The sequence below is a fragment of the Pseudopodoces humilis genome, chromosome 10 (assembly GCF_049639895.1).
Source record: "Pseudopodoces humilis isolate 2021_Gansu_Grassland_sample_001 chromosome 10, ASM4963989v1, whole genome shotgun sequence".
NCBI classification, from domain to species: Eukaryota; Metazoa; Chordata; class Aves; order Passeriformes; family Paridae; genus Pseudopodoces; species Pseudopodoces humilis.
The window spans coordinates 26,040,347-26,092,123 of NC_142209.1; the positions used below are offsets into that span (position 1 = coordinate 26,040,347).

The 51,777-nt window shown below is 41.7% G+C and overlaps 1 protein-coding gene across 4 annotated transcripts; it reads right to left on the reverse strand.

Annotated features, from left to right (window-relative positions):
- Window positions 1-293: 293 nt before the first annotated feature.
- On the reverse strand, window positions 294-51,177 carry RAB3B (RAB3B, member RAS oncogene family). Of its 4 annotated transcripts, XM_088060366.1 has the most exons (6): window positions 51,044-51,171; window positions 46,043-46,123; window positions 40,549-40,776; window positions 10,579-10,697; window positions 5,292-5,416; window positions 294-2,205 (listed from the first exon to the last, which is right to left on the reverse strand). In XM_088060366.1, exons 2-6 carry the CDS (start codon window positions 46,061-46,063, stop codon window positions 2,018-2,020), a joined length of 681 nt encoding a protein of 226 aa, XP_087916492.1. In that variant the 5' UTR covers window positions 46,064-46,123; window positions 51,044-51,171; the 3' UTR covers window positions 294-2,017. The 4 variants fall into 4 exon arrangements, with proteins under 4 accessions (XP_087916492.1, XP_005521208.1, XP_087916494.1 ...); XM_005521151.3 differs by lacking the exon at window positions 46,043-46,123 and having other exon boundaries at window positions 51,044-51,177; XM_088060368.1 differs by lacking the exons at window positions 46,043-46,123; window positions 51,044-51,171 and adding an exon at window positions 48,601-48,716.
- Window positions 51,178-51,777: the final 600 nt, after the last annotated feature.

A 51,777-nucleotide genomic window follows, 5' to 3' on the forward strand; every position in this document is an offset into this window, starting at 1 on the left:
TACTAAGTTATATCTGCACAGCTCAAAATCTGACATGGATTTTTTTTTATTTTATTTTTTTGTTAGTTACACAAACTTGCTTCTTCTACAATTGGAACACAACACTATGCATTTATTGGCCAAACAGTCCTTCTCTTCACTGTTTTAAAACTACACAGTGATTCCAGATTGCTGGGTTCAAAGACCATCACCATGTCAAAGAAAGATCAATGTAGTTTGATGTATTTTTAAAGCATTAAAAAGATTCCTAATGCAAGAAACACAATTGACACAAACTCTCTGGCCACACCCAGTGAGTACATTTCTCTTTATTTTGCAGTTTCAGGGGTTTAGATACAACAACCACAGTCCCAGCACTGCACGAATCACACTCCCAGGACGAGATCACACACACACCCAGAACACATCACAGTAGAGATTCCCAAAAGTGACAAACAGAGGGATCTAAGCCTTTAGCACAATGAGCTCAAACCACTCCAAAAGAGTTGCATTTTTGTCCAGAATTTTGTGCTTTTCTTCTTAGAGCTATTACACTTTGAGACACAACAGAAGGAAATTACAAAAGCACTCACTGGTGTCATGATCCAGCAGATTACAGGGTAGTGGGCAGGCACTCTACTCCCATTCTTGACATCAGGAAGTCGCCTCAGAGGAGATCACAGACCAAAGGTAAAGCCATAAAACTTTCCAGAATTTTCCCCTTAAGACAGCCAACTTCTCTCCATACTTAGTTTAAAAATTTTGCCTCCCTTCAAAGCATGATGCCACAAAAAGTTCACAGAGTAACAGGATATCTTTCTCATGTTTCATTTCCAGTTGTGTTTTATTAGTCACTCTTACTTTTCTTAAATTATACTTTGTGCTTGAATCAGAACCCAGAAAATCTAGCCCCCCACACGCCCATCTAGAATAAGATTTAAAAAATAAATCAACAACAAAATGCAGAAATAAAATCTAACAATATTGGCACAAATACCTGCCAACACTCACATTTTGGCTTCTGATATTTTTATCTCTCTGAGACAGTGCTATTCCCTGTCTTACATGGTTTTGCCTCCAAATAAGCATTCAGCAGCCAACTCCCCTCCTCCTTCATCCTGCAACACATCCACCAGCAAGCAGCGGACAAGAGAAGACCCAGACTTGGAGAGGTAAAACTACAGGATGGGAAAGGCTGCAGGACAGTCACATTCTGGGGAGAGAGGATTGGAGACAGGAATGTGCCAAACACAGCAACATCCCCAGCACTCTGCAAGCTGTGCTGGAGAAGTTTGGAGGCAAGTGCAGGCCCTGGAAGGGCTCTTACTCATTCACTCAGCACCAGCCAAAGCACAGGGAAGGAAATACAGGGATGGCTGCAAGGCCTCCTCCTCCCCAGCCTGGCAGCTTTGATTCCTCCCTATGTTCTTCATCTGTTTAGAGACTTGACACAAAATCCAGCCCCCCTTACTCTTCACACTCTGAAGGACCTCACACTATCAGACAGAAATGCTCTGCTTTCTGCTCCATCCTACAGAAGAGCTGAGCTCCATGTCTGAAGGACAGCAACGATTCTCAAAATATCTGGGGATTGACTTTTTTTAAAAAATTTGTTTATATTTAATGCAAAAGCATATTCTTGCTTTATAAGAGATTTTCCCCTTTCTTCTCTTAGACCTGATCCCTTCTAATTGGTTTTTGTGCTTCCTGCTGTTCTTGACAAAAACACTGTTTCTGCAATAGAGGAATTTATAATTAAAAAATGCAACATTCTCTGTAGAAATAACATTTGCATCACTACACAATTATTATTCTTCAGTGTAACTCACATTCACACGAGGTGCACTTACAATATTTTTTCAGATTATTAAATTATTGAATGAGGAAATATATAATATTAACACTCCAGCACATTAAACAAACATACCAGTTTCCTACAACAGACACTTCTGCCTCTGAACTACATGATAATGCACCACCACAAATGAAAAGATAAAATTTAATTGGGGAGAAGGACATTTCTCAGAGTGAAAGGTTACTAGCACGAGCAGTTCTGCTGTGAAGGGGGAGGGTTGTCTGTGAGCCGCATGCTCCTTCCAGAAGTGCCCCTGGAATTGTCTGATTCTATGCTCTCCGACATCTTTTCACAGATTATATCCACGAGACGCTCAAACACCTGCCTCACGTTGATGTTTTCTTTGGCACTGGCTTCAAAATAGTCAAAACCTGGGAAAAAAAGTGAACAAAAATTATCAACTGAGATGGATGATCATGATGGTTTTTAAAACACCTTTTATTTCAGGATTTACCTTAGGAAAACAAGACATCAGATGGTCCTTAAAGTCAGTTGATTCCCAAAATCTCAGAACGGTGAGCAGAAATACTTTTAAAAGTTATCAAGCTTCATTAAGAGTGAAAAGGATAAATGGATCCTTCCCTGGTAAGCACATCTGCAGATAAGGGTAAACCCAGGGTGAGTCAATTTTTACCCCTTTCATCAGTGCAGGTCCCCTGGGCTGCAGCTGGTGGCCAGCAAGGTGTGGGGAACCTCCTTGGGCTCCTCACAGCCCTGCCAAGGGCCAAGCTCTACCAACCCCTGCTCCCCTCTGGCAAGGGTAGAGGCCAGAACGAGAAGACTGGGATTGCTTTCCTTCTGATGACCAACTTCTGTGCTCAAAAGCAAAATGCTCCTTGACTCTTTAAGCACTGACCTTTTCTGATTAAAAAAACCAGACCAGCAAGGCTGGAGTTACAGCAAGGAGGGGATGGCACCAGCTCCTCCTGCTGCTTCCCGTTGCCACCCGGGGCTAGGGGAGAAGCAGCCTCTGACAGACAGCCAGGCCCTGCCTCAGCAGCAGAAATGCCCTGAACTGTGAAGCATTTCCTTATCTCCCTCACCCCAGAGGCCTTGAGGGCCAACCAGGCTGTTGCTTCTGTTCTGTTGGGTTATTAAATTGCCAGCAGCGAGAGCTGAGGCACCACAGAGAATTCATTTTGCAATAAGCTCCGTTCTGTTGTGCTTCATTCTGGGGATATTCTGCATTCCATCAGTTTCATTTGGTTCTGCCACAAACAAAGAGAACATTTGTCTTAACTGATTAGTCTGCCACTGCTGGCAGGCTGAGTCACCTCGATGTGTGGGATAAGTAGGTACCCACCACATTTGGACCCTTTTTAAGGTTCATGGGACAAGGGGTAAAGTGATGATGATGTTTGCCTTGTTAGCAAACAGGGAGGGCCACCCTGCATCAGACAAGGGTTCTGTCTGCCACACTTGCTGTTTTGATGATGAATAAAAATGTATATAAAAAGCATAGGAAATCAGAAAATTGCACTTAGATATCTGTTAGCCCAACATTGGCTTAGGTTCTGCTAAACCAATCTGTTTTGGTTCAGTTCACATTCAGGCTAATAACAATTTCTTAATCTGATTAGGGAATTATTTCAATTATGTTAATGTCACTATGCAAACTTAGATAAATATGCTGAGGGATAACCTTTATGTGAATCATTATGATGAACATTAGCACTTTAAGCAGTCAATAGCCAATTAGATCCCTCCCACAAACTAACAAAATAATTTCATATAATGCTGTACACATTAGCATAGTAACTATAAGGAAAAACTGATAAAATCAGATCTATTTAAAAAGATCAGCTCTTTTAAAAAGAGTGTTTAGGAAGCTGGGAGGTTACAGAAGAACAAAGCTGGGACAGCACTTCTCAAAGGCTGTTGGGCTGCTCTCTCCAGGGTGAACTGGACAAGCACCAGGTTGGGGCAGCACTGGGGATTCTTCTGCAAAACAGTTTCCTATTGATGGAATCAGTTGCTATGGTAACTCTGAGTGTGTGTGTTTTGAAGTGTCCCACAAGTAAAGGATTCAGATTCTAGCTGCCAAATTTGTATTGAAACAAGCACACAAATTTTGGGAGGAGAAAAAAACCATTGGAAGTCCAAATTGGAGTGGGAGTTTAAACTCTCTATTTGCTGCTACACTGGTCTGGACAAAATTTCAATTACTAGCAGTGTAATTATTCCTGTGAAATAGGTGAACACACATGCATCCACAACCTTTCTGAGAGTCTGCAAGCCAGGAACCAAGTTTATTTACATTCATATTTTCAAAAGCAAATTAAATTCTGATGGGTAAAAAAGAGCCCCGATTTTGCAAACTAACCATATCTTTGTTTGTTTTTCCAATCCTACATGTAAAGATTTACTCTTACAATAATAACAATGGGTCTAATTTCATATTGGCTTGTTATTTGTTTAGCATGGCAGTGCCTCAAGGCTCCAGCCATAAATGGGACCCCTTTGTGTGTGCCAAATGTAGAATTTACACTTTCAAGGCCACACTTTAAACTAGACCAGTGTATGCAGTGTGTCCTGGAACTGCAGTACCCTGAATTTAACAGTTTATTATGCACCCTCCAATTTCTGTTTAACACTTGAAGACAACACAGGATTTTATGAATTGAGGAAGATGGTGATTCCTTTGGGTCTGGTAAGAAGCTCTCCTCTTACAAGCTAGACATTTATGCCCACTGTAAGGGTCTCCACTATTACCTGAATGAAAATTTAACAGGATTTACTTGTTACTTTGAATTCTTTAACAGAAGACAACAGTATGGTTAAATTTTAACACAGAGCCCTGATTTCATATTAAAAATATCTCATATGATATAAACAATGAAAAGTGATAAATAAATTATAAAGTCATATGAGTTTACTTTGCTCTTCATTATAAAATTTTCATTGCAATCACAGCTTCCTCTCAATGGAACTGTTTTGCTTTTTCTATCCCACATCAATAACATAATGTCATTTTCTTACCTGGATAGAGAAGCCTAGTACATTTTTAAAATGTATTTTACTCAGTTCTTCAGTTCTGATATATAAACTTCTTTCTTTTTCATAGTTTAGTTAAAAAAAAAAAAAGCTTCAACAAAAATCAATGTTTGAATTGATTTGTAATGAGTACATGGTACTTGGAGACCCAGATACAGAATTATGTTTATGAAAGCTTTTTCTCTTTTCGTTCTGCTGAGGTAATAAAAGCTTTTCTCTTCAGATAAACTTTATCTTCCTTCCACCACTAGACATCACCTTTATAAATACAGCAACACTACAAGCATTCTTGGCCTACTGAGCACAAACAAGTCAAATATGAATCTAGAATATATTACACTTCTTAGTTGTGAAACCATCACTGAAGTATTACTGCTGGAAGGACTTATTACTGTATAAACTGAAAGCAACACAGTAAAAAGAAGCAGAGGAAAAAAGGTGGAAAGAAAAGCTTTCCATGTACCCAGCTGATCTGCCAGATGTTTCCCCTTCTCCACGGGAACAATCCTGTCATCCTCCATGTCACATTTGTTTCCAACCAGGATCACTTGTGCATTGTCCCAGGAGTAAGTCTTGATTTGTGTGGCCCTACAGCAGGTCAAGAGAGATTGTTACATTCCATCAGCTGTGCCAAAATACAATCCTATATTAAAAATGAAAACAAGTACCTTTAATGACAATATCAACATCCCCAGACTGTGCTGGTTCAAGGACAAATGACAAGGCTTACACACAAAACAACGATGCAGCCCGTTCTATTTTACCACTCCTTAACTTCATGTGACAATAAAGTTTCTTGCTAAGATTTTGCAAGTGTTTTAAAGATCACAGGATCCTGATAAAAAACTGAATCAAGTAATTTTTTCAGATTAGGGGCAAAAAAGGCTTTTTGTAAAGCTTATTCTCCTTCAGCTCTCATCTGTCAGAGGAACATCAATTACAGCTCTTAAGGATACTGTCCCACAAAGAAAGCCATAGATGCACACTTCATGCTGGACTTACAACTTCATATATAAGACAGAACAAGAATAATTCTCTCATTTTCTACAGCATGTTTTGCTGTAGAGTTTTAGGAACACCACAAGAACAGATGGAAGCATTAAGTTGTCTTTGCTCAAACAGGAAAACCTAATGGAGACTAAAAATCACATAGAAACATGGAAACAACTGCAAAAAAGAAACAGAAATGTACCAAATTGGGAAGATACCAGATCAAAGCAAAGCTCTGTGAGCTGATACTTGAACCCAGCAGGACTAAAGGATACCTGAGGCAGGAAAGAGCAGCTGCAATGGCAGACCAGCACTAACTTCAGTGGCACAGGGATGCAGTGCATTGGAACTTGGGCAGGAGCACTCAGGTGAACTTGGAGCCTCTAAAGCTTTCTTTGACTCATGTGCTGAAACGGGAGTGGAGCTCACTATGGATCCCAGGACTCTGACCTTACATTTATTCTTTTTAGAGTTTTTCCATGACAAAACAGAATTTTTTTTTGTATATCCTGAGGGGTTAGTTCTCTCCCACCATCCTTGGTGTCCCAGAGCCAGCAGCAGAACATGATTAGCTCAGTAGCATTCACTTTCATCCATCTTTTCAGACCCACACAACCTATTTTATCTTCACCAAGTCAGCTCTATCTTTGAAGGCTCCCTCCTCCCCAAGGGTAATTAGGCTGCACTGCCAGAAGCCATCTACTCCTCTCCTCCATCTTCCACTCCCTAACTCACCTTCCCACTCTTTGCCCCAGCTCACCACCACTCCAGGCAGGACACTACAGTTTCAGGCAAATTTGCCACTTCCCAGAAGAGCCAGAAGTCCACTCAAACTTTTACTTCTGTGTAAGTTTCCTGGAACTCCCTTAACAATAAAGCACTTAATTCCTTCTCTTTTGAATTAGCAGCAGCCTCCAGCTCTGATCTACTAAAGACAATTTTAATTAGTCTGAGTTGCTTGCTTGCTTGCTTTTTTTCCATGGAAGGCAGCCAGCTATGTTACTCCACAGACAACTGGGAAAAAGAGGTCATTTCACTGTGCAACCTGCCTTGAAGAGGCTGCCTGCTTGGACTGCCCTGGAGAACAGGAACCTCACCCAAGCCCAGACCCAGAGTGCAACATGCAAAAATAAACACTGTGTGCAATGCAGCTTCTTATTCTCCCTGTCCTCCTGGAAAGGCACTCACTCCAATCCAAATTTTAGCTCCTCCAGTCTCACCCTTCTGAGGGTCTCCATGTAGACAACCCCTGTGAGAGCTAATATGAATCTGGGATGAGTTTCTGTGGGACTCTGGGGTTTCTCAAGGCACATCAGAGAAGGGGATAACTACAGAAATCAGCCAAAAGCCAAGGAAGATGAAATCTCCCCAGTCTCCCTACATAAGCAATAGGGAAAAATAGTTTCACCAGGTTCAATTTAAAATAACTAAAAGCAGGCTTCTCTTCTTACTCACAGTTCAGCCTCTGGATTCATTTCAGCCCCTGGCATCACATGGGACACACTGCCAAATTTTAACTATTTAAACAGAATTACTCAGAAAATGAAAAAGACGCAAACAGCATGAAGGATCTCCCAGAGAAACACAACCATCTCCTTGTTTTGTACAAATTAGTGGAAAACCTCTTCTAGACCAATCTTTATTCTTCTTAGGAATGAAAAACAACCTACCAACTAAAAAAGTTATGAAGAACACATAAAAGAAGCCCTAATGTCCATACAAAAAATTTCCAGATGCTTTTGAAAGATAAATGAATAAATACAAGGCTTGTGTGATGGAGATGTTTCAACAACTATCAGGGCAGCCTAACATGCACACTGGGAGAAACATTTCTGTGACACAATAAAATACTGTGCCTTGTTTGTGCTGAATTCCCCAAATTAACAATAAAGCACAAACTTTGTGGTTCATGTTTAGAAGAGAAATAGTCTCAGGTTTACAGTTACATGGAGATATCAACAACTCAGTGCAGGTTAAAGATAAATAATGCTGATGATTTGTGAACCCAGCTGACACTTGTATCTAAAGTTAAATTTTACCATTTTTTATTTCCCTTCTATGAAATTGTCTAGATTGTCCAAAGCAGAGCTTGCATAATATTTTCTATTTACTTTACAGTTTCAAGTACTGAGTATATTTTAGTTCCATTGCAGTTTCAAACGAGGTATAAACAACTGATTTATCCACACACAAAACTATCAACCCAACATCAAATAACAGCTATCAAAAAAGGCTACTAAAAAAAAAATTCTAGAAACTGAGCTGAAAGCTATGAAAGCTCATTTAACTCTTTCTCTCACACTACAGGAAAGATATATTCAAAGGAAATAAATACTTATTTTCAAATATCAGTTAAAACCAATCTTTGTGTTTGCCTATTCACATTTTTTCTTGTAAAATAACCTGACTGAACTCTTGCCACACTGCAGTAAGGAAAATCACTTAGGCTTAATATTTTAAGGTTTCTCATACAATGTATGGTACATTTTCATGTGAAAAAGAGAACAAGTCATATTCCAGATATTCACAAATGCATTTAAATCATGTCTCCTCTCAGTGGTTCTAAGATCATCATCATTAATTGGGGTGATTCATGTGAATGAAGGAAAGACTCTGCTTTGCATTCATATTTTACTTGGGGAGTTTGTCTAAATACCTGCTATATAGCCATGATGCTCTCACTCAGGAGACAAAGTGCCTTTACTTGGTTTAGGAGAGGTCTGAGTGACACAAAGCAAACCAGGAACCTCTTCAGGCCATCCCCCCCATAAGAAGAGTGAGGGTAAAAGATCTCCCAGAGAAGAAATCATTTGGCAGAGTGGGAGGAATATTCTCATTTCCCTTGTGGATAGGTGAGGCCCCATCAGAAGGCTGTTAAAACAGTCACATGCCAATGAAGCAGAGATGGAGATAAAGGAGCTCAAGCAGTAGACACCTTAATTTTCTGTGGAGAGTACAGCTCCTGACTGAAGACCATATCCAGTGTAATAAAATTTTTTAATCATAACTGTATTATGCAGAGTGGTGGAGGGAAAAAAAAAAAAAAAAACCCAAAAAAAACCACCAAAAAAATCCTACTTGCTATGCTAGAAAATGGCAGACATCAATAGAGCAGCACAAGCCAAAAGCTTTTCTCTCCATTTCTTGTGCCTTTGGAAGTTTAGGAAGCAGACTGTGGAAAAGCCATCTTCCAGCTGCAATAGCCACTAGAGGACTCTGCTGGCCCAGAGATGCTGGCTTGGCTGCAGCCCTCATCTCTCTGTTGGACAAGCTTCAGGAAGGATGGAAATGGTCCTTTTTATCCATCTCACTACCTCATTTGGGCTCAGAACCTTAAGGCTGGTTGGAAAGATTCCTGACATACAGAGGAAAAACACCCTGATGGTTCACCTCTGTCCTTTGGCTGACAAGGTGCTCTTAGCAAAGATATTCCTGCAGCTTCCGCAGCACAGGAAGATGTGAAGTCAAACAGACAGAGCTGACCTTTCCCAGTTCTTATTCTCACACCAGTGCCTTTGAAGGAACAGACCTTAGACTGCTTCCAACATAAAGCTTCAGGTTAAACTTCACCTGTGCAAACTTTAAAATAGTAGCAGCTCAGAGATGGAGATTTGGTAATACTTTGCTAATGTATGACTCGTAAGTAAAACTTAGTAGAGCAGGACCAACAGACAGACAGACAGGTAGATTAACTGCATGGTCATATGGATCTTGTTTCATCAGGGAAACAAGCTGGAAATACTTATAGTCTAGTGAAAGATACTGCCCCAGCTCACATGCCTGCACTCGTATGGAAAACATCCCTGTGCAGACACTTGCAGAAAAAGCTTCATCTGAACTTGGTGAGCAAAACTTGATGGATGAAACTGGTTTTGGCAAAACCTTTGGGTTTGTGTTTCTACCAAGAAAAGAATGTATTCCTCAAGCACAAGGTGCTGAAGGGCTGCTCAGGATGGGGCTGCAGTTCATTTAGTGTTGTGGTACTGGGGATGGGGGGTGAAATGGAGACTGTATCTTGAATGTGACCTTCATGACCAACTGCTTTAGTGATTAGAGAGAACAAAAACTGGGCAGCTTTGGAGGAAAGACAAATCACCTGAAACAACAAACCACGTTGTTGCAGCTTTTGAGTTACAGCCTGGCTTAGGGGACACAGAATAGGTGTTCAGCAGAAAGCCAGGCTGAGCCAGATGCTGTGAGCCAGTGCCACAGCCAGGATGTCACTGAGATCACTGCAAATCAGTCTGACTCAGGAGATCACATTAACCACTGCACTGCCCTTCTTCGCACAGTGACCATTCTTATCTGCAGTAATAAGCAACCAGCAAAGCAGCAGAAATGATTGCATGATATTTGAGTGGAGTCACAGGGCACTACTGAGGAGAAACACAGCCTTTCCCCAAATTCTGACATATGAATTGAACAACCACTGTTAATCTGTATTTTTAGCATCTAGAAATCTCATAAACCCAAAAAAAGCATTAAAGGATTAATTTCTTCACAATAAATTGAAATTTATTATTTCATAATTCCTAAATACTATAGTATGCTACAATATTTGAATTACAACCTCTTCATTAAAGTGAAGCTGTAGAACTTTTTCTAAGGAACATTTATAAATCAAATTATTAAGGTGAAGAAGAAAGAATATGGTGATGGAGGCTGGGATGTCTCATGTTCTCAATAAATAATTGTGGGGAGAGAATTGGCCAAAATCCAAACAAACCCAACATTAACAACAGTATTTCAGTATTTCCTACCAGTCCTGCACAGCATTGAAGGAGTCTTCACTGGTGATATCATACATGAGGACAAAGCCCATGGCTCCTCGGTAGTAGGCTGTAGTGATAGTCCTGTATCTTTCTTGCCCAGCTGTATCCTGCAACAGAAAGGAACATTTAGGCTTTAAGACTTCAGTTCTCAGAAGCAAAAGCTGTAATTAGGTCCTATATCTAAAATAAGTCAACCACTTTTTGTTATTATACATTTTAAAGTTCTCAGTTGCTCCCAACTGAAATGAACTCTACTTACATTTTAGCATTAATTAGGCTTTTGCATCAACCATGATTTGTTAGATGCATTTTGACACATGTACTATTAAAAAATACCAAAGATGTCAACCCTTTAATTGCTCTTCTCTGCCTCAGCCCCAATGCAATAATAGAATGTTAGCAGAGTTCACTGAAAGCTGACACTTCAAAGCAGAGGCAAAATAACGAGTCCAGGACTGTTCCAGGCCGAAAACATTTATATGTTGCAATTCAGTGTCACAGTCAGGAAAATGTCCTTGAGGTAGATGCTGTGGGTGACTCCTTTCTTGCCTCAGGTTAGAGACAAAAATTAAAGATTTGATGCAATAAACATTATTATAAAAAGTGAATTTAATGTGAAATATCCCAATTACAGAGTCTGAGGCGCACATGCTAATATGAGGTCAATCAATCCTCTTCTGTTGGTTCATCTTAATTCTGTTTACCCATAGAGTTCCTGCAGAGTTCCTCCACCTGCAGTTGTCATTTCTGCATTCAGCTGGGCAGCACAAAGGTGAAACTCTGGCATATGCAACAGAAGAATTTTGGAAGACTTGTGACAGCTAGAAAACATGTCAACTACCATCTGTTGGATGCCAGCAGAACTTTTCCTTTACATTTTGCAAGCCTATTTTTAAACTGAGAAATATTTCTACACCAGAACCTACAACCCAATCCATTCCCTCAAGACCTGCCTTCTGAACCAAGGAGAGAAGTCTTGTGCTGATTGTTTCTCTCACTCTGAAGGTGTCAATCTTTTGAACACATTTCATCCTTTTGGCAAATGGCAGCTCTGTGAAACAGCTGCAGGGAGGCAAAAGGCTTTGCCTTCAAAGTGTGTGCTCAGTATGAGGTGTCAACTTATAGTTGCTCTGATGAGTTAGTTCTAAAATGAACCATCCTTCAGTCCCTCAAAACCCAGGCTGAAGAAAGCATTGTTGCCACTGGTTTTAAATGTGATTAAAGTTCTAAAGAAGAAGACCCAAAAGGACTTAACAACCATGTAACTGGTGGAAGAGTAAAATAAATCCACATAGGGCGCTCTTGCAGGAGTAGAGATCAGACACAGCACATCACCACATCCCCAGGAGAGAGACAGTGGGGGGGAAACTCAGCCTTAAAATCATCCTGCCCATCATTCCCGTACTTGCAGCTTTGTTTTTGCTGCATGCAAGAGACAGAGTTGGCCCTTGCAGAACACGGAGCAGCCAGTCTGTGGCCGCCTGTTGTTCTGCACCAGAACATCACAGAACCTCTCTGCAGGATGACAGCAGTTGTAAATAAGCTCCCTACAGCTTGCTTAAAAGGCTCTGCTATTGCACTACTGTGAGACTATCCACAGCTGCAACATGCTGTGAATTTCCCAGTGGAGAGGCTGTGCAGCAGGAATCTTGCTGCTTTTCCACCAGTTCACTGGGAAAATACGTGATTTTTTTCCCTTAAACTTGTGCATTTGTTTCAAGACAGAGTAGTACATTGGCTGATCACGATGAACCATTGCACACTGGATGAGGAACTGGTCTGTTCCCTCCTGACCAACAGATCAGAGGTGGGAATATCAGAATGAGGTGGGCTCCACCCTGCAGCCTGAGTGACCATTTCTCTCCCTGCCAGTGATAAACTCATCACAGAGCACTCTCATATTCACTGACACCACATCCTCCCTAAGCTGCTGAATGGCTAAACCAGCTATGACAACTAGATCCTAACTATATTTCTTCAAGCAAGGAAGGTCTCAGCAGTAATAGTATTGTTCCTTTATTCAGAGAGATGATAGCTGCTTTTTGCTTTTTAGCCTGATTTCCTAAAGACATGAGGCTTATTAAAACATCAGTCTCCACACAGACACTCTTTATCAAATCTGGCTGAGGGAACATGTGCTCAAACGTTTTTACATATGCCACAGAAAGTAGTTGGTGAGGTGAAGAGAGCATACCTTAGCTGTGAAAAAAGCTGAAGTTCGATGATTATCTTTTCCAAACACCAAAGGATTCACATGAGAGAGGCCAGCTTTGTGTCTCACTAGGAGAAGGCCCTAAATCAGTAACTTCAGAGATTCTGCAACCAACAAAACCAAACAAATCCATAGGAAGTCAGGATTCTCCACTTCTCATGCTCACAGCATTATTGTTTGATACCTGCATTCACAGGTTCATCTGCCTTCCAAATCTCACCTCCTATTTTCTCCTCTGTGTTTAACCAGTGCTCACTCTGGCTTAGGGCATGAGGCTGTGACCAGGCAGTTAGTGACTGCAAGATGCATTGTCAAGTTACATGCAGAATAATTTGGAAAGAAGTTAAATTTGACAATGGCCCAGAGCAAAGACTCAGCTCTGGGGACATACATCCAGGCTGCCCTGGGAAGAAGCCTCAAGGGACACACAGGGTGACTTCCAAAATCTGTCCTGATACCACCTCAGTGCCCCAGCTCACTGAGGAATTGGACTGAAAAAGTCAAATTGTGCTATTGCCTGAAAGCTCTGGAATTTAGTAAATCTGATTTACTTGTTTCAGTATTCTGTCTGTGATCCCCCTGTGCATCGGGATGTGCGTTAGTGAGAGATGGGGCTGCAGGAGGTACAGAACCCCAAGGGATATATGTGTTTGCTCAGTCATAACCTGTCCTACGTGGGCAGTGCACTTAAATCATTAGAAAGCTAAGTTACATATTCACTGGGTGTGAATTGTGTGCCTGCCTTCTCAGACTATCAGAGGGAGTGTGTGTAATGGAAATGCATCCTGTATCTCATAGTACATAAAGATTGTTCATACCCTTGCCCTGGTAGCCATGTGCTGCAACAGAGAGATGTGATTCATCTCTTCCTGAGCCACTGATGGCTTCCTCACTCTGTTTTACCGTACAGGTACAGAGCATGTCATCTTCCTCACAGCTTTATAGTGGCATTTCTCCAACTGAATTGTTGTACTATCACCCTGAAATTACTTCTTTCCTCAGGTTACATTACCTTCTTAGACAGCGACAAACTGGCTTACTTTTCTTGACTCACACCATGAGAGCTTAAGTGCACATACCAACAGATGACTCAGCATAAATAAAAATAAAACAAACTGCAAAATCTGAACTCACTTTCTTCAGCATTTACAACAGTTGTCCTTCCCTCAGCTTAAAAGACCACGAGCCTCAGGTAATTCGTCATTTCAGGTTTTTAAGTTCGAGTTGTTTACCTTATGAAGGAAAAAACAACTGACAGAAATTGCTCCCTGCCCCACCAAGTTATTTGCAAGATTTCCAGGTAGACCACAAACTCATTAGGAGACAAGTACACGAGGCACAGGCAGGGATCAGCAGAAAGGTGATGTAGCACTAATTAACAGTCTAGCCAAATGCCTGGGTGGAATAGCCTGAGCCCCAGCATCCAGAAACCTGCCAGGCTCTCCCTGAAGAGAAATCAGAGAGCTTGGCTGTAAGCAGGCACAGGAGGGTCTCTGTGAGGTGTATTTACACCAGTGTGCTACCAGCTATGTTCTTCTGCAGCCTGTGCTTTATGCAAACAATTAAAAACACCCACAGGACCATTAGTGGGTAGCTTGAAACAAAAATTTGAAGGTTTTGCATTAATAAGCAATGAAAATTCAGTGTTTATCAGAGAAGAAAAAGACCTAAATGCATTTGCATTGTGTGCAGATGCCCTCTAGTTTCAAGATCCATCATGCAAACATTCACAATAGGAGTACAATCAGCTTTTCTTAAATTTACCTGGCTGTCTCAGCAGAAACTGCAAGGTACTAGGTAACAAAGGAAACATATTTGAGTTTTTAAATAATGACAGATGCTCTTTGCTGCAGGTATGAAAACTCACAATCCCTGATTATGAACCATCCTTCTTCTAGTGAAGATTTCCAGCCACTAATTCTTTGTTCCAAATAAAATGTCACTGAAACATCCAATCTGTACTGAATTTAATCCCCTTAGCACCATGACTTTTACTAGCAGTGTATGTGACAAATAACCTCTAAAGAAATAAACATTTCAATTCTTTTAAAGGATTATGGTGTGATTTCCATGGTTTTTGGTATTTTTAAAGAATAATATGAAAGAATGAGTTGCTTGTCGTCCAGCTACTGGCAACATCTACGAGCTGCATGTATTTGGCATCATCCTTCCTTAGGCTGCTCAGAGCCAGAACAGAGGCTACATCCTCCCCAATAACCAGCACCCACCACAATATGGGGCTTCATCAGATCTGGTGAAGGAAAGGCTTTCTTCTTCCCTGCTGTTATATGTCACTGTTAAATGTCACATTGTAACACCTACATGATGGCATTTTGCACCTTGTTTGGGGTTTGGTCAGCCCTGGAGACAGGATAATCCACTTCCCAGCCCCGTGGTTATAGGGGGGTGTTACATTCTCACACACACACACCCCTCCTTTGCAAAAGTAGACTTCGGAGTGGCCATCAAGAATCAGAAAAACAAAAGTCACCTTGGGAAAGGGGAAAAAAACAACCCACCCACCAGGTACCACAAGAGAGAGGGACCTTGGGCAGACTAGGATGTGTCACTAATAAGAGAACGTTAACATTTAAGCTTAGTGTTTCCTGCTGGCAGCTAGAAATAGGAACAAACAGGCAAGCAGGATGAGTCACTGGTTAAGACACGGAAAAGATGTGATGTCATGAAAAACCTGTGAAGATTCAATTGCTGCCAGGAGCAAAATAACACCTGGTTCCTTTAGAACTCAGCTCTGATCAAAATGCTTCAGTTCAACAGATCATATTAGGCATTTTCTTTTTGCTCTCTTATTGAGTTCTCCCACTGCCCAAGAGCCACTGGAACCTACTCAGACACATTCAGCTACCTTGAGAGACATTTAATTTCAGCAACATGCAAGAAAACATTTCTGATGTGAAAAAGACCCAATACAAAACCCCTGCCTTTTTTGATAAAATGCTCTACCCTTGCTAAGTGCTTTTTAAACATTTCCCCATTATGGCTATCTTCACTTCTACTCTTTAGAAGCAGTAAAACCAGCAGCCTTGGATAATTTCAGTACTTATCAATTGCAGGAATTTCCCTTTTCCTATCCTACATAACTTACCCTGTACAGAAAGTTCTACCACCTTGTTCTCTCTAACATTCTCACACTAACTGCTCGCAACAGAGAGGCAGAAATTTTTTGGAAAGAGACTTTTAATGCATGCACAGTCTTCAAGAGCTCACCAGTCACCAGAGGCCTCAGTCATGCCCAACACATAGGTTTTTGAAGTTGTTCCTTCTAACTCAGTAGCTAAGTATCTCTCCAGGTAAGGCACTGCACTTACTTTTCAAAGTACTTTTGTAAAATAAGCTTATGGACAAGCAGGAAAAGCTACTGTAGACTGACTAATTCACCATTAAAATATTTCTGGCGGTAGGGAAGCTCCTGCTCTTTTACCTTTTCTCAGCAACTCCACACCAAATAAGACAAAAAGTGAATCACTGAAAATGCAACAGGGTGCATTTGCTCAGCAGAATATAATTCCCACACCGAAATAAAGCCAAGGTACTGTGATTGACACTACTGCTCATGACTTGCTAAGATGTTAAAAATGTTATTTCCATTTTCCCAGGTGCCTTGAGATTGTAGTGAAGATTAGCATCAGTTGTTGCCCTTCCTGATCTGTCAGAGGGTAAGGAGGACTGGAACAGGACTGGCTTGCCTATGAACCCTATCTGCTCTTCTCATCTTTATGTAGGCTGAGTTTTTCTGTTAAAGTATTTAAAAGACAGTGTCTGCAAAGGTGAAATCACATAAAGAGATACACAGAAAGATTAAGTTCATTGCGCACATTTCTTAAATCTCATAGAATTAAAAAGTCTTATTTTTCATTACTTAGAACTAAGATGAAGATCAGTCTCTATTGTTGATTCTTTCTGATCCAGCTACCTTGATAGGACAATAAAGAAACGGCAGCGATAAAAATCTGTAGCATCCACACCAAACACCTACTTCAAATTCCATTTCTTTAGCTACAAATAAACAGCAAATAAAGTTCAAGAGGTATATGATGCATTTGAAAGCCCATCCACTGTGGGCAAGATAAAACCATCACTGATATGATAAAAAAACCAAACCAAAAACATCTAAGAGGCTGAGATCCCAGAGTAAGTAGCATTTTGGGCAGTGGATGCATTATTATTACAGAATTTGTTGCCAGTTTTGCTAGATCTTTTTAGTTTTCCCAAGTATATCCCTTAATTCTGTTAATCAGCCCCTGCAAGAACATCTGTACAACACACAGATGTCTGAGCAGGGTTAGCCACTATAAGCATTATTAATTAGCTGCTGATAAGAAGCTGCTAAATTAATCACAGCAGAGCACTTCAGAAGCAGCACTCACTCCTGAGAATGAGCAAGCATGGACATCCTTACTGCAGGTCCTGCAGGGCAAGGGATTGATTGCTGTGCTCCAGCCCAGGGCCACAGCAGGTCGGCACAGCTCCTACTAACCCGGGAGGGGCACAGCAGCACCAAGGGACACCTCATCACCTTCTGAATCGGCTGCCAAAAGAACAAGAGCACAGCCCGTGAGGAGGGAGCCAAGTGATACACCCTACAAATCTGCCCGGATTCGGCAGCCTGGCTCTTTGATGTCGGAGGGAACAAGGACCGGGGAAGGGAATTAGCATCGCGGTGCCGTGGGGCTCCCTCCCCCTCACGCAGGCGAACGGAGCAAATCCCCGCACCGAGAGCAGCCGAACAAGAGGCAGGCAGACTTCCCGGAGCCGGTCCCGGCTGAGCGAGTGCCATGGTAACCAGCGAGGCTCGGCGCAGGGATGGGCATCGCGCCGGTACCCGGGGATGCTGCCCGGCCCTAGGCAGGACCTTCCTTAACTCATTTAACAAAGCAATTCTTGCCGTGTTTACCAAAATCAGTGACTCCGAAAGACCTGTTGCAACCCCTAATCGTAAAGAAAACAACTTGGTACTCTGCTAGGAGCATCCCTCCGAGGGCTGGTTCTTATCAAGGGGAGATTTCATCTTATTTAGGAGTGGATTAAGGCTAAATCCGAGCCTCATGCTTCACAAGAATCCCCTACAGACATTATGTCAAGAGGGTCAATTCCAAGACAAAGTGCTCAGAAATTCTGGGAAGCTGTCTATTATATATTTGAGATTAAAATACCAAATTGAATTACAACCATGAGGCAAGAAAATGTGTTTTAATTTGAAGGGAAGCAGCAAGACAAAAATAAAATAATCAAGCTTAATTTATATAAACCGCAATATGTCAATAAAAAGAAAATATTATATTCTTTAAAGGCCTTTAAAATCCCAATGTGTAATTTTTCAAGATCTGGTGGAAATTAAGAGTTGATGAGCAATTTTTCATTTTATTACCTCCCAAATTAGGAAAAAAGCCTGCTGTATTCAGGTGAGCATTAAACAAAAATATGAAGAAGGTTCTAGCATTCAATAAGGCAGAATGAAAGCTTAAAGACAGCAAAATCCAAGAGCAATCTGAACCACGTAAGCCAGAAGGTAAATAAAAAGGAAAATAAAAAAGTGCATATCTCACTTCAGTGGACTTTGAAATACATTTTCTAAATGCTAGAATTAGCAGTAACATAGATTCCTCTCTCTCATGTGTTTTTGTTTGACAGAAATGTGCACACACTTTGAAAAGCAATGTAATAAATAGATTTGATATATTGGTGACATGTTTAAATTCACAAGAAACGTAAAAAAAAAAAAATCAAATTAAATTTGAAGCTCTCCAAGTAAACCCACATCTCTGCTAAGAATATAAAGGAAGACTTTCAGCTAAAGAACAGCTATTTTGGAGTAGTCCTAAGCATCTTAAAATAGAAGCTTAGAATTGAAGTGCTTTGTCAGCCACAACAGTACATGCGTGATGATGCTCACTAATAGCACAAGACAAAGAAAATAATCTTCTACCATTCACCGTGATGTTTTCTATTATAACCACACAGATAAGACGTCAAAAGAGAAGTTTTGTTGTGCAGGCAGCTCCCAAGGCAGCCCAAGAAGCACCTCGGGGCAGAAGTGGTTACAGCTGATTCGTTTCTAGGTGTGAGGTCCTTTTGAGCCCTGTTTTAAATTCACACACCCTTATGGGGAATGCTCCTTTCTCTTTTCCATTTGGAAAGAGAGCCATGACCAAATACTTGTAGACACACGTGTGAGATGTTTTGCGGTTTGGTATTTTTACCATTTTATTTTTAATGACCAATTCATCACCACCTCCCTGCTCCTGCTAAGCCCCAAACTGCCTTTGGCCAGTGGACACATCAAGGGCCCAAGTGGCTCAAACCTCCATGATGAAAAGCACATCTTCATGTTCATCTTTTCAGAAAGACAGAGGAAAATGACGGCAGATTTCCCAGCTGAAGAAAACATGTTGTTGGCATTATAAAAAAGCAATATGCTGCTCCATGCCTCCAGGTTCACCTGTCCCCAGCCATGCACACCGGCAGGGCTTTGGTCAGGCTCCCAAGCACAGCCCTGTTGCTTTTACTTAAACACACTCAGTTCTGCTCAAATTTGGGGAGATGCCACTTGGGGATTAATATAAACTAAGTCCTGAAGAATTGTACGGTCCTGTCTGCATCCAGTAACCTCAGAAAAGAATCCTGCATATGCAGGGGTCCTGACTTCTTTCAAATGAGACTAAATGTCTAGATAAGAGGAACACAAGACATAGCATTTTCCATATGATCTGTTTCTCAAAACACAGACCACAGACCAAGGAAAGGAGCCTGTAAAAAAACTCCAAACTGTCTTAATTTAAAGCTAATAAAAATCCTATGAGCAACAAAAATAGCATGAGATCATATTTGTACAGAACACTAAATGTGTGCAACACTTTACAGATCAACAAAAATACGGGGGCATCAGCCTTCATTATATTTCACCAATTTTATATTAATATAGCTTCATAAAATAGGGAAACTGCAGCATTACCCAGCAAAGGTCTATCAGCCAATTTGTAATTGAAGCAGTCACAGTATCAGGCACAATACAAGCACAAGTTCATGCATTATGCTGCTTTCTGAATCACCCAGGCCCTCTGCCAGCAGAAAATAGAAATCAGACTGGACCCCTGGCTCAGTTTAGCAAAGGGAGCTGAACTACACTCCATTCACTCGCACTTCTGGAAACACCTCCCAGTTTAGGAATGAATTAGTAGTGTTACACTGGGAAAAACACACACTGAAATATTTATCAAATGCAAGCAGCCTCCCTAGCAAGCAGTAACCTCTGGGCAGACTGCTCTGCTTTCATGTGAAGCTGAGTGATGTTTCTGGAGGAAGTGCAACAAGTTGATGTTTGGAGCAACACACATTATTTACTGGGACAAAGATAAAAAAAGGGCTCTTAGGACTTGTTTTTTGTCCCACCCCAGCTCAAATCACTTCTCTGGACTGAAAGGGTGCAAAAGCAAACGTTGGAACAAAGCAATAGTGAGCAGAATTAGATCTGCCAGTGAGCCAAAGACATTTTCACAAAGGGGACATGACTTCAGCAACAGCATAACTGCTTCAAAACATTACGAAATTACAATTAAATTAGTTGCACTTTCTGCCTGCTGCTACTCTGCCTTATTCTGACATCAAAGAATTGTAACTCAACACAATTTTGGAGGCTTCAGAGCAGCAAGGGAAGCTTTGGTGTTGGCTGTCTGGAGCTTACCCTGGTGCTTTATCCCAAGATTCAGGCAGTGACAATATCTGCCTGTCCTGCAGGCAGTGATTCCTGGTCCTTCAGGGAACAGTTGCTGTTTCACTGTTATGCTCATATCACAAACACCGCCACCAGAATAACAGAGTTCAGAGAACAAAATGTATCCCCATTTAAAGCACTAATAATATTAATACAAAGAACTGAAAGGAAAAAACAAGTCTCTCTTCACATGGCACCAAGATCTACTTTATCTGTTTTTCCCAAGGGAAGTAATTTCCCTTGACCACAGCTTTTCTTTACATCTTCCAAGTCAGCTGAAAAGTTATGAATGCCACAATAATATCCAAAACTATTTACATGTGTTCTTTTGCTAGTTCTTCATATGGAGCCTGGAGGGGAAGTGGAAGACTTCATCCGTGTCCTACCAGGACAAACTGAGAGGTCCCATAACTCTCAACCTCAGCCAGGCCTTTTTAGCATACTGTATGGTAACATCAGAGCTCATTTCTTGCTAACACCTCCAGCTGAGAGAAGGGAATCCTAAAGTCTAATCCCCAACAAGGAGTCTTTGCAACAGTCAAACAGTTCTTTCTGCCAGCCTTCCTGATGCTTAGTGACTAAAAATTTCCTGGATTCTAGTTATCCTCATTAAATAAGGCAAAAGTAAATATGCAGCAAAGTTTCATCCATGTTATGTACTGTTCCTGGAGTCAAACAGTCAGGCAATAAGTATTAGATGATAAAGAATAAACACTCTGTTCTAATCTGATACTGTCCTTCCACATCACTAATGATACATCAAATCACCCTGCATTCATTGGGCAGTTACATCAACAGGCAGCAAATGCTATAAAAAAAACTCTTAGATAAGAACAGGCAACATGTTTTCCTCCTTTTAATTAGTGAGCAGGCGAGCTGCAATCTCCTGAAATGAGATGTAAACATAACCAACCTCCACTCATGCCCCCTCGGTAGAGGTGGCATTTTTGTGTGGAAAGAATGAAAACAGCAGGTATTCAGGGTGCACCTGGCAAACAAAGACGTTTATCTCTGTGCCCATGAAAGAAAATGGGAGGGATGAAACTGGAAATAGACTGGGACTTTTCTGGAGGGAATGGAATCTGTAACTTCAGGGAAGGAGACACCTCATAACATGTCAAACAAGGGACAAACTGAAATGAGCCAAAAGAACAGCAAAAACGATGATGGGAAGGCTGGCTTATAAACCATTGGAAAGATGAGCTGTATTTGGGTGAGTTAAGTACAAAAATCTCCCCAGGATATTACAAGGCTTGTTTCAGAAAAAACAAAGCAAGCAGCTTCCTTGGGCAGGGGACAGGTCTCTTCATCTGTGACAGAGACCAGCAGGTCTTCAGGCAGTCTCTCCTTCAAGCTTGAATGACTCTAAATCTGCAATTCCCAAGGTACTTAGAAACTGCAGATGATAAAGTGATATTATCTTTTCACACTCAGTAAGGCCAAAGAACTCCAGTTCATCTCACTAGGTCTAGGACTTGTACCCATTTCATTATTTAAATTGTTAAGGAGAGGGAAAACACCTCAATTAGTTATTTTGGTAACCATAGACCTCAGCATCTGCTGGTAGGCTGGGGTTTTTTTGGTTGTTGAGGTTCTTGTTTGGTTGGTTTTTACATCTTTGTGTAGAGTTTCTTCTGTCCCTTCCAGGGGTTTGGCCAAAACCAGCAGCCACAGAGTAACAAAGAACTCTGGTAAAGCTTGAGAAATTCAAAGACAAAGATGCACTTGATTCATGCATCCAAGAGACTCAGGTCAGGATTTGATGCTGTGTGACATATGTTCCTAGCATATAACAGCATCCTCCTCTTGGAGCTTTTCCATTCTGTCAGCTTGTGACATAATCTGAATGCTGGACAATTTCATAGCATGGTAATGCAGATTTCAGTGCACAGACTGCACTGAGAATTACAACTAGTCACCACCTCAACATCCATGTGGTTACTAAAAAGCCATTTTGCAGACATACTCAGACTCCAGGAGGAATTGATGAAAATACAATTAATGAAATATTCCAATGAAAACAAAAACACAATCACAGGCTTCACATTGTGTCCCAATTAGACCCTGCTTAGGTCAAAATTCTCAGGTACTAACAGAATTGTTAAAACAAAGAAAATTAATAACTAAAGGAAAAAAATCAAGTAGGCACAGTAGTAAAAATACTTTTAATTAGCATATTTGATTTGCTGAAGGGATCAAATAACATCAGAGAGTTCGCAAACGCAATGTTGCAATAAAAAGGAAAACAAGAAATTCAGAAAGAATGTGCTATATTAACTTGATAACTACCAGGGTAAGCAGTTTTACAATCTTGTAAGGAAGATTAGGATCACAAGTTACCAGGATACCATTGTTCCTTCCAGCTTCAACACAAAATTGAATAACACAGACCTGTACTTTCCCTGCTGCAAACTCATTCATCCTGTTGTGTGGGAAGCTGCAATAAACCAGCACAGGACTTCTCAGAATTTCTTTGTTCACAGGAGTCACCAGCTTGTTATTCATAATTCATTATGGTTCCCACCATCTGAAAGTAAAATAATTTCTGGGCACATTTTTCCAATGTAACTTCAGAGAGAGCATCTGATCCAGATTTTGCTCCCAGGTACGCTGCTGTAGGAGCTGAGGTTTTCTGGGTTTGTCTGAGTTCAACTGAGATTAGCAGCTGATCTTCCATTTCTTCACTTGCTCAACAGTGACAAACCATGCCAGTCACAGAGCAGGCTCCTGTCACTGCAGATGGACAGTGCTTGAGGGGCAGCTCAGACAAGGAGGAGAGAAAGCTCATCACAGGGTGTTAAAGCAGGGGAGACCAAAGGCACATGCCAAAGCCTTTTGGGAGTCGTGCTGAATCTTTGTGAGAACACACCTCTCTTCACTGACCTTTGAGCAGCAAGGATTTTCCTCCCAATTACATAAACACCTCCCTACCTCTATGGATTACTTCTGGCCACTTCCAGTGCCATGGATCTACTTCTATCCCCAAATGTCCAGTTCCAGAGAAGACCTGAATTTTGGGGGCATGTGAGAGACAGGCATCTATAGACATGACAAAGTCATTCCAGAACTAGTTAGTGTTCTTCTCAAGGAATGAAGAATTGATATATAAGAGAAACAAGGGGTGGGGGGAGAAATGCCAGCCTGGAGGTAGCTAGTCATTTATACTGAAATACAGATTTGAGATATTACATTGAAATACAGACTGTTTTGGCCACAAAGAATTAGGTTTTCACAGGTTCATATATAGAGTATAGTTAATTTGCCTTTACACATCAGCTTACCCACCTGAATGAAGACAGGTGTTAACTGACAAGCTATACCTTCCAAATATCAAATACAAACTGCCTCATGGACACATCAAGGCTGTCATCTGCTACATCCAGAAGGAGATACCACCCTGCTGCTTGACAGGAGCAGATTAAATACCAGCAAACCTCTTCCTGATCTTAGCAACTGTGCTCACATCCCATGAATCACTCCTGCAAAACACACAGCAAAAGCAGAAAAGCCAGGTTGTGTCATGTACCTAAGGAGAGCACCCCACTTAGCAACAGAGCAACATGTCATATATCAATGGGACTTTCTGCTTCTCAGAGGTGCCATCTCCTCCTCTCACACATCACAGTGCCTAAAGGTGAGAGAACTCCTGAGTTCCAAAGCAGCCTCACTGGCAGTACTGCCAGCTGTGCTGCCAACAGTGCAACAAGCACTGTGATCACCTTGGAGCTGTTCTGGGACAAAACAACTGCAGTGCTGACATTTGTGGGCTTATCTCACCTGTGAATTCCTTCTCCCTCAGCAATAGTTTTGTGCCCACGCAGAAGGTTTGACCCCACTGCAGAACCTTACAGCAGGGGGAAAAGAAGCATTAGCTCCCCTCCTCCAACTCAGGTTTAATACAGGAGGCTACTGTTTACTTAAATAAATGTTATTTATATGGCTCACCTTGGTAGCTGCACACAGGCAGTGTGATTACTCAAGTCCTGTGTGAGAAACATCACACAGAGATGGCTGTAAAGCATCCCAGGTTTTTTTCCTCTCCTGCAGCAGCTGTGTCTATAGTGATTATTTGCATTAGTCACTCAGATCAGTTGCTATCAATTACTATGTGGTGGCTTATCATTTAATGCTCTTATATAAATAACATTTTATACCTCCTTGATGAAGTGGGTATTTTTGGCTGGGTGGAAATCACTCTCGGGCTTAGATATCAATCATGTCTGGAGAAGAGCAATGGAGCTGGGGAAGGAGCACAAGTGTTGAGGAGCAGTTGAGGGAGCTGCAGGTGTTCAGCCTGGAGAGGAGAGTCAGGGAGGACCTTGTCACTCTCCACAATTCCCTGAAAGGAGGTTGTAGCCAGGTGGGGATCAGGCTCTGTTCCCTGGTAAAAAGTGACAGAACAAGGGAAAATGGCTTCAAGTTGTACCAATTTTAAAGGACATTTAAATTAGATATTAGGAAAAATTTCTTCACTGAAGGGTGGTCAGGCACTGGCACAGGCTGTCCACAGAAGTAGTGGAGTCACCATCCCTGGGGGTATTTAAAAGACAAGTGGATGTGGCAGCTGGGGAAACAGGTTAGTGGTGGGCTTGGCAGTGCTGGGTAAACAGCTGGACCCCATCTTAGAGGTTTGCTCCAACCTCATCAACTCTATGATTCTAAGTCTCCTATAAGGAGAGCAACTGACTTCTTACAACCCAAGCTTCATTTACTGACCACTTGGAAAGATCCTAATTTCATATTCACAAGGGTGGAACAACCAGCTCCACTGGTCTTAAGCTGTATATTTAGAGTGATGCATGTTTGTTCAGCATCTGCAGGATCCCAATCTACAGAAGCTGATAGGACTTTTTGAGAGCACAGGAGGAATAAATACAGCAAGGAAGGTGTTCCACTTCTTTTCAGAGAGCAACACTTCATACCCTGGCTGGTTTATACTCACACAAAACAACAGCAAGGCTTCCTACCTATAACTGAATGCTCACAAGTAAAAGTATTTAGCCTCAGGTTTGAGATGTTGCATCCAATAATCCACCTTCTCTGAAAATCCTCCACTTTTTCCTCCCTAAGCAACATGTACACAAACATCTAAACTGAACAGGCTCCAGTAAATTAAAAACTAACAAACCAATTTCAAAGACATTGGTCTGAGCTGGTCTAGACTCACACACCTCTACTGAACAACCTCCTTCTGAAACTTTTTAGATTCACCTCCTGATCCACAGAAGTTTTCCTGAAAAATGGCTTGAGGTTTTTTACAGATACCAGTATTGCCCATTTCCTGATGCAAAAACTACACACGTCCTTGCTTGATATATTCAATTAGTCCTAATTTGTACTGACAGAATAATGTGTTGTCAAGCTGCAATCAGAGTAATGTATCTCCTCCTGCTCACCACACAGTAACCACTGAAAAAAATTTCAAAATAGACAACATTTTCTTCCCTACTTTTCATGCATATGATACAAACATGTATCAGCTGTGCTAGAAACTGAAACAATCTTTTAGACACGCTGGATTGTTTCTCATTAGCATATCCTCATGTCAGTAATCAAAATCAATCAACTCAAATCAAATTAGTTCGCCATGTGTTCAGTTAAAATGCATACCATATGCTGGCTGAAATGTATACCAAAGCAAGACTGTGAAGCTGTAGGAAGCTTCTTTCTGCAGCCCCATTTCACAGCAATATTAGGACAATTTCCATTCAAACACCAACATTTAACTATTTTCAACCAGCCTTATGTAGCTCCAAAGGAGCACTTAACTGATTTGTTGAAACTAGTCACTAGTGATGCATCACAATACCTGCTGTCCCTGTGGGGTCCAATCATGGGTTAAAGGAAGAGTTCAGTCTCTGATCAAACAGAACCTCTGAGAAATCACAATTCACCAGGCATACCCAGAGGCTCAGCTGTGGTACCATTTGTAAGATTTATATGATGGTATTTCGAGTCATCACTTACTCCACCTAGTTAAACATCTGGCTGCTGACAAATTGTCAAGGTATGCCGAGCTGGGAATGCACCTGCTTACAATACCAACTACTTTTTAACATCATTGGTATTGCAGGAATGCTTAGGAGCCTTCATTTTGAAGCCACTGCTGAAAGGTTACGAGGCTGGCTGAGCAGCACCTCCTCCAGCCACTGCTGAATTTCTCTGTGAAGAAGGGTCAGGAGCAAGCGAGCAGCAAGGGACTGCAGGAGCCACCACCCCAATCAGCACCAGGGCTGCCTCCTCCCCACTAGACCACCCACTCTGCATTCCAGGAGGCACTGGGTGGGCAGCCCCTCAGAGCCCTGTGTTTGGGTTCTATCCCAGTTTAGCTGCAGAACCACTATCAAGGGTAAGATACACATCCTCAGCGTGCTCTGCATCCTGAGGCACCAGGTGAGAGCTGAACCACCTCTCTTCAGTGCACACAGTCCTCAGCCTCCCTCCTACAACTGCTCACAAAACCAGCTGTGATGGACTGTCTGAAGCTGGCTGGGAAGTGGACACACAGCCTGTTTTTATATTAAATGCATTACAGTTATTTTAACAGCCCTGTTCTGTTCTGACTTCAAACAGCAGGAAACCTTTGCTTTCCTCTCCACTCTGCTTACTAGAAGCCTCAATTTGTACTTGATGAGATGACTTGTTTTTCTCTCAGCTGATCACTGTCATATGCCTAACCAAATGTGTCAAGCAAAGTATTAGAGGGGATTCATAAATGCTAAACCTCTAAGAGGCTTAGGAGTGAGAAACATAATCGAGTGTCACTGCTGGAGTCAGAAGAGTTGTTTAGTAATTCTGATAAGCATCAATTCAGCAGATATTAATTTTTATGCTGGTTAATCAGAAACAGGAAGCTTCAGGAAACAGAAATGCTTCTCTGTCTCTGTGCTCATTCACCATGGGGTAGAGGAATCACCAGGGGGTAAAGAAATCACCATGCCAGCTCAGATTAGCAGCTGAAGTGTTTCAGCATCCTGTCCTGAACAGTACAAGCTTCTGATCTAAACAGCAATCAGAAATTGGTGCTTCTGCAAATGGATACAAAATTGCAGAGAAGTATAATTATGTAAAACTTTATATGAGTAACAGAACAGAGGAAACACTTTTCTAACTTAGAAGCCAAGCGCCAATAAATCAGCTTGTGGTTTACCTTTGCAATACTAAAATATTCCTATGGCTGAAACACAAAACCCTCTCTTCCTCCTCCATGCAGAAACAGGCAAATTCCTCAGACCCTTTTTTATTCCCCACAGACTCTCAATTTAAAACTTTTTCTTAACCCTATAGGTGTAATTTAAAGGACCTCATCCCTCACAGGTCTCTTCCTGCTGATGAAATTGTACTGTGACTTCCAGATGATCTCTGATCATTTTTGGTCAGAAGCCTTAGAATTCTACTGTCAGCACATACATCAGACATGTTATGTCCTATCTCAGTGGCTGATAGATTTTCAGCCACATTATTTGTCATCACTGCCTACTTTTTCCTTTCAGTGGTGACCAAAAAGTTATGGCAGAAAAAGGACTGCAGATTGATGGGGTTTGGCCCCCCTTCCAGAAGGAGCCTGTGACTGAAGCCTGAGCGGAGACAGGCTTGCTCTGGTATCCCCTGAGCTGGCAGCAACCCCTGGGGCTGCTCTTCTTTGTTATTTCTATTCACAGAACAGTGTGCACACTCTCCAAGAGCCAGAACTTCTTCCCCTGCACTCTCCTCAGCATCAAAGCAAAACCACATTTTGCACCGAGTGCCCAGCTAGACAGTCCCACTTCATTACCTTCCCACTGAGCTCCTGCTGGCTACATGCAGGTAAATCCAGCCTGTATTTAATCTCTAATTTTGAAGGGATGTTTCTTGTTTATTTCCGTACTGGCCTTGACTGCAATATTTCATACCCAGGTACCCACTGTGCTACCAATCTGAAAATGGACTTCCCACAGGAATCTGTCAGAAGTTCTTCACAGCATCAGGAAGGCACCTGAGCACAGGAATACAGATACCTGGTGGAGGCATTCCCTCTGCTGCCCTGATCCAGTTAACCAGCAATCACATTACCTTGCTCCTTCAATACCTCTAGGCTCACTTAAGTTCACTTTGTCTCTCTGGCACTATTATATCTGCTGCTGTAAGATCCTCTCCAAAAGACAGCTTGATTTGAAAAAGGTTTAAACATATTTAACTCCTATTTCACCACTGGAAACATACCTTTGGTCAAAATACATCAGGAGTGATCACTGCAGCACTAATTAACAATTGGATGCAAGGCTTCCAGTGAACCATCTCAATGGAGGTAGGATAAAGTAGTCAACAAGTACATCAGTAACCTGTCAGTTTTGAACTGCTGCAGTCATCAAAGGCAAAACATGCACACACATAAAAACATTCTGCACTGATAAGCTAACAACAAATATCTTCCCTGTAGTTTCTACGAAAGAAAGCATCCCTTTTCTTTAGTAATTTCTTGCACTCTTCTCACCACACCTATAGGAACTTTCAATAGTACCATCAAATCAATATGGATATGCAATCTGCATGTATTTAACTTCAAAAACAGTATTACTAACAGTTTTCTACAAGATAAATGTTTCATGTTATCAAAATAATTCATAAGGCATATTGACTTTCATGACTCCTCGCTACTTCCAAAATTCTGTTCTCTGCCAGAGACAATCAAGAAAAATGTCTAAATAGGTTCATCACAGTCTTCTGTTCATTAGAAAACCCCATACTTTGCAATGTCACTTTGAAGGAGGAATTCTGCACAAGCAGAGCTGGAAAACTGAATTATGTTACAAGCTGAAAAAGCAGAAAGCATGCTGCCATTCATTTTAGTCACTTCCAAGCAATTTCGTTTGAATCTGCTGAAGGCAAATTTCAGCATAAAGTATGAAAGCTCAAGATCATCTAGTTACTAAGATGAATGCCTCTTAAGTCTTCAGTTGGGACTATTGCCTTCATTTATAAAAACACAATTTCTCCTTCAACAACAGAATTAGCATAAGTGTGTTTACAGTCCTGCTCACAGGATCTGCCAGCCACATCTCCTTTCTTATTTCAATCTGAGATTGACGTCAGCAGCATTCACAACCTTTTGAGAACTCATTCTCCACTTTCTACTTAGTTTGATGTTTCAGAACATTTCTATGACTCACAAAATTTGCTGTTTGCAGCTTCAGGGCACAAAGACGGAAAGAAATCCAAAGGGGGAAAAAAAATTGCATTTAGTGTAGTAAAATAATAGTAAGGAAGAAGAGACAGATAAAATATAGTCAGGTGCTATTTCTGGCAACAGTTGTTTAGTAAAGGAAGCACAATTTTCTCTTTCATTACTCAACAGAACAAAGAAACACAATTTTCTGTCCCATTCATTACTCAGAGTGAATGAAGAGCTCAATCATAAGAGCAAAGTTAAACTTACAGGATTTTTGCAGCTACCTGTGGGAACTGAGTGACACTTTGGGACTGCCAAAGCTGAGAACCAAGGCACCAAGACTCCCAAGAGAGGACATTTCCTTACACAGGACACACTCCTGACTCTGGAAGAGAACTTCTCTGGGGTCAGAAGGCCCTGCTGGAAACTGCTCCAAATTCAAAGGGCCACCTGTACTGGGCAGAACTGTAAGACTCAGGAAGGGCCCATGTTTTAGGAGTAGGAAGTAATCACCAATGCCAGTGCAGATTTCATTCCTGAAAACACTGCCCCTTCCTCCGCACACACACAGGTGCTCCACATCCTCTGGATGAAGGGAAGACCAATTAATTTGGGGAGCTGGATTTCCTGACTGCAGGGATTGCTTCCCCTCACAGGGAGAGAACCACTGGAAAGCTTCCATTCTTTCAGCTGAGAGATTCTAGTTCCAGTCCTGTGTCTCTGCCAAGTCCTTCTCTGTGAAAAAATGAACTATCCCTCCTGCTCTGAAGAGAGAACATTGGTTATATGAATCCCTCAAGCCTTGACACACTGTCAAACCAATACTCTTATTGTTATTAATCAAGAATTTAATACATGAGATCTTAAAATTAATATGTCTTGGGAATATTTTGATTTAAAAAATGAAGATCCAATGAGTCACAGCTGCAAAAGTCACTCAGCATCTCCCTTTGAGAGATTATTTTGAACAAGCACTTTATTGAGCAGACAGATTTTAGCAGAACACAGCAGACTCACCTGTGGCATGAGGGCAATTAAACCTTTATCATTTTTTTTAAAATATCCATAAAATAAGTAGACAAGAAGTGAAAGATCTACTTCTTCTATTTCCTGATAACAGTCCCAGAACAGTTAGCAAATCTGATAGTCTGGATTTATTCTCAGCTTCCTTCACAAAAAATACAGTAAGAAAATAAATCAGTGCTACGATTCTTCTTAGCCACATACACTGTGTTTAAAAAGAAAGAAAAAGGAGAGAAAAGATAAAGAGGGCTATTGCATGGATTCTGACATTATAGACAACAAAACAAATACCACCTCTTCTTTGCCTTTGCATTAGGTGATAAAAAGGAGTTTGATTGTATATCGGGTTTTTGATTGGGTTGTTGGTTCTTTTTTTTAAGTCTGTATTTTCTTAATCATCAAACTGACTGCACTGTCTCTCATAGCTATAGGGTAATACAACATTACTTGGAGGATGCATTCTCAGGCAGAATAAACAGCTGGCATTCCAGGGAAAACTCTGACGATTCCAGCTGGAGTAAAAGGGATGCACATGTTTGATACTTTCAGGACCAGAGTGAATAAACACCTTGCACGCAGCTAATGGAAGATAAAGCTATTCATTTCCTTCTGTTTGAGCACTGGGGGTTTGTAAACACTAAGGCAGGTGGCTACCTTGCCATCACTTAGCAACACCAGGTTTTGACACACAACTGCTTCCTGGTCTCCCAGCCAGGCAGGCAAGGGAGGATTCCCACAGCCCCTGCTGCAGATGGGAGAACAGACAAATCACTTTGAGCCACTGCTGCACAGACACAAAGGTGCTGCTGTGTCCAACTTTCAGCCAGATTCTGCAAGTTCCACTCACTCAGGTGAAATTTTGTGTCAAAGCAGTAAATATCCTGTAGACCAAGACCACTTCCAGATTCAGGTGAAAGATTATTGAAATCAAAGTTTTGCCATGACAATGGTGTTTTTTTACTGTATTTGTTCCCTTTAGATTTCTTGCAGTATTTTGAATACTAAGTAGCTCCTACACATATTTATATATGAATTTTAGCAGAAAAACTGAAATAATTTCAAACATTTCCAAGACTTTGGAATGGTGGCCACAGCTTTGAACATGCTACTGTGGCATATGCAACTCAGAACAATAGAAAGTACATCACAGAGGAGGACTTCATGCAGATGCTTCACTTGCAAGAATTTGCTTTCCCCTAAAATCGTTAACCAGTGCAAGTGGAAGGAAATTATTATTCTTATACTTCCAATACCCCAAAAATTCAAGAGGGACTAAGCAGTTCTCACAGATTTACCTCATTTAATATGTTTTCAGTAGTGACTCTTTCTGCATGCTATTTCCAAGGTGAAGGGCATCCTTCTAAAAGAGAGGATCATTTTAGCTAGGATAAGGCACCTTACACAGGTGGATTTGGATGGTGGATTTGCAGCAGTTGCCTAATTATACTACAGCAGTCAGAAGGAGCATCAGTACAGAAATACTACTCATCTGAAGCCCTAAGTTCCCATAATCAGCCAATCCATTCAAGTCTCTTCTATGCTTCGCTCTCACACTTAGGAAAACAACCTAGGGAGGGGGCTTGGTGAGGAAGGGTGTATAAAAACAGGCTGAAGAGCTTTGCCAAATGCATACCCCCTTCCAGATCTCAGGCACCAAGCACCTCCCAGGAAGGCTGGAATCCCCCTGGAGCTCACAGAGACTGACACTTCTGAGAGCAATTCCACCTCTCCAGCCCTCCTGGGGTTGCTGCTCAGGGCCACTCCTTGCTGCTTGCAAGCCAGCGTTTACAGCACTGCTCTTTGGGGCTGTTTTCCACTGTAATTAATGCATTCACTAAAGCCACTGGGATTTTTCTTTCCATGGTCCCGCTTCAGTTCTACACAAGTCTTGCCCCAGTTTTCACTGCGCTCTCTTGCTCCTTTCAGGACACATCAGCACTGCACAGTGGAGTTGTCTGCACAGATCACACCTGCCAGAGGCAGCACTCCAGAGGTGGAAGGGGCACAGCAAAGTCAGCTGAAGCTGTGCTTTAGCTAAACCAGGCTTGTTGCAAGCCCCATCCTGCTGCACTGAGCACAATATTCTTTCTTTCAGACAGCCTCCCCTCAGTGTCTCACTGCACTGCCTTCACAGTAGCAGCCCTCACAGCACTGGTGGTTCTACAACCCAGTGAGGGCCAAGAGAGGCTAACAGAAGCATAGAAGTTATTATGTCCATCATTCCACTCTCATACAGGAAAGACTTGAAAAATGCATTCATTAATTACACCCTTGCACACTGTAAATTTCCAGTGTTATTATTCTATGTAATTAAGTGATGCACCTGTGTGCTTTATCACAGTCAGAGTATTTCTTCTGCAAAAAGCAAACAAGAATTCCTCGCTTTTCCCCAGTTCTACTTGCTCACTCTTAGGCACAACTCCATGATTTTAAATGTTTTTATGACAGTACTCTGCAAGAACTCACCTTGCAGTTAGTGCAAAAGTGCTTGCAAAGGTGCTCTCTAACCTCTCCAAGAGCAAGCCAGGGTGCACAACACAGAGACAAGAGAAAATGATGGGAAAAGTGGCACAACCTTACAGAAATGTGTGTAGTGTGAGGTTAAACTGCAGAGCAAGAAAGCAATTTATCACTTGGTGGTAATTCCAATGAAAACAATTTTTTAAGCCTTTTAGAGTTTAAGAAAAAATAAATCCAAAACACATTTGATGGGAGTTATTTCTCTTTCTTCCCTCAAAAAAAAAAGAGACTTGCAGTCCTTGGTAAAGGACTTAATCTGGACTTATCAAAGCTGATTCATGCCAGTCTACCACTTGGAGCTCTTGCTTCCTTTCACAACTGGGCAGGCCTGGTGCCTGCTGGCAGCCAGCAGAGCGGGATGCAGTTACCATGGCACTGGAACACGCAGCAACTTCACAACTGCCACGGCAGCAGCGCCGACCGAGGGACCCACGGAGGGCAAGCAGCAGGTGAGTCTTTGAGTAAGCACATGCAAAAGCAAAAACAGCAGTAGGGTGAGTGTTCTGCCTCGTAAACATCCTGTGCACAGGTCCCCTGTATGTTCTGTTTTATTGCTCTGGCTGAAAGGAAAGCAGAGGGACAGTAAAATCTGGTAGCACCAGGAGCATACATGCGCACACACGGATCCACACACACTGCTCTCTTGCCATGACTTTACCGTCTAGCACTGCTGCAGATCTCTGGATCAGTTTGTCAGAGTGACAAAACAGCCAGAATCTGGCTGAGAAAATACCACCATCCAGCCTTCTTTGAGTAATACACAAAGTTTAATCACTTGAGTCATATCACATGAAGGTACTTCAGTTAATGAAGCACAGCAGCTCATAACAGTGTTTATCTGCTGCACTTACACCTGCTCCCCCCAAGTTTCAAACACTCCTGCCACCTCCTGTTTCAGTTTCTAACACAAATTAGTAGCGAAGCAGTGAGTATCTGATTAGTACAGAAATGGATCCAAAGCAGAACTGGCAATACTAGAGGAATTTTCAAACAAGATGCAAGTGCACAACAGAAGCACAGGATGCCATGTGTAAGCTGAGCAGGGATGTGTGCACGTGGGACTGGCAGCTCCATATGGATGGAGGAACATCTTAGCAATGCTGCAAACCCAAACTGTGTCAGAAGCAGAGAAGGATACACTGGGATGCTTAGGGTGCACTTCTGGGCTACAGTGGAGAGACCCCCTGGCCACAAAATTCAAGGTACTAAGCTGCTATTGGAAGATACATTTCACCCCAAACAGGATTTACATTTCCTACTTTGTCACCCTCATTAGTGTTTGCTGGGCAGCCAGAAGAGCTCACCAGAAATCTGGGTTGAGATCAGCGTCACCTGGTAAACATGACATTGTTCTGCACATGGAAAAACCTAACCAGCAAACCAGAGGCCTCCCAGCTCTCCACACTGCAGGAATGTGCTGCCTTTTTGTCCAGTTTCTGGTACTTCTCACCAATGTTTCCTTCTGTCTGCAGAATCCAATGCCTCCAGTGCAACAGAAAACAGAAATTCGGTGCTTATCTCTGGAGCCCAGTTCATGCTGCTACATGAATCAGGATGATATTGAACAGCTGGACAACAGAAAATAAATCACAAAGTTTACACTGATAAATTCCTAGTTACTCCAGTTGTGCTATAGGGTACAATTTGGGGGGGGTTTGGATTCCCTTTTTTAATTCTAAAATCAGCCATTCAAGTACTCAAGTGTTGCATAAACATGACACTCCAGTAGACAACACAATGCATAAAAGTTATAAATACGAGTAAGCACAGTAGTTACATTTTTTTCATCTGACCAAATGTGACACAGTTTAAGTACATGCTCACTTGAGACAAACACTATGAGAACTCATAAATTCCACCCACTGTTATCTCATAACTGATCACAGTGCCACCCAGCATATTTAAATATAGAACATACCCAGTCATTATGCAGAAGATAAAATTGTGAAAGAAATTATTATATTATTATAATTTATGGTTTAAATATAATTTATATATAATTTATATATTATAAAAGAATAAATAATTATAAAAATTATAATAAGGGTGATTCTGATGAGACAAGGACAACACAAAAAGGTTTCAAGGCACATGAGTCTAAGACCTTATATAAAATGACGACAAAATATCTATCCTGAATTTCTGGTAAAAAGGCATTAAATACAAAACGTTGGGAGGTCAGCAATTCATTTGTCCTCTCAAACCTTAACTGCCTTACTACATCAAGTGAATAATTTCCCTTGAAATTTCCCATGTACAGCTTTTCCTCTACTGGACAAACAGTCAGCATTGGCTCATTTTCGCTAGGAAAGGTCCAAACCTTTGAACTACCAACAGCTCTTTATCAACAAACACACACTTGCCACTGCCCCTGGATACAGCCTGGTACCTCTGAACACAACAGGTTTCATTTTACTGGAGATGTACAAAACAAGGCCTCCAAGGGCTCAGTAACTCTGCAAAGATGGAGCACAAAGAGAGATACCACACTTTGCAGTGAGAGCAAATCCAGTGTTGTCAGCAGGGATAACTGCAGGGGTATCAGAGCTTGAAGCTTAGACTGAAGTAGAATTTGGCCTTCACTGTAATGCAGAGTTATAATGAGATAACAATGAGATTGAGGTGATTAACTATAAACAGAAATAAGTCCTCCATGTCAACTGACTGCAAACACAGCAATGCCCTGCTCAGCAAGCTTAGGCTGTTCAATAAATTCAACAGTGAGTGGGGGATAAGTGACCCATCAGGGTCTTTTTTGTCAAGTTTTTATTTCTCTCCTTTGTATCACCCTTGCAATTCAAATCTTAAAGCCCATTCAGAGTGGCATGAGCACCAAGTTCTTCTCAAAGCAAAAGTATTATTACTTGAGATATAACCAGGACCTTGGAATTGAATTACAGACACTGTTATTGCATCTCTTCTCCAGTCAAATATTCTGCATTGTATTTTAGCATGAGAAGCAGTGCTTTACATCCACTCACCCACAATGATTTTCATTCTTCGGACCCAGCAAGTCCTTAATGCTGCAAATAAAATGAAATCCTTGACTCTCTTACAAGGATCAACCTGTTCTTTTCACTATCATGAATTTCTCCATTTTAATTCTTCATCTAAACAGCAAATCAGAGGATTTCACAACTGTGAGCCTGTAAAAGCAGAATCAGGCCCATTAGTGCTTTAGAGACACCCATCACTATCACATCTATACATTTAATTACTGAACCTTATTATCTCTTTTTTTAGAAACAAGTTTTGTGCAAGCATTCAAGCCTGAAGTCAGCACTTGCAAGGAACTTGGCAAAACCATGACAGGAATAGGATGCCTTGGGAATACACAACTCTCTCATCTAAAATGCATAATTAGCTTTTGGTTAAGTGTGCAATTAACATTAAAATTTACAATCAAATATGATGGTGTTCTAACTTTACCTCCTGTAAATACAAAAAAATAAAATAAAAAAAAATTAACTCAGTTGCCAGTGTTACTTCCTTAAACGCCTTCCCTAAGAGGCGAGCTGCTCATGATCATCCTGTCATCCAGGTGATGCCTGATACAAAAAGCTTTTAAAAACACTGTGTATTTGCCTTCTGTACGGCTACCACAGCAGGAGGGTTATTTTGGTTTACACTTTTCTGTTTTGTAGTGGTAACTGCCACTCAATATAATTAGCAGTTGTCATATTTCTGTTTTTAAAGATCCAAAAAACCCAGAGCAATGTTGCTTTGTACCCTCTCCCCAGCTGTGCCTGAGAGCTGTAACACATTTCAGACATCCACTACAGCTAATCCCACACCCCAACAGGTTTCAGCAGTTAAGACACCGAGACATTTTTGTTAGTGAGAAGAAAAAACCTTCATCCTAGCAGTTTAATTCTGATAAACAGCTCCTTAAAAGAAAAATCATACTGCAGCCTAAATATACTGCCTCTGTCTGAACATCACAGCCTTTCTACCTTTTAATCTGAAGTTAAATTTAATCTCTGTTGCTTTTTACAAGGGGGGTGGAAAGTAGTTTCAACTGTAACATCAGCTGCCAAACCCTGTATTTAGTTATGTTTATTATTAATCACATCAATGTTAAGAGTCCCCTGTGTAGGGTGCTGCACAAAAGTATAATGGAAATGTAATCAAATTCCTCACACAAAGTATGTATTGGGTGGTGTGCAAGTGTTTGGGACTGGACCCTGCCAATGATTTTCTATTAGTTAATTTATGTGGCTGTGCAAAGAGTTCATGTAATGAACCCAAACTGGGCCAGCAGGAAGGGCCAGAGGCTGCCCCTCAGCAGCTCCCTTCAATGCCACATTGCTCAGGAGTTCTGCTGTCATTTTCAGCACCATTATCCCTCACCAGCAATGCACAGAAGAGAGAAAAAGAAATTTCACCTTGCTCTTACCTAAAACTGAAATCACTTTTATTCATTCACCCTGCTTCCATCTGGATCTGGACAAAGTGGCCCTCTCTAGCTGCTAGGCAACCTGAAGTCTGCATTAAGTATTAACTGTTTGCATTTGCTAAGAATATAATAATGTTACCTTTGAGATTTTTTATAATAAAAAACCGTACCTAGCTGAAAATATAATAGTTTTCCTCCAGCAAACAGTAATTAGCAACTCTGGGAACAAAAAAATTGGTCAAGAAATGCAGAGAGATTATAAATTGGCTCCTTACAACCCAATCATAAGAAATATGCTTTATATGAAAGTACTATCACAGATGGCAGTGTCATAAAAAAAAATCTAATCCAAGAATTGCATTTATGTAGATATATAAATATATATATAACATATTAATATACTTATGCAAATAATGTTTTTAATTAGATATTAAATTACTACGCCTCATCCAACTACAAAATTAATGTTCTCAATAAAGTTAATTTATTCTATTAACACAACACCACCATTCCTAAACAAGATAGAAAATATTTGAAATTAAAACACAGTCAACTGATCTTGGAGCTCTTTAAAGAAAGGGGGAAAAAAAAAACAACAAAATGTTATTTCATAAACCACTCTCTGAACCATTTTACTGTTTCCATATGGAGCAGCAGTGCTGTCATTCTACCTTAAAAACATCATGAATATCTCTGCTATGTCCTGCTCCTCTCAAGCTAAAGAGCTATTCCTTTCAAGTTTTTTCAAAGCAGATCATTTCCCAGACTGCTTAGTCACAAGCACAACTGATTATTAAAATATCAATTTGGGTGATTGAGGCTTTAATATCAACAAAGCAAGAGGCCCATTAATGACACCAAAATCAAACGGAGGAGCACTTGCTTCTGAACATCCCATGTGACAGCTTGTCAAATCCTGATTTGCAAAACACAGACTTCCTCAAACTCAGCACAAACACAAATGCAAGATCGCTGGTTTTAAAATTCTCGTCAACTTCTGCTAGAGAAACAAAACCAGGAGTCTGACCAGAGAGGCATTTACTGACAAGCTGTCTGTCTTTACAGGCAGCTGCTTGGCCTTGAAGCAGCGTGAATTATTCTGAGCTTTAACACAACAAAGGACTCTGCAGCTCAGTCCTGCACCCAAATTCTGTTCTGCTGTTTAACACAGGCAACAGGTAATGTAAAGAAAGTCACACTGATAACAAAACTCTCTGGATCACAGCACGGCAGTAATAACTTCCCTCTTGCCCTGAGACTTGCAGAGCACAGAACAAGGTTATTTGGCACAGCCCTTGAGCACCTCCAATCTGCCACAGCTATGCTCCCTTCAGAGCTCCACAAGCACCCTGAACTGAAAAAACCCTGGGTCTGTGGACAACATCAGAAGTTCCTAGAAGTGCTTTTCTCTGGATTTTAGAAAAATATTTGAAATGGTTAAGTCAAACACTTTTACCTTCTTCACTTAATTTCACGTTAAACCTGATTCAGATAAGGCTTAATGCCAAGCTTAGGGGGAGCACAATGGAAAAAATGTCAACATCAATGGAAAATTGTAAGTCAGAGCAAAGGGTTCAATGGAGCCACAGAGCCACACACTCACAGAAACTCAACAGCAGTTGTAAATAATTTTAAAAAGTAATTGGAAGATAGGTTGGTATGAAAACTCCTTCTTCCTACACATAGAAGCTGAGCCCGTAGTTTTAGTATGCTAATGGAGCCTGGAGAACACATTGAAATGACAAATGTAATCTCAGGACAGGCAGGAGACAAGCAAGTTCAAATACTGTGGTTTTGATAGAGGCACACTGTGTTTTTGTTAAGGTCCTTGAATCATGGTTCATGTCAGGGATCCATGCAAAAAGGGAGCAGAACAGAACAGAAGTTACTCTGGAAACTGTCCAACACTTAGGTGTACCTTTTATTAAAAATAAATGTTAAATCAACAGTGCTGTTGGTAACTCCAATATTACAGGTCCTATGGATAGCACCCTCTGAGGAATCACCTGACATCTCTTTTTATAAGAAGTTTAAGGTTATCAAAGCCTTTTTTTGCCCCATAGCCCTCTAACAGATTTAATTAAGATTATTGCTTAATACACTTTAATCACAGTATCTTTGAAAAAAACTCTAATATTTTAAGATGTTTTCTGTCTTGCTTTTAAACAACTTCTTAGAAAATTTCACATTCCAAAATTCAGAACGACCAACTAAATGGAAATCATCTTTAGTTGCCTACAGGGCCTGAAGTAAGAACATTTTTATTGCCAAAACCCTGAATTAAATTAATCCATTTCATATCAGGTGGCCTACCTTAGTTTCAATGTCACGATTTTACAACATGAAAAAGATCTTTTATTAAATAATTTGTTGTACATTGTACCCAGCAACACAGAAATAAAATGAATCATGTAATTGTAGTACAAAAAAAAAAGCACCTCATTTTAGATTCTCACTATTCAAGATCCCCACAATAATAAAAAACCCATATGTGATTACTGTAATTTTACAATGCAATGCAATTATTAAAGAATTATAAATTATAATTATAATGTAGATCAATTAGAAGATTAAGCTCTTAGATGGGGCAGAAATTGAGTAGAAATGGGCTGCTGAGCAGGTACATGATTACAAGAAGATACAAGTATGTTATGTAGAGGCCATAAAATGATAGTATGAGTTGTGTGTAGAGTTCACTCAAATGTAGAGCAGCTGCTTCGAGCACATCAGGACCCTCACCAGCTGAGTGAGACAGTAACACAAAGAAAACTCAGTTTACTGCAGGGACACAAAGGTCCAGCCACACAGAACTTACAAACAACCAAAATCTACACCAATCCCAAAATCTACTTCCAAACAAGCTGGTTTTTATCATCACAGCTTTGCTGGGATTAATATAAAGCATCTTTGAAAATGCTGGCACTTACCCAAATCTGCAGCTTCACTCTCTTGTCATTCCTGTAAACTGTTTTTACCTTGAAGTCGATTCCCACTGTGCTCACAAAGGCCGGAGTGAAGGTGTCGTCGGCGTATCTGAAGAGGAAGGATGTTTTACCCACACTACTGTTGCCAATGATCAGAAGCTTGAACATGTAATCAAAATTTTGGTCTGAAGTATCTTTCTGCCTGAATCTGGCGTCTGTTACTGAAGCCATCTAAGAAAATGACAAACATGGAAAAAGAACAGATTTAAGAGCAGTTCAGCATTTGTTTTCCTTAACTGCGTACCATATGTTTAGGTTATCTCTCCACTTTCTAATGTCATAAGTACTGTATCTGCTGACTAAAGAGGAGCACACTTTGAAATCTTGTTTTAAATCCTGGCTTTAAATGTGTAGTGTTCACTCGTGCTGGTAAGACTTCCAAACCCAAGAAATACACCTGTTGCACTGCTTTGTGTTTAACAGACTAGCAGATGGCTATTGCAGATTGTTCAAATACTCCTGGGGAAACAGCATTCTTTACTCCAGTGGCAGGGTGCCACTTCTGTTGCTCCAATAAACTGCAACCAAGAACTAAAATCTTTGACAGTGCATCCAACCATGCAATTCATCAAGCAGCTTCCAAGGTAAATAAACCTAAATAACTGCTTTTACTTCTTCTATGGAAAATTCACATTTCTAGTGCACGCACCACCAGCATTTTATCCTTAGAAAAGTTCCATCCTCAACAGTTACAGAAGGAAAAAAAAAGGCTGTGGGAAAAGATGAAAAAAACCAGGAATTTCAGCTGGCAACTTTGAATCCACCCTACACCTATCTACTCCTAAGACTGCAATTGGAATAAACAGCACTGCATAAAATGTGAGGGCTCTGTAGGGATGCAGACAGCATTTGGAATGGATAAATTATCCCTTTTTGATTCAGAATCAATAAAAAACAACAGCAGACTATGAATCACTAGAGCAGCTAGGGCTGCTCATGGCCCTTAATGTGTGCACCTCAGACACTTGGTGGAAGGAGGTAAGACTCTGACTTTTCATCTCTGGTTGTACAGAACACAACTACACAAGCCAAATTACAACAGAGGAGGAAAAAGAAACTTTACCTTTTAACAGATATACCACACTTTTAATCTCTCATGCTGTTTGAAACTACCACACATCAAATAAGCAAAGGTCTTGGCTCCTTATAACCAGTCACAGAGCTGGCAAATGGGAGCAATGACAGCACAGGTCTAATTAGCAGCTACTCAACCAAACCAGGGCCTGGGCTATTTGTGTGCAGAGTCAGAGGGGACTGAGCAGTGACAGAAGTCTCTCCTTCACCCAGCATCCACAGAAGTTAATTTTCTCAACTCAAATTCATAAACACCTTTGGGAACAAAACTCATTCCAATATCTACTCTCAGATTTCCAATATCTATTCTCTATTTGTGCCCAAATACCTTCCTTCTTCCTCCTTCTCACCTGCACACAGGATTTCACCCATTCACTGAAAAAAAACAGCAACAACACCCCACAAACTCAAACAAAACCAAAAAAACAGCTCAAAATCCACAACTATACAACAAAATGCTATCCCAAGGCAGTTTATATAGGGATGAGATAATTTAACTTAAATTTCCTACAGAGGGGGAACAAACCAAAAGCAACCTACTTTGAACTTCAGTACAATATGCACAATGGTTTATCTCTGATTAAACATGTGCAACTTTCTCACACAGAAAAGGACTGGTGCAGCAGACATTTTGTTCACAGATTGCATTCACAAGGGCAGTTTCTGAAGAAATTTATCAGTAGCTCAATAGTGAGCAGCTGCACTGAAAGCATTAAAATCTTCCCATAAGTATTTCTCTGTAGAATACAGTAAAATTCTGATAGACTCTCTTCTGAACTTCAGCTGCTCTTCAGTAAGGCTACAGTCCTTTGCAAGCACTCCAGAAAACATAAGCATAAATTTACTTCTCATTAGTGTATCAGAAAACAGCTCTTCTACTCATGTGTTGTGATTCACAGCAGGAATTTCTAAAATGAAGAATTCAACATCTAACTAACTTCCACTCAGACACTCAGGCCAATGCACTCACTGCCTCCTTATCCTCAGAAATCTCAGCTGCAAAAATTATTTATCAGGTGACTAGTTGATTTGTACCATCACTGCACTGGACAACAGAAAATTTTCTATTTGAGTAATTTATCTTCCCCATACACAGTATAATCTCCACAAATGCCACTGACAACACTTGTGCACTTGCTAAAGAAAAAAAAATTAAATCTCTACTTCTCCATTCCACACACACAGGCTTGAAATAGTGAAAAACCTTCATCACTTGAAGCTTGGTCTTTTAAAGATTCAGAGGCAGACCTTTAACAAAGATGTATTGCACTGATCACACAGGAATCAGTATCTTCTTTCAACCCCTGCCTTCCCAGAATCCATCCACACACTCCAAGCTGATCTTCCAGCTGAAGCACTGCCGCCTCTATTAACCCTCCTAGATTGCTCTAATCAGAATTGTACCTGGCTACAAATGTGACTTTCAGATCTCAGCTGAGAAAGCAATTACAGAATGTGGCCAGCTTGAGCAGCTTTGTTAGAAGCACAACACAGAGAATAAGATCAAATGATACTTGCCCAGAACGTGGGGCTGTTGTCATAGAAGCACAACCCTTGCTGGCCTCTGTGCTGGCTGAAGATGCTGCAGGTCAGCACCTTGAATCACCAGAGGCAGTCAGAGCACAAAAATTTTAAAGAAAAAATTCTCCATCCCCTTGCTTAAGCTGGACTTTTCCCTTTCCTCTCTAGTGAATGGAGTGAAACTGAAAGGAGTTTCATACTAATTTCTGATTATCTCTTTGATGGCAGATCATTACTGAAGCTGTGCTCCACCAGCACTTGGGCTGGAAGTGTTCACAGGGCTGCCCTGAATTTGTGCTTGAATCCCAAAGCCAGGGAACAGCAGACCTCACTCCTGATCCTCCTCCCCTCCCTTTCTCTTCCCCACCTGTTGTCTCACTCCTGCTCCAAGCATTCCCTAGTCATGTCAGCCCTGAGGACCCTGCAGAGGGCTGGTTCAGAGAATAGAGAGATCCCAATTAAAAATAAGTCCTCCCACAGCTTCTCCTGTTTTTCAGGGCTGTTTGTAAAGTTGGTTCAGTTCCTGATCCTGCATGGCTGAGGGAGCCAAGCAGAGGGGACAGAGAAGTGGGAAGTAGCAGCAGTTGCTATGCTACTGAGAGAAAGGTCCACAAAACCACATCTCCTGCAGGCCCTCTGCACCTGGAGGAGATTCTGCAGCAGAGGGAAATGGAGACAACACGCTGAGGTCAGGCAGCTCCTGTCCAAATCACCTGAAGGCTCACACAGCCATTGCTCCCAGGGGATTGTCCTCCCTCCTTGGTCCAAGGCCATTTAGCTGGCAGTGTAACCCCTGCTCCCTGAGAACACAGCCACAGATGCTCATTTAGGGTGGCTCCAAACAGAGCAGCATCTCTGCTGTTTCACACAAACACACAGCCCAAGGAGGGTTCTGTTACAGGAGACCAGGTCAAATACAGCTGGCACACAGAGGGCAAAGGAGAAGTTCAGGACTGTTTCCATTTCTACTGCCTTAGACTAATCCTCAATAAAATACTTATACAGGAAAGGTTTTGCTACAGGACATAAAACCCACTACACAAGAGAAGGAAAAGCTGCCAATCAGATTGTCCTTGAGATCACTTCAGCATGAGACCTTGTATCATTTAGTTCTTTGCCTGGGGAGCCCTCTTTTTTGTAGGTAAAAGCATACTAATATTGACAATCTTTTTTCCCCACATGCATTAGCAATGGGAGCAAGGTCTCAAACACAGCCACTTCCAACTAGTTTTGTGGGAATAGGCAGTTTTATAGCTCTGAGATACCTTATTATTTCCCTGTTGAGGAAAAAGCCTGCACTGTGAGCTCATCTTTTATTAGACAAAGAAACCACATTAGAGCAGGATGCTGCAAATGCTCTAAAGCAATAAAATCTTAATCAGAGCTTATTAGCCACCAAAGAATATATTCCTAGGTCAAGGTGGCTCTCTCTCCTGCCTTTAGTTTCTATTTTGGTCTAATGAATTTTAGAAGAAAAAAGCCTATTGCCCTAAGACACCTCCATTGGAGACCAGCCTTTGTTGTTTTTAGTGCTCACTGAAATGTGTCACACAGATGGATCCACACAGCTCTGTTCCTCAGTTTGTGAGCAGCATCATGGTAAAGACTCAAATTGGTTTCTAGTGCAACAAAACATCAAAGTCTTCCTGCTCTTAGGAATCACTGAAAGTGGTCACTGTAACCCCTGCTTTGCATCATTTTTTGCCTACAGCCAACTTCAGTAAAAGTTTAAACTGTTGGCTAGAAATCAACTGATGTATCTCATCATTAATTTACTGCCAGAAGAAAAGGCTAAGGTTGACTTTTAGTGTTGCCAGCTCTTACAGTTTTGGCTACGAACTAGTGGATGGCTGTTCTTCTTTATCCTCTCACAGACAAGAAAAAATAGAAATCCAACAATTACCTTTGCAGGTTTTATGTCTCTTTATTAAAACCACATGGGTGTGTTCACAGACATCCTGTTTCTACATCCCATTCTCTCACAGCAGTGAGAGAAAGTGTGAGAGCACAGCAGAGAGAGTCTGAGCAGTGTGAGAAAGAAGTCTGAATTTGGGAAGGAGTCTCTCCTTTTCTGCTGTTAGTCACCCCAGTTAACCATGAAACCTGGTGACACTGATGCAACTTATACTTCAAACTATACCCTAAGACACACTGGCAAATTCAACTTGTTATGAACCTCTGTATTCTCTATATTACAACTTCCGGGCAGTTCTAGCAATAAAAACATCTTTTAATATGCTTCATTTTTAAAGCCAAAACTGTAATTTCGTAGATTTGTCTTGTGTTATTTAGGACCACTAACAACTTAAATGTGACGGTTTAACTGTTTCATCATCATCCACTAAAACAAATTTCTTTAATTAGGCAGGTGAGAGGATGGGGTGAAACCACTCCTCTGTATTTCTACAGTAACAAATGAGAGGTGTTCCTAATGTGCAACATATCTTCTTCTCAAAAGCATTAATACTTTGTGTATTTTTTCCACAAAAAGTATTGGAAAGTGCATCTACATTAAAAATATTCTAGTTCACAAATTACACATCTATGTCAATTTTCTATTATAAAACCTCACTCCTTTATGCGCTCTGTCACTGGAGAATAAATACTGTTTTCTTTTTCAGAAATTAATTCAATTCTGAACCAGATTTCTACCAAACAACGGAATTCTTTTACAGCCAATGTGTGCTGTCCTAAGGATAAAGCTCATAAAGGAAATAAGGCCATGACCTTAGAGACTCTTATACGAATGCTGTTCCTACAAGAGAGATTTATCAGAAGCAGAAAACAGAGTATGAGCAATTAACATAACTGCTAATAAACATTGCAAGCAAGCGATAGTTACCAATTTAGATCTATAATCCATGAGAGAGATGAAGGCTTTGCTGTGAGTATATGAATCAAGAGAGTGGTCACACTGTTGAACCTGCGATGTAGAAGCAAAAGGATTACAATGATTATGATAAAGATGAATAATAAGAATATTAGGTAAGGGAATAATGGATAGGCAGGTTAGGCTGGGAACACAGTGCTGTGTAAGGTCTGAGCTTCCTCCATCGAAGGTAAAGAGGAAAGTCCTGTAGTGTACAAAGAGAAGAGAAACAGGGCTTGTGTTAGCGACAGATATTAAGATAACAGCAAACATTTGAAGCCGTCAGTTTAAAGTTTATTAGAGGGAGATTATCTTTATTAATTTAAAATTAAAGTTCCAGATAAATCTCACAAGTGGATGGAAAACCTTAGATAGGAATCATTACACATTTCCTGAAGAAAGGCAGCAAAGCAAACAGAACAAAGAAGCAGCTGAGATCCCTCTGTACACACGGGTGTTATGCACACAGCCTGGATCAAAATCTACCATGCTGCAAAGACAACTGCAATAGGACATGGAAACATCAGCAACTTACAGCACATCTACACAAAAATATCTGCCTTAAAGTAATAATTATTCCAGATTTAGAGCAGAAAAATGTAACAGAACATAGTTGTTTTTTTTCATGGCTAGTACAATCTAAAGGCCAAGTTTGTGTCTGGTGCATTTCCTCTCCAGTAAGCCAGGGTACAGCACCATTTGTCATCCTGACTTATATTATCTTGCCTTGTGGAGACTGCCAAAACACCTGGGCACACTCGGACCTTATGTAAATAACAGGCTGCAGCCACCTACTCTGGGCCAGAATTTGGATCAAAGACAAATCCTTTCTCAGGATCCACACAATTGACAATCACCTCACTTGGCAACATGACAGCAGCTTGGTCTTGCCCAAAGTATTGCACATTTTTCGGTATCGGTTACATTTCCTCCAGCTCTTACAGCCCTGTCCTCTGCAACAGCTGCTCCCTGTGACAGCCTCTGGCTCACTCTTCAGTAACCTCCAGAACTTGACTTTGGGGTGTCATCTAAATGTCACTCAACTGACAGATCTAGAGCAAAAATAATTCAACTCTCTAAACAGAAAGTCTATGTTCATTACTTTAAAAATGTGAGCTTTTCATCTTGAACACTTCATCTTTAATAAATTTCACTTATTAATGAGTCCAGAAGTCTTTACAAGAAGATGCTTGTAGTGGATTTGTTCTGGAATTTACATGCTACAAAAAAGTTCAATATACGCATGACAACTGAAGGATGAAAATCTCTAAGCAATGTCAGTGGTTATTTCTTTTTATTACCCATTTATATTTGGGAACACAGGCTTTATAAACAGCTTTTAAAGGGTTTTTAAGAACTTGCTGGGTGTGGAACACAAGTCAAGAACCAGCAGGTATTACTTTTTTGCCATCTAACTTTACAACTACATTTGGTTTGACTGTTGTTAGAAAGATTTCCTTGAGTCAAACATCAAGCAATGCCCCTCCTATTTCCTGCATGACATTCAACATCTTCAAAGTCCATTTTAGAGCCACAATAAAATTCTCAGGAAGGAGAAATTAGTCCCTCTAGTATTATGACAACAAAAAAAAAATAAGAAACAGAGGTTTGTGCTTTTCTACTCACTTCCATGAGTGTTGAGTGTTTGCTTACTATCACATGGTTCCATGCCTGTTGGCAAGCACACTCCTCCAGAAAATACAGAGAAAAATATTTAACAGTAAAAAAATCTCCCCAGGTAAAGGGGATCCACTAACTGAACCTATCTCAGCTCTCTCCCAAAGGATGAAAGGAAGAGGGGATTTTTATCTTCCCTATGCCCTAAAGAGCGGATGTAGAGACTTCCACAGTACCCTGAATATTCTGTTGAATTTTGGAAACCCAGAGCCAGACAATTTCTGGGTCTACAGAACTGTAAGCCTAGGCTGACCCAAACTCAGCCCTGTCCCAGAGAACAGTGCACACTGACAAGGCTGATGGCTGTTACAAAACTCACCATCTTCAAAGCCCTTCCTTCCTGTCACAAACAGTGCAGAGATAGCCAAGACATCAGAAATCTGGAATTCAGTCCCCTTCTCATGGGATCTCCAGCCCTGCAGTTCTGCCTCTCTTTCTCAGGAAGGAACTGGCAATAGTGAAGTAATTCCGAGCACCTCACTGCTGAATACACTGAAGTAGCAGTGACATAAAAGCACCCAGAGCAACACACAAGATGAACCTGTACCAGCTCTGCTACAAGACACGTTTGAGTCCCTGCTGGTCCTTCCCCAGCTGGAAGGCAGGGCACAGCTATGTTCTGCCCTGAGATACAGCCCTCCATGGAAAAAGCCATGACCGTGCTTCCACGGTGGTGGAAGAAAAGGGAAGTTCAGGCATGTGATGGCAGTTACCCTGTCTGGAGCTAGAGTGAGGCCATATGCAGATTCAGACAGACACTCCTCCACCAATGAGCAGGAGACAGTTACAGATTTTTCTGCATTACTGGGTCTAAAACCTTTCATTTATAGGTAAAAATAAGCTGCTGTCCTCACCAAATCAAGTGACCAGGGACTGGAATTGTCTTGCAGAAACCTCCTGGAAACCAGAATTACACAGAGACAGGGCCAGCTCAGGATGCCTCTGCAGTGCAGAAGTCTCGTTTGTTGCCTTTTATCCTCCTCTTCCAAGCAGAAAATCTGTGATGAATAAGTTAATTCATTTCTCTGTGCTATGATGTTCTCCCATGCTGCAAAGTAAGCCACCTGCTAACTGGGATTACAACAAGCACCCTCACACTTTCCATTTTTTAATGAGCTAATACTTTCAAACATAAATCTTATTGCTTATTTCAAATATCAAACACCACTGCACTAAGCTAAGCACACATTTGCAGGAGCTCACTAAACATGCAGAACCTGAAGCACAAGATACATTTTTACAGCAAAAAGCATACCTGAAATGACCAGTTCAGGACATTTCTCAGCATTAGCCATTGAGAACTGCCTCAAAAAAAAACCTATTTCTTCAGCCCAACCAGTAACAAAGAATACACATGTACCTGCTGGGGAGGGACAAATGGAAACAAGAGCCCTACCCTGGCACTACAACCAGCCAGTGTGATGTAAGACCCTGAACTGTGATGCTGCAACCTGCACATTTTAATGTGGAGCTGCATGAAAACATATGAAAATGAAGGTAGGAAAAACCATGTCTGAACTACACAGCTAACATAACTACTACATGACAACCATCCTGTTAGCAAACACTAAATGCATTGCTTTGCTACATACAAGAACTATTGTTACTAAAACCTATAGCTGGTAAGTCTTCTCACTTTGTCACCTGAAAATATATTGCAAAGAGGGCATCACGATTTTGTCAAAATTGCAAAAGAAGCTTTATATTAATTTGATTCATTTGTCTCTCTTGTGACTTATACAATAAATTGTTCTGATAAAACTGTCCTGAAGGCAGTGAAGTCCCAATAAATGCATATACAACCACCTCCAAAATAGCAAGCACAAATAACAGGAAATAAAAGCCTTTTAGTTACACACTTCCATACAGCAGTGTATGGATTCAATTTTGTGCCTTCTACAACCCAATATCAGTGCTCCCATAATCTGAGCACAGTAACATACACACAGATCAAAATTATAGTTCCAATGACATTTTTACATTTGGAGGGGAACAAAAAAACAAACGTTCACAAGAGAATGTTTTTTGGACCTAGAGCTAATCCAAGCAACTCTGAAGCCCTTTGCACAACTGAGAGTGTAGCACTGGGTGAGGAGTAAGTGATGAGAAACAAAGCAGGAGAAGTCAAAACCAGGTTTGCCACCAAAGAATTTCACAGAAGCATGTTCTGAGGCGATCTAAGCACGGTCTTATATTGTCTCAGGACCTGGGAAAATACACATTAAAATTATTTCCCCCCCCCCCTTTTTTTTTTCTTTTTTGACAAGTTACACTTAATTTAGGTCAGATCAACCTGATGCACTGCACAAGCACACAACATGTCGTTGCTTGTTAGAAGGAAAGGACAGCGTGGAGACAGAACCTTGGGAGGCAAAAAGGTGGAGCCACTCGTGCCGGTGCTGGCGATGCCGCTGCGGACCCCCAGGCTGCTGTGACCGCGCGCATCACCGACGCTGCCGGCAAGAGCGGGGAAAACAGCGGGGAAAAACCAACGCGTCGTCCCAGAATGCACGGCAAAAAAACCAAACATGCGTTTGGTACAGCATGGGTACAGCATGTAAACTGGACAAACCGGAGAGTTTATACTTTTTGTGAAGTAGATTAGAAGATGGATCCGTTTGGCTTGGTGCGGCGGGCTCGCTGCCCGGGGCTATAAGGGCAGTGTGGGTACGGGCAAGTCCGCTTGTTGTTCGGCCGGGCAGCGGCTCTGCAGTGAGAGCTCGGGCGGGCTGGGCAGTCCGGCAGCAGCGGGTCCCTGCCCTGCCCCGAGCAGCCACGACGACAGCGGGTGCCGCGTTTCCCGGCAGTGCTCCATCGCCGAGCACTTGGGTTATTGTCACCTGTTTCCCCTCCCCGAGCCGGACACTGCCCGGGGTGACGGGAACGGGCGGGTTACGCACCAGCTGGAGAACAGCTGGGAAGGCCCCTCTCTCCCGCCGCGAGGCTGAGGCTATTTTAGAGATAAGGCAATATTATATCGCCTCTCATTGCTGGGAATTGTTTATTTTAGAGATAGACCTGCTGTCGCCCTCTCCGCCCCGCCGCTCCCGAGGGCTTCCCGTTACACCACACCTCGGGGCGCGCAGCACCCACCCGGCGCTCACCCGCCGGGCACCTCCTGCTTCCCGCCCCAGCTTCCGTCCCGCGGAGCCCGGGGACAGCCCCGACGCTCGGTGCGAGGAGGAGTTTGTGGGTCCCGGAGGCACGGAACACCGCCAGCCCCCTCCCCGCCACCTTCGAGGGGAAGCAGCCCCGACGGCGCGGGAGGAGCCCCCTCAGAGGGGCCGCGGTTCTTACCTGCGGCGGAGGAGCGGCGGAGCCGAGCCGAGCCGAGCCGAACTGAAGCGAGCCGAGCCGAACTGAAGCGAAGCGAAGCGAAGCGAGCCGAGCCGAGCCGAGCCGAGCGGTCCCGCGGCCGCTGCTCGCGTGGCGGGAGCCGCCCCCCCCCGCCCGTACCTGGGGCGGCCCCGAGGGCGGAGCGCGGCGGGGGCGGGGGCCCACGGGAGCGCGGGAGCGGGAATCGCCTCAGGCGCTCCTGGAGCCGCCCCGGGCAGGGAAAACGTCTCGGGTACCACCCAAACTTGCCGTTCTTATCGCACTTTCCGCACGGGCTGGGATTCTCTTCAGAAGCACTGTAAACTCTGAAGCCTGGTGATGGCCGCTGTGGCATCAGGCACTACATTTCTACTGCTGAGAAGACAAAAAAAGAGACAACAAGCAGTGGCTGCGGTCTAAGTCGTTCACATGAAGGAGGTCTGATGAAGAGGTTGTGGTGGACCCTCTTAGCTTTAAAACCCTTTAGACCTTCAAGAGACCTGACTGTGGTCTGTTCCTTTCCAGGAAGCCAAAATAGCCTTTAGAGATGATGCCCTAGACAGAATGAACAAAATACTGGGTTTTTAAGAACATATTAAACATTATGTGTGACATAAGTAAGAAGGTGCTTCTGTAACAACTAGCAAAGATAGCAGGATTTAATCAAGTATATTTGTGCCTCAGCACAAATACAAGGTCTTGTTGGGCCCCAGGAG

Excerpts from the sequence above, each read along its gene's own strand:
- RAB3B (XM_088060366.1), bottom strand. The coding sequence starts at position 46,063 with ATGGATTATAGATCTAAATTG. Across the intron at positions 10,698-40,548 it reads GAGTGAAGCTGCAGATTTGG|GATACAGCTGGGCAAGAAAG; the intron begins GTAAGTGCCAGC and ends TTTCTGTTGCAG. Across the intron at positions 5,417-10,578 it reads TTCAATGCTGTGCAGGACTG|GGCCACACAAATCAAGACTT; the intron begins GTAGGAAATACT and ends GACCTGCTGTAG.